General features: G+C 42.7%; 1 long non-coding RNA gene across 1 annotated transcript; it reads left to right on the top strand.

Annotated features, from left to right (window-relative positions):
* Positions 1 to 47811: 47811 nt before the first annotated feature.
* Positions 47812 to 48691, top strand: LOC135413883 (uncharacterized). The gene is made up of 2 exons (XR_010430463.1): positions 47812 to 47922; positions 48488 to 48691. It is a non-coding gene; the product is annotated as an uncharacterized LOC135413883 (long non-coding RNA).
* The last annotated feature ends 23398 nt before the right edge of the window (positions 48692 to 72089 follow it).

The following is a 72089-nucleotide window of genomic DNA, read 5'->3' as shown; positions in this document are numbered from 1 at the left end:
CTGACAATCCCCCTTATCCAAAGGCACATGATGCTGCCATCTCCAATGTCTCTCTGTCATCCAAGCATGGGGTTTCACCCTGCACGTGACAGGATATTTGATGACTTTTCTGGAGACAGTCTTCCTGACCCATCCCTCATCTCCAAGGGTAGGAAGATAACACTTTGACAGTAAGATTTCCTTGGGGCTGCGGTTGCTGCCAGTCAACTTCTGGTTCCTGAGAAAGATCTTTGCCAAGAAAGGTTTCCAAATATATCCTATAAAACTTAAGACCACTCATTCTCACACTGCTCTGTTGTCTGCCTTTGTTTTCTAGACCATTGTATCCTCTTTATCATTTTTCTAGGACGGAGAATTCTTGCTACTAACAGAATGCATAAAATATCAATTTCCTAGATGAGGCTGAAGGACTGCAATGTCATCCTAGAGTAACTTCACCAAAGTCAAGTCAGAGGAGACATCAAATATAATTCAGTTGTGCAGACTCCTTGAAATTCAGAAGCAAAAATTATTTTCACAAACATTTAATAACATTTTCCCTTTCCCCCCTTATTTCCCCCAATTTTTTTTTAATTTTTTCATTTTTAGCCAAACCACTATAAATATTGTATCAGGTGGACCATGAACTGAATTTAAAAGACAGTAAAATACCACTCCCAAAATTGCATCTAGGAATGAACAGACAGACACGACAGACTGATGTCCAAGACTCCACACCTGGCAGGAAAGAAGCTTTGAGTATAACGCTTTTGAGAAAATACATTAAATAATTAGACATGGATTTTGCTAAGGCAGGTCCACAGAGACACTGTATTGCATAGCTCTACAATAGAAAATGCATCAACAAAATATATAATGTATACATACATCTAATTTCAAAAATAAATCCTTATGGTTTTAGAGAATCCTCCCTATGTTCAGTCATCTGTCACGACACTACCTTGTCCCACAGAGATGCAGTAAGAAACCACCTTAAGATTTCACATACAAATGACAGCTCTGCAGAGCACTTTTGCCCTGCTGTAAACTTCCTCACCAGGGTGAATCTCTTACCATGTATGTTTTTACTGCAAAAGTAGTTAGTCCTCTTTTACATGACGCAAATATAAAGCACAGTTGCTCTAAAGGTGCCCGTATGATCTCTTACTGCAACTCAGCTCCCCAACAGCAATTCACTGAGCTGTGCTGTCCTCTTTGCTTGCAACTGTGTGAACACAATGCCCAGAAGCATTTCACTTCTGCACCTTATTTCAGGAGCCTTCTGCACACATTTTCTCTTGCACACTGTACCCAGTTTTTATTAAACCCTATTTGGTTGGAGCTGAACCCACTTAACTTGATCAGGTCAGATCAATAAATTACAGGGCTGTTTCTGACAGCTCAGAAGAATGCATGTGGGAAATATTCCTTTTTGAAGCAATCTGTAGGAAGTACTCCAGACACACAGATGGAGAGCATGTGTCCACTGAAATTAAACGGAGCTGGGGCTACGCACCCAGAATAAAACACTCAGCCTTTTAGTAGTGGAAGGTCATTAAAAGAGCTTGGTGATGACACTCATGCAACCTAATATCTCCATCGATGATATACACTTATTTCGACCACCTAATGAAATGGGGTGCTTTTGTTGCTTTATTGTTTTCTTGAATTTAATAACATATGAAGTAAAAATTAAATGACCATTTTCTCCGTGGTGGACTCTCTGTTTTTAATTGGTATCTTGTTTCATTCATTTTCTTCATGTTTAAATGCTGTTCTAGCCCTCTACACTGGCAAAGTTTGAACAAATATACAACCCACCAAAACTTATGAAAAGGGTTTCTGCTTTCCAGTCCAATCTTATTGAACCCAGTGAAAAGCCATCTTATGGAAAGATTCAGGAAATCTCTTAAGAATGGTCATACATCCGTCCTTAAACAGAAATCCTTTAAGCATGTGCTTATCTCCACTTCATTGGGAATTAAGCACATGTTAAGAATTCTTCCTATAAGAAGTGCCCTTTGGTCCACCACCCACTTGCAGATGATTGGTGTGTTCATCACTCAGCCACGTAGAACCAAGTTTTGCTATGGTAGATGCCAAATTGCTAATTGAGCAATGGTGGAGGGCTTAGTGAGGGGGGCTGGGCATCTAGTTTTGTAGAACTAAAACTCTGTGAATGTCAGAGGACCATGTGTTTACTCCAAAGCAATATATCAGCTTAACACCAACAAAACAAAATTAAAACAAAAATATTCCTTTAAATACTGAAAATAGAGGAGGCAATAGGGGATAGAATAACTGATATTTTCATGTTTGCCATCTTTGATGCTCATAAATGTGGGGTGCTCCTGAAAATAACTGCACTCCCACTATGGGTTTGCCATAGCCATGGATCTCTCTATCATTCTAATGAAACAAATACTTGCCATGTCCCATTGCACAGTAGAGGAAACCTGAGGAATTGTGCTGATCACTTGCTGCTGTGCATCCTCACTTGGCTGAGGATCTAACAATGTTTAAGACCAGGAGAAGATAAATTGTTCAAAATACATGCTATCCTGAGATGACACACCTTGCCCTCTTAGAGCTTTATTTTCAGAGCTACCTGCCCCTCTTCCTTGCCTGTAGTACCTCAAACTGGTGTTTTTGGCCATTCTTGCATGCACATGGGCAAATCTGAAAGGGACCATTCCTGGACAAAATGTTCCTTTACCCAGCTATAGGGGAGATGCTGAGTTTTTCTGGTCAGGCAAGGACTGGTTATTTTTCCCCACCTGCACACCTCAGGGGAGTAGTAAACCCATCATTAGTGCCACTGCACATATTTCAGCAATGAAGTACTTAACACACTCCAGCAGAAATGAGAATCTTATAGTGTTAAAATCAGTTTGTCACAGAAGGAGCTGGCAGGGTGCCCTGCCCATTGAAACAACAAATTGACATCAGTTATACTCACAAATGGATGAATCCAGCAGCCAGAGGCCTGAGTGTAAGCAATAGCTGCGAAATGGCATGTGGAAAGGTTATCAATTAATTTATATTGGAAAAATCACAAAAATAGTCAACAACTTGTAGCCTTTAGCAATATTTTGGGAAAAGTGATTCTTGCCCACGCACAAATATTTTGGGGTCTTTCTCCAAAGCCAAAGGCCAACTTCTTTGTGGAGGTTGGTGGCCAACTGGGCTCCTGTTCTGCAGACAGTAAGCACTTACTTTTGTGGAAAACAGTGAATTAAATCCATATGAGAGAACCATCAAATGTCACTTCTTGGGTGCCTGTCTCTGGAATCTCCAAACTACAGGTAGGTCACTGAGGTTAGCAAGTATGTTATAGAAAGAAATGACAAGGCATTGGTAGAATAGGCAGAATGAACAACGATCTCAAGTCTAGACCATTTCTATTGGTTATTCGCATAGATAGGAATTAAATTTTCCTTCTCAATATCTGTGGTATTTAAGTTTGGGAAGATAATGGACCTAAGTGTCCTAAACCAAGACTATCCCAAAAGACTAAGTTACTTCTAAGCCCCCAGTTTTCACTTCTCTGACTTCACAATAGGATTCTCCCTCTTCGTGGTCTCCATGGGCAGAGCCTCACCTGTTTCTCTGGATGTGAGAATCTGGCACCATCAAGGCTCTTCCTTTTGCTGAGATCAAAAGAAGGGAAGTTTAATTAACACAGGCAAGCCTACAGATTCATGCCCAGTCCTGCCTGTGGGATGTGACCTGTGCCATCCACTTACTCCTTCCCAGTGGAAAGGAGATGCTGAAGATCTCAAAGATGAATGTGTTCTACATATGATGGATTTGAAATGTTTTATAATGTTCAGATATGAAATTCTGTCCCTGGCCACCAACTGAGCCATGGTAATGTGTCATGTGTGCTTTCTAAGGATACTGCAGAGGACAGCATAAATACAGTGGTTTAGGGCTCTTGCTGAGAATTCAGCTGATGTGTTTTACTTCCCCTTCACTGCAGGTTACCAGTGTTGTCATGGCTGTCCTCTGTGCCTCAGCTGACATGCTGTCACCTTGAGAGATGCAGCTGCTCCACTGATTGTTACTACTGGACGTGACTACTCGACCTGGGATTTCACCAGTACCTTAGTCAAGATTCTGTTATCTTGTGGCTTTTGGACATGAAAGAAGTAATTCAAAGCTGAGAAACTACTTCTCACCCTCTGTGAGCCCTATTTGGGGAACTTCAAGCTCAGCATTCAAACTTTCCACGAGCTGCAAAAGGAACCTAGAGAAATATCTGACAAAGATACACCTGGCAGCTAAAACGCACACCTCCAACAACCAGGTGGGCTCTCCACCTGGCTCCTAGGAGTTACTCATCTAATAATTTCTGTCTATCCAGCTCCTTCCCTACACATCCTCTCTCTACAGGTGCCTTCTACCTTTTCTTTCAGAGATGTCCTATGATATTCAGTAAAACAAGCATTGCCCTTTTTTGTTTAGCTTTGAACTTCTATTTCAGACTGGAGGGAGAGCTTGTGCACCCAAATGCTTATTTATTTTTCCAGCTGTACCATATGATCTAATAAAATTGAACACCTCATCCTTTTAATCTTGTCCCATTGTCCTATGGATATTTACACTGTTGTATCTGTCTGGATGAGGGAAAAAGTGTGCATCTGTAGCAAGTAATACTCTATCTCTCTAGGTGTTAGAGATTCTGTCACTACAACTCAAAGCTTGTGCAGCAATCAAAAATTAATCCTTTAATGTAGGTACACAATTTTCAAAATAAAGTGATTAGAGAGCCCTTAACTGTTGAACCACAGGGTGGGGAAGGGCCTCAAGAAGGCAGTTAGTCCTTGTTTGGTTGTCCAGTATCTGTTGAAAGTAGGCAATTCTCCACAGGTTTCCTGTCCTGTCCTTAAAGCCCTTTGGTGATAGAACATATGCTCAAACAACTCAGATTAGTGCAATCCTGTCCTTTTCCTTAGAAAGACTATTTTAACCTGAAGAAATGTGCTGAGTCTTTATTGATGTAATTTAAATCCACAGCTTATCAGAGTCTCCACTGAAGTTCTCAAAAATGTGCAAGTATCTCAAATGTCTCTGCGCAGCCCTCATTTAATGGGCACCTCTGTCCTTCTTTGTATGTTAAGCAGTCCTTTTTCTTGCGTGTTTTATTGGAGAAAAAAGTCTTACCCATGTGGGAGCTGATTCCATGATCACAGGTTGGGAGATCAATATCTCACACACGAGATCGCTGGGAATGTTACACGCGATTTATGACTTGGATTAGCAAAATCTGTTGAAATTCTCTCCATGTCAAACTCTCTTATGTGAAAGCTACACTCTTGGACAAAGTTTCTCATGTTTAGCAATTGAGGAAAAATCATGTCATCATCAGAGGGAGGTGGTTTGGTGCATCTTAGCAGAGGCAGCAGAACAGCACAGTACAATATATGGATGGATTGAATGCTGACAATATAAACAGGACACCAACAAGGATATCCTTTTTTTTTAATACTGCATAAGTGTGAAAAGGTGATCTACATGTTTCTACAATCAGGGAATGTTGCATGTTTCCTGGTTCTGGCGCCAACTCTGCCTTTAAATTCCAAACATATTGTTACAGTCCATTAATTTTCGTATACTGAAACTGTTGCAGTGCCACACAGGGAAAATATGTAGCACAGATGCGTTTGCTGTTATGAATTTTTCTCTCTCCCTTTTTTTTTATGTTTTTAGAAATAGCTGTAAAATACAATAATAAAAGCACTCCAAACAACTAATACACAAACTAAAATTAAATCCATGTTGCTCTTTGGCCAGTTTTAGCAGTTGCAGTGCTAAACTTGGGAACACTCCTGCCACCTATTTGCAGTGTAATTAGGGTTCATTTGAAGTCTGATGGAATTTCATTTCTATTCCGAAGGACGTCTGCTGCAGTAAATTACTTTCTTGGACCAAAGAAAAGCTATTCAAAAAATTAATAGCAAAGGGCAACTATGCTGCAAGCATCTGAGAGGGGTCTAGCTTGCTCAGATTTATATGGATGGAATGAAACTGCCATTAAAAGCAGCTCTAGAGCATTTGCTCAGAGGAACTTGTCGTATAACTTGTTCAGCTTGTTGCAGTTATTCTTTCTCTCTGTGTCACTAATTTTGAACAGCAGGATAAAGGCAGTTGGAGGACACCACCACAGCAGGCACAGAAATACTTGTCAGAATAATTGCCTGCATTAGGAAGATGAGCTAAAAAGGCACAGGGCCAAACCTGGCTTGTATTAATGCCCCTGTTAGCACATGACTTACGGAAAAACACCAATGATGCTTGAATGTGGTTCTTCTGTCATACAGCCGCTCCCAGTACACCAGCAAACCCGACAGAAATGTTGTATCTGCAAATGACACTGCAAATTAGCCACTCCCTGCCATGCTTTTCTATTTGAATTTGTTGCATAAAGTAGGAAAGATGGGAATTCCTTTAAGTTCCCTCCAGATCTAGGGTGTCATTACTTTTTATGCAACCAGAGTATGTATATTGGGTTTTGCCTTTTTTTAACAAGAGAATGATTATGACCTAATGGAAAACCCTTTGTAACTTTCTATTCAACTGTTCATCCAAAAAGGTGAGTGAAACATTCCTCACAGACATACATGGTATCTTTTCTATAGCTTACAGGCATCCATCTATCGGGGAATACCTCAGAATATGCTGAGTTGGAAGAGACCCACAAGGATCATCGAGTTCAACCCCTAGCCCTGCACAGGACCTTTCCCAAGAGTCAAACCATGTGACCGAGAGCATCATCTAAATACTTCTTGAACTCTGTCAGGCTTGGTGCTGTGACCACTTCCCTGGGCAGCCTGTTCCAGTGCCAAAGCACTCTCTGGGTGAAGAACCTCTTTCTAATACCCAGCCTAAACCTCCCCTGACACAACTTCAGTCCATTCCCTCAGGTTCTGTCACTGGTCACCACAGAGAAGAGATCAGTGTCTGCCCCTCCTCTTCCCCTCATGAGGAAGTTGTAACTGCAGTGAGGTCTCCTCTCAGTCTCCTCTTCTCCAGGCTGAACAGATCAACTGATCTCAGCCATTCTTCATAAAGCTTCCCCTCAAGGCCCTTCACCATCTTCATTGCCCTCCTTTGGACAATCTCTAAGAGCTTAATGTCTTTTTTATATTGTGGTTCCCAAAGCTGCCACAATACTCAAGGTGAGGCCACCCCAGTGCAGAGCAGAGCGGGACAATCCCCTCCCTCAACCGGCTGCTGATGCTTTGCCTGATGCCCCCCAGGACATGGTTGGCCCTCCTGGTTGCCAGGGCACTGCTGACTCATGTCCAACTGGCCATCAACCAGGACCCCCAAGTCCCTTTCCCAGCACCACTTTCCAGCATCTCATTCCTAGTCTGTACATTCAGGGTTGCCCCACCCCAGGTGCAGAATCTGGCATTTCCCCCTGTTGAACTTCATATGGTTGGTGATTGCCCACCTCTAATTTGTCAAGGTCTCTCTGCAGGGCCTCCCTGCCTTTGAGGGAGTCAACAGCAAGCATATGCCTATTTGTGTATAACTGTCAATTAGTATTGAAGTAGCAAGGGAAACAGAAAATTAGTAGATTTTTATGCCAGCAGTAATATCTTGCTTGCCGACTGTACAAGTTTAATACAAAATATTGTATTAGACCTCACCACAGACAGCAGGAGTAAGTTTATTGTACCAAAAGAAAGCTAAATACACTGTGCAGGTTCCCTGATGTTTATAACATTCTTTATCATATGGTTTCATGCCTTTTTCTTTTGGTGAAGTTTTATTCAACACAGCTTGACAAGTGCAACCGTCATGGTCCCGTTGACTTAATAGGGTGATGACAGTTTTCATCTGCAGAAGATGCATCCCAGGAGAAACTTCCTTTGGAGTAAAGTGTTAGCATGGCCAGAGTTTATCAGGAAAACCTTCATAAGCAAGTGTGGACCCTCACAAGATGCACATATTGCATTGATTTTCCACTTCACTGAGAGAAGTGAATGACTACACTAAATACAATTTCTTCTACAATATCTGGAACATACTTAGCTGTGTCATCAGAAGTAATCTTTAACAAGATGAAGACTTTACCAGAGCCATTAAAAATGTAGCAATAAAGCAAAAAATCTTATGAGGTGGTGAAATAAGTGGTCATAATACATTTTTATGAGAACAGAATATTGTGAAGACTGAGCCAGACTCTTCCTAGAGGTGCACAGTGGGCAAGAGGCCATGGAGACGACTCACAAGAGCAGAGCTTCCAGGTAGATATTAGGAAAAAATTTCTAACAGTGATGGTAGTTAGACACTTGAACAATTTGCCCAGTGAGGTTGTGCAATATCTGTCCCTGGGGACATTCAAAACTTAGCTGGGGTAAGTCCTGGGTAACCCGATCTAAACTAGCTCTTTTTTTTTGAGCAAGTGGTCAGACTATGTGATTTTCAGAAGTCTCTTCCAACACACATTGTTCTCCTTCCACAACTCCGTGATTTACTTAGTTCACAGGAGTAAAATATCTTTGCTGTATTCTCAGTTCTTAGACAGACTTCTCCAACTGGAATGGGAAAGCCACAGAAATTCTCTGCTTTAGTTATTCTACCTGAAAAATTAAAACTTAAAGTATCTGTCTAATCACAGTGGCATTTGTATAGTGTACACCATCATTGTCTGCCAAGTGCTTCAGGTCCTTAGAGGATTGATATCATACACATATTTAAACACGTTATGAATAGCCATTAAGTGGTAAGAGAAACACTTAAACTTGTTTTTAAAAATCATACATGTCAGTTGGCAATTGAGTAATAATTCCTGAAAATGTCCTTGTAGGTACTGCCCAGAGAGCTAGGACAAGTTCTGGGTTGCCTGTGACTTGTCTGTGAAGTTTGTGTTCTCCAGAAGAAGTGATTTTCATGCCTTCACATACCCCATTACATCAAGCCTGCTTGAAACCTGGTCTGAAAGTTTTCAGGGGCCAAAAGTAGCCAAAACATGTCCTCAGACAAATCAGGGAATTCCCATTATTTGGAGCACATGACTGGCCTCTAAGTAGGCTCATTTTATTTCTGGTCCTTAACTGAAGAGATACTTTAAAATCTGAAGATTGGTAGGTGCCCAGAAATGAATGCCAAATGGGCAGCAGAGGAGAGTGAAGAAAGACTGAGTTCACTTAGACATAGCTACCCTGTCTCACTTCTACAGGGCAGGTATTTGCACAAGCTTAAGTTCACCTCACTCCAGAAGAGGCATGGAGAGCACTTCAGAACTACTTAGATACTTAAAACAGGACTTAAGTGGGACTTAAGGGCTGTTCCAGCCATCTGTGTGGATGGGAATGCCACCTACAAAGAGCAGTGTGGCCCTGTTCAAGGGAGAGCTCACAGACAATGAGTAACAAGAGGTTTAAGTGTAACTGGGATGTGTAACTGACCAGAACAGGAAAGAGATGTTCAATGCTCTGGTGTGGCTCTGCTTCCAGACTGTTTTCAGTGTGTGTGTGTCTGGGGGGGGGGGGGGGGTGTTTGCATATATATAGGACTAAGAAAACATTTATAAAACATGCATACACACTGAGTGATTATTGTGATTTTCTTAGCATGCTTGGGAAGGTTGAATGAAAAATAATGTCAGACTTGTTCTGTATTCTGCTATGGAGAACGAGAAATGCTGCTGTTAATAAAGGCAGATTTGGCAGCTGCAGAGCCTTGGCAAGGGTACAGAGTTCCTTCGTGAGCTACTGAATAGCTCCAGCTGTGCACAGCTTGAAATGTATCTTGAAAGCACTAAAAGACAGCTGTCCTGCTCCACTGCCCCACTTGCCTGGCTGAGAGAGGATGAGGACACTTTTAATTGTAAGTTTATGCTGTACTTTGGGTTCTTCCCCTGCCCGTTCTCCTTTTTCCTGGTGCAATAACATAAAAGAAAGGTGTTGCCCATGGGACAGCCAGCAGGGATGGGTGACACAAGTCAGCCCAATGCAAGATAATGGTACTGCAGATTTGATCTAGGTCCTGCTGTTGGCAGAGGGAGAGATGGTTGCCAGGCCTGCCTTGCATTACGGCAGGGTTTTGATATTCACCCATCTCAGTCAATTATATGGATCCTCTGTTGTTCTGATCCACCAAGGAGATATGGTGAAACTTCTTTTTCTACTGTGTTTGCAACGAAATTAACAAGGTGGGACAAAAAGGAATTTTCACTACAGTGCTTTATGTCCAGGTAGAGGAAGGTCTTCTGCCTCCTGCAAAAACGTCAGCACAATGTAGCAGGGAAGAGATCTTAGGAATGGTGGCTGTCCTCTAGTCTACCAGTAAAAGCCCAGAGCCATCTCTATCATGCCTTTCAGAGTGTGCTCAGCTCTGCAAGAAATTAAGTCATCAGGATTAGCCATATACTTACAATAAATATAAGCTCAGTTGTCAAGAGGCTAAATTAGGGCTTAACACCTTTTAAGTCAAGTGGCAAATATATTGTTTTTTCTCATCCTTGCAGCTTCTTCTGACCATCAGAGTGGGCACAGCTCTCACTCTCACTGCCATCCCATCAGAGAGACCCACAGCACATCAAGCTGTTTGCCTCTGTTCTTTCCACTGGGATACTGTTGAGAAGCTTCAGTGACTTCAATGGTTCTGATGGCTAGAAGTCTTCTTACAGCTTCCAGATGCAAGCTTGTTTACAACCATTTCATACTCTTTTCTTCTTGTGCCAGTGTTGTTTGAAATAGGTCTTCTTCCTCCAGGTGTTTCCCTGAAACATTTTATCCAGGTGAGTGGATGTGTGGGCACGTGTGTTTGCCCATGCACGCTGTGAAAACTCTATAGAGAGCTATAGAGACCTTCATTTCCCTACACTAAGAAAAGCTGATGAATGTCTGCCCAGTTAGACCTTTTCCTTCTGTTTTTGAAGTCAAGGAAAAGTTGTCTGGAGGGGAAAACCATGTTTTGGTGACTGAGTGCCTTAGAGAGCCCTTGTTAAAGCACTGTGGGAAGTCACCGTCTTGGTGGCACAAACCAAGCAGGACAATCAGGACAGCTCTAAAGGACTGCCAGGAGAGTCACTCTGCATTGACTGCACTGACTGAATTGCCTTGTTTTACCCAGATCAAGGTGGGAAATATTGGTCAATTTTTCCAGTATGGGAAAAAAAAAAGTCAATGCCAACAAGTAGAAAAAAAAAAAGCCATTGTTTTCAAAATATTCAATAAAAAGATTTTTCTTTCATTGCTTTTTGTTCACTGAATTTCAGATAAAGGCAAAGATGTTGTTGCATCTAGGGCTATCCTTTCAGGTGACCTGTAGGGGCAAAACTAGGGTTTGTTTTGGGGTAGATGGAGAGGTCATGGGACTTGAGAGGGGATACACTAGCTACAGGTGGAGCTTCTGGAATATAAAGTACAGAGTTAAAAGAAATCCTGGGGAATGGGCCAGTTTAATTAGAATTCTAGTGGAATTAGAAAAAAAATGCATAACATGTTCTTCCTTAAGCATTGGGACTTAGGGAATATTTCTTGGGCTTCCTGTGGCTGCCTTCCATGTGGATTCTCTCATGTCGAATAACTATGGTTAACTCATATTCCCACTAGCTTAGTCTCTGTCCCACTAGCTTAGTCTCTGTTCTGTACCCCACTAGTAATTTTTCTAAATATTTTAAAACATAATACTGTGATGCCTTCTCCCTTCCATCAAACTGCACTGAAATCAGCCAACAGTCTCAATAATTATTAAATGGGGGGTAAGCCTGACAGACAAACAAACAACCAGAGCACAGCTGCATAATACTCATTTCCTCAGGAAATGAAGCAAAATATTACAAATAAAGTCCATGTATTAAAGCTATGTAATAATTTAATAAGAAGGATGTCAATGTTCCCCCATTGAGACCTTACTTGGCTTTTAGGCTGGCCTTTTTGTCTTTCTTTCACCTTCCTCTGAAGATTAAAAGCTTGACTGCAGCTGGAGATGGGACACATAGATTGCCTGAAAGTGTCAAGCTATACCAAGCCAAGCCTGAGGATCGTATGCACCTGGTTGGACTCACTGCCAGGTGCTGAGTCTGGGAGGAATTTCTTCCCTTCCTTTGCGGAGTGGGGGATTGTCCCCTACGTATCCTCATCTGTGAGGTTTTTTTAGGGAATTCCCTGACACTGCCAGAGTTCAACACATCTCTCTTCCTCCCCTATGGCATGTCATTGCTCCAGAGACTTGAAGAAACCCAACACTGAAGCTCTGGCATTTATTAGTTTGGTTGTATTCTACTGCTTACCAATATTCTTGTTAAGGATTAAAATTGCAGCTATGCTCAAGATGTTTGGGACACTTTTTAGAAATGGAAGAAGGTCCTCCATTAAAAGCCTTATTCTGAAACAGACGAGGCATAGAAACATCTTGGTGAGGTATAAGTAGCACTACAAGCAGTGATTCTAAATAGATTATAGGAGCTACAACAGCATGATCAAACATAGGCAATGTTTTTAATCCATTTGATGTTCTAGCAGGAAACAGACCAGCATTTGACAGTTTAGATATTGTGATGGGGCACGTGAATCTCTTCCTGCACAGAAGTCCAACTTAATGAGAGGTGCACATCCAACATGGATGGGGAATGTGCGTGACTGTTTATCTCTGGTTGCTGATGTATGGAGAAGTATGATATTCATACAGCTGGTCACTGTTTGTTGGTTACCTGTTTTACAGGAGCTGCCATGGTGGTAACTATCATCTCTTTGGTTGTACAAAGATAAGACCCCTGTGTCCTTGGCAACCTGCAGACAACTCACTTGCTGAGCAAAGTTATAATTTACCTATTTTAGCATAAATTTGGCACTCAAACCTCTCAGCAAGTTATCTAAAACCTCTGTTTTATAGTAACATTTCACCATTCCAGTCTGTGGAAGCTGGAAACTAAAATTTTGTCACTAAATACAACATCCATCAGACTTGCTGAAAGGACTGAATAGCATTTTCCAGCATCAGATGACAGGCAGCCAGAAAATATAGCGACTTGCTGAGCAGTCATGACTTTGAAATGAGCTCAAGCCGGGCTGAGGGAACTTGTATGTTATCTGGGACACCCAGACCATGTGTCCATCCTGCACAGTAACATGCCAGTGTACACTCACAGCCTCTTGCTTTCCCCTTAGGAGTGCAGCACACATTGTAACTGTCACTGTAGCAACATTAAAGAGGAGAGGAGAGGATTCAACTTTTCTGCTTTAGTCATCAAACTTTAAACTTGATGCTTCTCAATTCAGACACACGAACCAAGGTGCACATGGTAGCAGCATAGTCATCTCTAGCTAATAGACACACAGAAGGGTCAGTGTTTGGAGGTAAGGGGAATGCAGGTACCTCACAGAGGAGACTAAACGTTGGAGGGGTGCAGCTGGAGCTGGTTTTCCTATGACTCTCCAAAGCAGGTGGAAAAAGATTTGGTCCTCCAGAGGTTTCTTCATGGGTGTAGCCTAAATTCAGTGCTCTGAAACACTCTCTGGAAGACCCTTCCCTCTCCAGTGGCTGTAGATGGAGTCTAAGGAGCTCAGCCACCCAAATTTAGAGGAGAGCAGGTAGCATGAACATCCTCCAGAGGAAGTAATCTGGTGTGTGTGCGGATCCACAGAGTAGTTTGTGGTTGGGTTTCAGGACAGCCTTGATCCTCTCCCATGGTGTTGGTACTTTACAGGCAGCTGCCTATGCAAAAATGTTTTAGTGGAGACAACTGGACACTTAGTAGGGACAAACTGGATAAATGAATAGCCACCCCATAGAGATGAATGCACTCCATTCAGGGGGAGGAAAAAAAAAAGACAACTTTCACCTCATTTATAAACTCCAATTACTGTCAGAGTAACTAATACTAAGAAATTGTGAAGGAGTCCAAATAGAAGTTAAATGTCTTGAACCTTTAAATTCATTAATAGGCTATATCTTAGCATTTTTCTTCAGGTCTCACATGCTTGCCTGCTTTCTTCCATGCCTCTTAATCATTTGGACTAATAAAAATATTATCTCTTTCTATAAAACACGGTTTTCTTGTAAACTGAGACCATCAGAGCTACAGCATTACTCATCCATCTGTATAACTCCTCTGCTCACTGAAGTAATCAGTGACTGAGTTTTTGTTCTTTACAAAAGCTCTTTCAAGTGTCTGGATTTCTAATCCCCTTGACCACAGAAGGAGGATGGGAAAGAGCCAAAGTCCACACCCTTGTAGAGGCAGAACAAGCCTTTGTCACTGTACTCACCTCTTCCATTGCACAAGCAAGTGGTACAGGATGCATACATGTACATATACATCATCAGTAGAGCTTAAACATATGTAGCTGTAGAGACAAGCTCTGACAAAGAGTTGAAAGATATTAGCAAATTCGAGTGATTTGGAACTATTCATTTCCAGCTCCCTGGAGCTTCCTGAACTAAACCGGTAGAAAATATGTAATTCCACATCATTCAGCACAGACATAAAGCAAAAGTTAAAATCTAGATCTGTAACCAACTTATAACAAACACCCAAGGTTCTGGCAAGAATGGACCTGCTTTGAAATTTGAAGACCAAACATAAACTTCTAAATTTGAAAGTTTTATGTCTAATGATTTGTATCTACACAAAAGATAGCATAGTGTGGATTTTGGGGTTTGTTTTATTTTTATTTGTTTGTTTGCTTTTTAATATCAGACCACAATGATGTTGCCAAAGACTTGATTTGTCTTGATAAGTTTGGAGAAGCCTAGAGATGCAACCTGATTCAGAGCTCTTAGCACCACAGAAACTAGCATGAAAACACTGCCCCAGTCCTAAAACCCAAGACAAGCAGTACTGCACAAAGCCTGGGAGATGGAGGAGACAAGGAAATACACACTACATTGATGTCCAGATGTGAAGATAACCAGAGTGACTGGCAGGTCTGTGTGGAGAGTCTCTGACTGGGTGTGAAAGAGTCTGGTCCCCTCTGCACCCACACGCTCTTGGAAACTTCACAAGTCTAAGCAGCTTTTCTGGCCTTTCTACCTCTCAGTCTACCTGCTACCTCTTAAGAGTAGTGGGACCTCAGCTTCACCTAACCCAGGAAAATAAACCAGTTACTAGCCAATGTAACTGCTACCATGATTATACAAATGGGAACCGAAGCAAAGACAGGCTGAAGGTGAGATCCAGACAAAGAACAAGCCCATTTTCACTGTGGGATGATTCTGCATTTTGGGTTCTTCCCTGTTCCACTTGCTTAGGTGTTTTTATCAGGTGGTTTCACACTGAATTTATTCGGAAGAAACACAGGAAGGCTGAAAAACAAGTTCTGAGATGACAGCGAGCTCTCTGTGCAGTCACTCCATCGCCACCTCTAAGATGCTAGAAAATTGTGACCTCATGACAAACTTTGTCAAGTATGCAGTCAGACAGGAGCCAGTAATAGTAGTGGTATCTAAACCACCAAAAAAAGAGAACAATTCAAGACAGGGAGAACTAATATTGTTTGTAAAGAACTCGAATTAAGCCAATTCATAAACCTAGACATTCTTATTAAAGTGCCTAAACTAACACATCTTGCTATTTCTAACATTCCAGTACAGCATATATATCCTTAACCACAAGGCATAAAGGATGGGGTTTCTAACCTCATTGGCAGCATGTTTCTTTATAACATCATACAGTTTGTGAAAAGCCTGGCATACAATGCTGGATTCATTTATATCCATTAGAGAAGACCAGATGAGCTTGACAGTTTTATTTTCTTTTGAAGATCTCTCTGCAGGCTGTCCTGATGGCATCAGGCCCCAGTGACAACTGAAATATTGCTCATAGAGAGCAATCCAAAGGATCATTGACCATAATGGACTGGCAACAATGCTGTAAAATTGCATGGAATTTGCATGGAAAGAATGTGCAACCTAAACCTACAACTTATCTGTTGTAGCCCAGAGTGGATAAAGGATGATACTACCACAAAATTTCAGCTACCTTTGGATTAAGCTTTGAAAATAAGGGTCCTGCTTGTCTTTCCAGGATTTCCAGTGAAAATTCTTCAAAGCCCAGTGGTGATCCTGGTTTACACCCATGATGAGAAGCAAATCCCCTTTGTTCTTTTCCTTCTGACTGCAGCCTCCTATGACTCCATATAGAAGTGTATAAAGTGCTGGATTGCTCAGTCCTGTGACTTTGTTGCTCTTACCCATAATTTAATTCTGAGGCATTCAGAAATCTCTTAAGTGCCTCCTGATATGCTGGAATAGAGAGAAGAATGCAAAATCAACATTATTAGATACAGCAGCTTCCACAGGAAGAGAGTACTATGTTTCTGGGAAGAATGTAGACAATTTCTGAAGGGATGTGTTAGAAAGTGACTTTAAAGACATTTTTAAAGAGACAAGACCTTGATGTTGTACTTCCACTGGGTGATGCCTCGCATTTCTCCAGGCGCCCCCGCAGATTCCAGTGGGAGTCTGTGGAATAAGGTCTCTAATGAAAGTATCAGAACCTGGTAATTTAGGCTTAGTCTGTGGTTGTTAGGTTTGATATTAAAATCAAAGAGCCTCTTTATGCTAGACTGGGACCTTTATTAAATTTGGAGTTAAGCTGTCCTCTCTAATTTCAGATTCTTTATTTTCATGTTCTCCATTTTCATCCCACGAGAACAGTGTTAAATGAATGGATTTTGCATGACAGAGCTGCTGATGAACAGGCTCTTCAGTCAGGTTAGAAACAGAAAATAAATAAGATTCTGAGCTAATATTAATGCACATCATTGATGTGGAGTTGATGGAGACATATCAATTTTTGTTCACTGTAGTTGTGGCTCCATGATTGCAATTTTCTTTGGGTAAGTGATTTCCTGTGATAAAATTGCTATGAACTATCTGTCTATTGACTTCAACAGTTTCTGGATTCTGCCTTCTCACTTTAAAATATCACATTTTAGGTTAACTTTAACACTGCTGCAACTGTGTTTGTAAGGGAATTCATGAGCTCATTTAGTCCATTCCAGGAAAGGATTAATTCTACATAAAATAGGCATAATATTTCTTATCTAATCAGTTTTTAAAGACTTCTGTTGCTGCATATTCCACAACAACACTGAGACAAGTATTAATAAGTCTAATTTCCTTGTGGAATGTGAGTGAGGTGGGATTATGTCTTTAAAAATCACAAATTTTCCTGAGGTTTTGGCCACTCTTAAAATTCTTATTAGTTTGCAGGTTTCAATCTGGCTTTTCCAAATGCATCATAGGTCCTCAACCCATACTCATTATCTTGAGTATTTTGCTATTATTTTCCTAGAGGTTTTCTCTCATAGTCCTTCCACAAAACCACAGGCAAATTCAAAACCCTCTTTCACATTTTATCACAGTATGTTGGTTAGCAGGCAGGACAGGGTAAGATCCTTTTAGCAATGAGGTAAAATCCAAACCAAACCAAAATAAATCCAGAAAAACTCATTCCAGAATGACTGCACAAGCTACAGTGACTATCGTCATGTGTATGGAGTTCATTGAAAAGGGATTTACAGGTCCTGGAGTCTTAAGGGGAGGGGGGGCATGAAAGGAAAGCAGGGGATTCAGTATCAAGAAGAGATATTTTAATCCAGTTGGCAGTGGACTGGGAGGAAGAGGTAAAGCTTTTTTCTTTCCCACTCCTGCTCTTCTATTTTACTCCTTTGTAAGTTTTTTTTGTACCCCAAGAGGCTCAGTCACCACAGGGGTTTGCTCAGCTACTCTAAACTACAAGCATCTCCAGGCATCCACAGATAAAACTGAACTAGGAGGGGGTAAGGACTGAGATTGTACCACCACAACCAAGACTGAACCAGAATCTCTGTTGATCCAAATTTTGGGTCATTCCACCAACCCCCAGGAAGCCCCATGGCTGTCAATAGCTCTGGTCCAGCCAGGTCAATAGCTCTGGTCCATACTGAAATGCTAGAAGGGAAGATCCAGTCTGTACCTCACCTGCAGTGTTGGACACTTCAGAAGATCTGTACCTAAGGCACATCTGCCCATGGTTTTCCTTTGCATCAAGAACAGTGAAAGTTCTGTTTGTAATCTGTGTTTTTACAAAGCTGCCTCTCCCCAAAGAGCCCTAAAATACTTTGCAAGCCAAAGGCCTTGTTTGGATCTGTCTTATATCGGTATAAATGCAAATTGCCCTGAAAGTAGATCAGAATCAGCCCTTTGTGTAAACAGCATTCTTGAAACTCAGTCTTCTCTTGGGCAGAAATCAATGAGGCTGCTTGTTTGGCTTTAACCCTCCTGTCATAAGCAATAAACTTACTGCAGTGGGAATTGAGAGGGTGCATCCAGTAACCACTCCATGATCGAGGCTCTAGAGTTGACGAGGCTTATGGGTAAAATTCCTCAGGACAGGAATGGCCTCTTAGAGAAGGTCAGAAATTGCAAATATCACAAACACAGTATAGCAAGGGGATGTCAAGGCTAGGGTCTCTCCCCAGTTTTAGTGCAGATGACCCTGTCAAGTCACACCTTGCTATAGAGGTGATGGAGCAGTTAGGCATTTTCTTACAGAGGTGCAGCCACCAGTATCAAAAAACAATATCTCCTGACAGTAGACTGTCATTTTCACAGGTCTTTTTAGAGCAGTTCACATGTCTGGAGAATTGCATTGCCTTGCAGTTTGAAAACCCTTGGCTTAAATCAGCAGCCTGTAGCACAGCTGAGACTTCTAAGCACTGTTGTGATGAAGAACAGATAAATAACTTGTATGGGGAAAGGAGAAGAACCATTGCCAACCAAGTGATGCGGCTTCAGCTGAAATTCAAGCATTGGTTTTCACCAGTGCCTGCATTTGCCTCCATGGTTTCAGCATCCTGCCACTTTAAAAGCCATTTGGGGACAGGGGCAGTTGTTCATTGAATTTTGTCAGCAGATAACTGCAGATGAAAAGAGGTGGGGAGGAGGAAAGAGGAACAGATAGAAACCCTTTTCCTCCCTGCTTATTTCACTCTATATAAGTCTTAAATTGGTCAGCACAAAACTCTTCCAATGGGGTATCTTGGGGCATCAAAATGTTTCACTTTAATTCATTGGCATCTCTCAGCTAAGGCAGGAAAAAAGCAAGAGTGCACGTGCATGTCTAGGGGGATTTGAAAATAAAATAAACAACCTAAGGCAATTCTGGAAAACAAGATAAATTAACAAATAAATAACTGTGTTTGTTTTCAAAGCAGGAACATTATCAAGAAGAGCAAGTTTGCTCTCACTTCCTTGTGGGATATTTCTGGATTTTGCACTACAGAAACGCATCACATGGAAAGCATCAAGAAAAACAGGCTCCTACCCTGGGTTTACATTCTTCTTCCCCTCTAAACCCTTCAATTAAAATGCCCCTACCTTGAAAGCACAGAGATCATTTTGAAGTCCCCATTGGAGAGCTCAGATCTTGCTTTGCCTTCTTCTCAAAAGGGTTGCTAAAATAAATAATGATATGTTGTAAATAAATCCAGGATTGTTTTCCCTGGAAAGGTATCTGAAGATCCTGAGTAAGAGCAGAATGAATGTGGAGGAGTGTTTCAAACCAGAAGGAAAAGATATGCAGAGTTTTAGGTAACTTGCCCCAGTAAATCAAAGGGACAGATCTAAAAGGCCTAATAGGAGCGGTGTGTACAACAGCAAGAACTCTCCTGGTAGGTGTTATTCCCACCAGTTGCTTCATTAGTAGCCTCCCCTCCTGATGCCTGAATACGTCTTGGTACACGAGAATACAGCCAGAGCTGTTGGGGCTTGTGCTCGCTGAGCAGCATCGATTGGTTTTGATTATGTGGCTGCACTCAGGCAGCTCTGCCGTCGTGTCAGACAGTCCCTGGAGAGACAGGGCTGACGCCTCGCAGCCCAGTCAGCCGAAGCCACATTCCCCCAGTGCTGGTGGCAATGACACAGCTACCAGAGGAACTCATACCAAGCAGCATCTGAAAGCAATAAAGCAAATGAAAACTGCGGGGAAGCGTGAGCTGCAGGAGTCTGGGTGGGAGCAGCCAAGGCGCTCGGTTATATGGAGAGGGTTCATTAGCAGCCATCTTTATACTGAAAGGCATCCCAGTCTTGGAGATAAGTTTCCTGTTGAGATGCTTCCTTGTTGTTCGTAGCTTTTAATCCCTAATTTTCATCTTCATTTCTATTCGATTGCTCTCAGACACCAGACTTGTCTCTTCCCGCTCTTATCAAATGATTTTGCAGCAGCAAGCTTGTTGAGGACTCAGAGTTTGAATTACTACAATAAACATTCACAGACACTCCAGATATCTCCATTCCTGTAGCAAAAGGACACGTATTTTCCCCCTGCCAATGCACAGTCTGTGCTCAAAACAGGTAGGCAGGTCCATCTGATGAGGGCAGCAGGATCAGTAACCATTCGCATACTAAAACTGCATGGAAAGCAGACTCTGGAAATGTGCTTAAGCCCAGATTGTTTAAACTTAACTCAGAAGAGTCTCCTTAGTTCATTTTAAGGATGAATGCATCATGCTTTTGATTACACTGACACCACCCTGCAAGCCTTCCTTTGAGAGTCTGATTCATGGGAGAATTGCAACCTGAAATATTTAATACAAGGAGCTGCATAGATTTCTTTAATACAAGGCGATTAAAGTCTTAAGTCCATTATTTTCAGAAAGACCATCAAACTATTGCAGGCAGATGGAGCAACAGCAACAAGAAAAACTGGAATACCCCTGGAAGTTCAAATTTTGTGAGTGAAAATAAAATTCCAGCAAGCTATTGTTTGAATTTAGACCCAAATTAGCCTTGCATACTTTTGTAGCTCAAGAGAATGAATAAAGCTCCTCTTACTTGTCTGAACACAAAACTCCTTCAGATGGTTTGCCCACTTTGATGGTCAGAGAGGCATATCTGGTACTGTGCAGAATATAAATGCATTTCCCCTGAGTTTGTTGCAAGTTCCCCAAGCTTGTCATTACCATGAGTTAGAGGCCAGCTTCACTTCTGCTGAAAGGAAAAGAACTGATCTCTGACTTCAGACAAGTGGCTTCTCCAGCCCATTTATCTCCAGCTCCCCCCTGGGAAAAGGGGCATCTCTGTGTCCTAGTGTTTCATTCCCTGTGCTGCTGGGATAGCCAGTCATCCTGAGGACACTGATCTCCCTGATGTTTGGCCAAGGATGTCGAAGGTAGATGTCTCTTCTGCTATGCCACTGTCACATTGCTGTACAGAGTCGAAGGCAGGCCAGTAACGGACTGGATGAGCCTAACCCAGGGGATGCTCAAAGGGAATTTGTATTCCAGGGAGTTTGGAACCTTGGGAAGGATACCAAACCCCTCTATTTGGAACAGGATTTAACACAGATTGAAAATCTTCCATACACTTCAAAGTTTTCTGCTTCATTCCCAGAGATGCTTTGCAAGCCTGTCAACCCTGATTAAATCATTCCAAATAATTAAATTGTTTTTGAAAACGATTTGTCAAATATATACATACATATATAATTTGTAACTTACGTGATCACAGTAATACATCAAGTTCCTGAAAGTCATTGAGTCCTGTATCAAATTGCCTTCAGTCTAAATGGTTTTATTCTGTTCAATTGGGTTATAAAACCTTGGCCACCTAGTGAATCTAGTAGTGGCTATAAATCTCTGCAGCTGGGAAACTGGAAGGCAGCCCTGCCTACCTTACAATGAGAAGAAACCCTGCTTCCCATTCCAATTCAGCAGTGCCTGCAGAGTATAAAGACCTTTCTGAGCAAAATCCTTCAAAAATAGTAATAAAGAACCGAGGGGAGCCTGGGGAAGAACACGTAATTATAGATGTTATTTGGAGGGCTCTGCTGTATTTTGAAGGACATTTTGAAAGCCACAGCAGTGATGGGATGGGATTTTTGCTCTGCAAGAGTTTGAAGGCATCCTGCTGCAGGGTGTACTGACAGGATCCATGCAGCACCACCACACCACCGCCGAGCTATATCACTTTGTTGTACCCACTGCTTGTAAGGCCCTTAGAAACCCAGTGAGCTACAGTGAATGTTGCTGAACATCCATTTCCCAAGGCTATTGAAATAGGATTTTTTTTTTATTTTTGGTGAACAGCCAACGAATAAAACAATCCTGACGGAAGAAAACCAGCCAATTCCTGGCTTCTGTGTTAGGATTGAATAAAGAGGATCAGCTCACACAGTAGGTGAAAAGGATACAATACACTTGTGATAAACTGGTTGCCTTTTGTCCCATTTTCTATTAATTTCCACATTGTAAGTTTTCTTTCCTTCAAAAAATTATTATAAAATCTTGTATAACATTGAGGTCAAAGTAATGGCTCTGTAGTTGCCCAAAACATCTCGTTCTCTCCCTGCTTCTCTTATTTAGCCATGGGGCCCAAATCCTATTTTCCAGTTACATGAACTACCCATGACTGAATGAATGCATCATTACTACTGGACTAGCCAATTCACACCCTTCTTCCAGAATTTGGGGACAGAGACTATCTATTCCTCCTCCTATGTGGTCATTCCCATTCCTATAGCCTCATCCTCATTTCCTTTCATTTGCAAATTCACTCATGTCCTCAACCAAAAGGGAAGTGGTGCTGTCACAGGCAGCTGGGCCAGTCTAACACTGCACAGGCCAAGAAGGGAAGGATCTCCCCCTCTCCTCCCTCACCTCCCCATGGCCTCTCTCATCCCTGGCACCAGTTTGGGTACTTGTGGGTCAGTTCCTGAGCTGATTCAACTTGCTAAAATGGTAGAAAAACCAGCCACATGCTTTTCTGGGGTAGTTTGGTGATGAGTTAAGGAGCTGAAACAAGACATGGGGTGAGGCTGTGCCACCATAGTGGGGAGAGTGGAAAGCACAGCAGAGCACCTGCTTGCTGGCAGAGGCAAGTAGTCTCACTCCATCTCACAGAACTGCATCCAGAGGCAAAGCATTTATTCGGTTTTGGTGCAATGTTTTTAATCTCCTTGCTCTTTCTCTCCTATTCCTCCTCTAGCTGAAAAACCTTCTGATTTTTATTTTAATTTCCTTTGCAAGGTTTAACCCCAACTGACAGTTGGCAGCTCTCACAAGCCCTCTATGTTTTCTGACCTCTAAGATGTGGCTTTTTTTGCTGGTCAGGTCTGGTTTTCAGCCCTTGTAACATTTTGTTCTGCTCACTCCAAATATCCTGTTTGAAGTGGATCTTTCACTTGGTTCAGCCTGGAGCCTTCCTCTGCAATATTGGTCTCTATCCTGAGCAAGATACAAAAGCAAAGAGATTTTTCCACCCTTGCCTGAAAAGTATTCTGCACACAAAAGTCCCAGAGCTCTTCAACCCCATTGGTTTTACCCTTAATTCCTCTAATTTATTTAAATTTGCCCTTTGGAACTAAGTTACAGATCCCTTTTTTTAATACTTTAATTATATTTACATGGATTTATCTCATGATCACAGATCCCAAGTCATTATTTTCTCAAGGTATCTCACTGTCTACAAAATCAAATCTAAAATCTCATCATCTTGTATTAGTTGTATGACTGACTAGTCAGTGGGTCAGCCCACACTCAGGGTTATATGGACCTTTATTGATAGCATTTATTTTCCAGTGCATATATGCAGAATTAAAGCTTCCCATAATTATACAATTCTCATTTGTATACACATTGCTATCTCTATATATATTTATATATATTTATATATATATATTTATGTATAAATATATAAATACATACACACGTATAAGAAAGTAATCTTTAGCTTACAGTCCAGCTTGGGAACATATAGGAAATTCATAGTATGACTCAGCCTCAATGTCTTTATCCATCTTATTCTAAATTACTTTGACCCAAATGTGTTTTGCTCTGCCCACATGGCCAGTTCTTATGTCCTGGCAGTCTCTCTTACCATCACTGTACAGCACTACTTCTCCTTCTAAACCTTGTTTCTACCTTCTGACCAAAACAGATCTTTCATTGCCTGAATTCCAAAACCAATGCCATTCCACCATATTTCTATTATCCTTATAATATCCACTCTTACAATCTGCTCTGGTAGTTCTAGTCTCTCCATTGTATTGCTAATGCCTCTTTAATCAGTAGACAAATGTTTCAGTGCTTTTACTGGCCAATGTAATTTTTCCACCTGCATTGGACAAAATTTTTTTATTATCAAATTCCCTGTTTAATTACTGCTTGCAGCAATAATTTTTCCTTTCCACAGAATCCATTCTACCATCTCACATCCCAGTATACATGACTTTTGCCTTATAGGCTCAATCTCCTCTTCCTCTGTGCTGCATTCAGGTGTAAGAATTTCATAGATGTCTCCCAAACTCACTCCCTCAGTTCTCATTTTCAATTTCTTTTGAGAGCTTTATACATGCTAGTTTTAATGCTACAGTATCACTGCCTCTACTGAGGTGAATGCAATCCATTAAATATTCTTTTCATTAGTAATTCCCCATAATCAACTGACTTAAAATCATTTTTCTTGATAAATATTTGAGGCACTTGCTGACCTCCATGTAATGACTTTAGCTACCCTTTCCAAAGACTGAAAGACTCCACCAAGACTTACTCCTTTGTATGTCTTTCCTAAGTGGGCATAATTATCCTTGATTCCCCCTCAAATCCTTTGGGAACTTGCTTTAGCTTCCAAATCCTCACTGTACCTCCCATTCCCCTCTAACCCCTTCCAGTGACAGGTCAGTCAGCTCTTCTTGGCAAGGACCTGCCTTTCTGGGACTGATATGAAACAGCAGCAACCTTTCTCCTGCCTGCAGGTGGGAGGATGAGTACACAGTCATCAATCCCTTCTCCCCTATTTTTTACCCTCTTACCTCTTTGTAGCCTCTTCGGTCCTTCAATAGACATTTTTTTTCTTCTTTTCTTGTTGAACTACTTGTTTATTCCTGCTGGTTTCTCCTCCCCTTTCTGCAACACAGTGGACCTCTTCCTCAGCCCTATTGTTCCTCTACTCCTTTCCTTTACCTCACTTCTTACACTTCTAAAAGTCACTGCAATCAACCACTAGTTTATCTCACCAGGTGCTTGTCCAGCAGGTGTGTGAAGGACCTGAGCTGTCCATGCAGGCTCTGTGCATCTCCAGCCAGCCTCCAGTCTCCCCACTGAACTCCACTGTTGTCTCCAATGACACCCCTAGATTTCCTACCTCCACTTCTTTGAGAAGGCAAATATGCGTATGTCCCAATATTTTTAAACTAAGAAAAATTCAGCATCTTCTGCATTCACCGATGTCACCAAGTTTTTGTGTCACTTCTATTTCTGCCTCATTGATCTATTACAAATGAAAATGGGACAGATACACTCATCCCTATATTAAAAACTCCCTTGCTTACAGCTCCCACCATATGACAGAAGTACTGCAGGGCAAGGTAACATCATCTGGCATTTTGCATTTTATATAGTATCCTTCCTCCTCCTGATTTGATGTATTGATGTGAAATATTGTATCCCTCTATCTAGATCTGACAAAAAACTAGAGCTCAGGATCTATTAGGGGTTGTCCATCAGTGTCTGCATGAATAAGCAGTCTTGTCCCACATTATGACACGGACAAGGAGCATGGATAACCTTGTTTTCTCCTCTTAGATGTCTGCCACATGGAAGTTAACTGGCCAATATAATTTTCTCCTTCTGGTCATTGAGGGAACCAGGGATAAGACTGTGGGTTTTGGATTTAAAATCTAGTTTCATCCATGTAGCTTGAGCAGTAAAGTAACATGCTACTCATACTTCAGGGCCTGGGCTGGACCCACACTTATGGTGGTATGAGAAATATTTACCCCAAACAGCAGAGGTGTGGTCTCCAGGTAGCCTGACCCTGGGGTTTGGATTCAGTATTTGCCGGATGAGTTACTGTGCAGAGTTTCTGCACTGTTTAATAAGAGCTCTACTCACTCTGTATCTTCTGTCACTGCTGCCCCTTTCCTCTCCTCAAGCAGCTGTTTGTCAAAACCATGTTGGTGCTTTGTATCTCTGAGATCCTCAAAAACTTAGCTCAAATTGACTACGTGGCTATGTGACTGATTAATTGTTTAGGAAAACCAGAAAATACACACACAGCACATAAAAACCCCAACTATGTTACAAAATCAGGCAAAGAAGGTGCTAATATGTATTCATCTTTAGCTAAGCATTGACAGCAGGGCAATGTATTATCTTTGCCGAACTTATTTTCACTTGAATGGTTTCCCTTTTATCCCCTGTGGTGTTTAAGGTCTTCCAAAAGAAATACAAATGATCATTGGAAATGAATAGCTGGTTGTGCATGGGTGTTGGGAGAGTGCTGAAAATGGGCTTTCACTCTGCATTCAGTGAGAAAGTGAATCACTCTCACACAAAGCTAGAGCCTCGAATGCGAGGGGAGAGAATGAAAGCAGGATGTGATTCTCAAATGACATTTGGTGCTGTTTATCTACTGGAACAGTGCATAGATTCGGTGTAGAGGAAACACAGCATCTCACTGCTGGGAAGCAATTGCATTCATTTTGAAGTGATCTATTAGCTCTCAGGTCCTTTAAGAAAACAGAGAATAACATGAAAAGAGACAGAAAGAAAAGGGGAGGAAAAAGTAGAAGTAGCCATAGGGCTGGTCTGAAGGCTCTGGGAGGCTGTGGAGGGGCAGAAGTCTGAATATAGCAGACTGTTGTCTGCCCTAGATATGCCTGTAAAGATGATTTAATCTATTGTTGAACTTTGTATAAAAATCTCAGCCTTATAAAAAAGTAGAGTCCCAGTGCTTTAGGTAAGGTATCCAGGAGCTAACGAGAGGCTCTGGGGCTATATGGGGTTAAACCCTACCTCATTATTCCACTTAAAGCAAGGATGCAGTTAAAACATGGTCAGCTGTGTGTGGTGGGTGTGTGCAATTTCAGCCTGGCTGAAAACTGAAAGTGAGGCCAAGCGCTGTACAGCAGATCTGCTGGAGGTTATCACTTCGTTTCCTTGTACCCTTCCTCTTCCAGCTTCCCTTCTTCATGCCCACACCTTGCTGGTGCCTCTGACATTCACCAGCTGGCCAAGGAGGGCCAGATCCCCTCCACATAACCCACTCATCATTATTTTGGAGGTTAATACTTTGAGTATGTAAAATCTGATTGCTCTCAGATTCACACCCCAGCTGATGTAGATCAATGAAACTTCATTGATTTTAGTTCCACCAGCTGAGGCAAGCCAGTTTGAAGAGACACGAACACCAAAAACTTCATTTAGCTTATCATTTCTTCTCAGAAACTACTCCCAGTCTTCCAGCACTGCAGGAACTTTGGAAAACCAATGACTCAAAAGCAAGAGAAACCTGTCCTTGAAGTTAGACATTTTAGCAGCTGTAAAAAGGAGCAGATCTTCCATTTTTATGAGCAGACGTAGCTAAGAAGCTGTAGGAGAAGCCGTGTCTACCTACACTTGCAGAACTCCCTGTGCACTCTGCCCAAGGTGATCGTTGTACCACTAATGGGAGTTCTGAGGTGGTCCTCAACATGGGGACAGGGGAGAAAGAGGATGGATTGTTCGGAAGATTAATAACTCTCCAATGTAGCTTTCATGGGCTGTGATCACCACTGATGTGTTCCTCCAGGCAGTGTGACCCTGCCCAGAAATGAGGTACTGCAGACCTGTGGTACATCTTCTACAGGGAAGTGATGAGTCATAGAACAAACTCCTACATAGTTTCAAGGTGGAGAGTACAGAGAAGTGGAAGATGGTACCATCCCCACAGCTTGCCATCTGCCCAGTTAGGTGGTGCCATGAATGAACGTTTTAAGGGCACTTACAGAATGTTTTTAAGGTTGCTTTCCCACGGGTGGGAAAGTCCAGAGGGAGACCTGTGGCCCCTAGCTTTCCCAGGTGGGCTCCCCATCCCCTACTTCTATCCATACCAAGTGGTCAGTGGGTCTGTTCCACAGAGGGGAAACTTGTGTTTGAAAATCAGATTTTCTGATTTCAGTGCTAAGCCACAGCTGAGCTTATACGACTGGTTGGGACCCCACTGGTAGGGTTCTGGCCTTGGGTGCACGCTGGTAGGGCATTCCCAGTGCTGTCCCCCTCATCCAGGGTTGGGTATGTGCCAGTGCAGCCTCTCCATGTCTGAATTTTCTCCAGCTGTGGTGATGAGCTGTCCACGCTGCCTGCCCTGTCACAAAGAACACATCCATCCTCACAGAAAGCAGCATACCCACAGAGAGACTGGTTCCAGCACTCCTGGAAGCCCTGTTTGAATTTAAGCACTTAATTTAGTTTGTAGATTTGCAGGCTTTAATTATAATTGGAGTTTCATAGAGCATAATTATTATTTTTTCATTCTCTTTTTTACTGGTGCAACGAATAGTTATTGGTAGTTTGTCAAAGTTACATGCAGCATCTGTCCTGGTAGTGAGAGAAAAAAAAATCAAGCAGCTTTCTTAAAAAAGCAGTGATTGACTGATTTAAAATGACCGGCAAAGGTGCTGCTGCCGAGTCAGAGTGAGAACAGGCACAAGGCATCTCACTTTTTCTTTTTTTTTTTTTTTTTCGGTAGCAATGTCTGGAGGGTGGCTCATTATCAATTGTAAATTACAGGGGGTGGAGAAAGGGACATGAATGACAAAGTTCAGAAACAGCATCTGTGGAAGAAAAACAAATGAGGTGGGGGGCAAAGCAGGAAAAAAACAGATGAAACACTGTAATTGCTTGGCAACAAGTTGCTATTGTAATTTAGAAAATTGGAAGCATCCGTTCTCAAACAGTTCTAGCTTTATTTCGTTTCTTCTTTATTTTTGAGTGCAGCCCTTGTTTAGCGATCAGCTGTGTCCTCCTGCAGGATTATGCCTTTCCCTCACACAGAGCAGTAATGGACCCCTCGTGTTTGGTTATGGGCCATCGAAGAAAGCATTTTGCGATTGTTTCGCAGCGCAGTCATTTAACAAGATTAGAGATAATTTGCCCCTTGGAATGCAAAACTGTTTCTACAGGTGCTTAAGCTTCCTGGCTTTTGGATTAGAGACCTCATTTTGTTTTGTGCCATTGCATTCAGCGAGGTCTCCAAGGACTGTAAATAAATGAACAGCTACCCTCCGCAGCTGGGAAACTAATTTTCCAGCCCAAGCTACAAGAGTTGCAGCTTACAAAGCTCAGTGGATGCAGATAAATATGTGCATGCTAATGTATTAAACGTGCTGATTAACTAATACTGACTGTGCTGGAATGCAAGCCGTTTTCCAGCTTGGAGACTCTGGAGAAACAAGCCTGACCAGAGAGGGAGCAGGTTGCTGGAGGCAAGAAGGAGGTGCAGGGGTGTCAGAGCTACTCTACGTGGTAAAAGGGGTGATGGCCATTCTCACTGCTGCTGGCAGAATTCCTTCACACCTCCCTACCTCATTCTCCCACGGGGGAGAGAACAAGCCCCAGGCTTTGGCCACATCCAGGAGGACGGGAAGTCGAGCAGACATCCACTGAGATGGGGAACCTCAAGGATGTAGGGATGCCATGGACTCCTTCCAAAGGAAAGAAGAGACAGTGCACGCTCCCCCAGGGACATCCAGTTCTGGTCCTGCCAAATAGGTGTGGTCTCTGGAGCAATTCTCCAAGACGCATCATGGATTCCTGGACAGAGCTGGATCATGGTTACTGGGGATCAGAGAAAGACTCATTCATTTGACTTCCCCCATTCTTTTTCTATGTCTTTTGCTTTTCTTGTAGTGTTTCCTTTCCTTCCTTGTGTGTAATTTGTTCATTTTGTGCTGATATGGAAATTGAAGTAATTCCACTTTTATTCCTAAGTCTTTTTTTAAATTCAGACGTTGGATGAAAAACAAACCTTCTGAAATTCCTCACATAATGAAATTACTTTTCTCTGCTCAACCCTGCAACAGTTCTCAGTTTGAGACAACCTGAGCTATTCTAGCTGGGACCAGAGACCCCCTCTGCTTCAGACATCCTTGCTGGCCTGGGTCCGGCTCTCTGGGATGTTCAGGAGCACTGTGCTTCTATAACTCCCAGACCTGTGAGACTCAGAGTGCTAAGCACACAGTCAAACTAGCCATGATCAGTGGTTTTGGAAGATTTAGAAGTTCATTGTTTAAGATCTTGCTGTGCCATAGGTCTTCTGGCTACTTTGCTGAAACATTTCACAGTATTTAGGTGTCAGGGGACAGAGAACTTGAAGGGTCTATAGGGTCACTACTGATGCATTTCAAAAGTGATTTAGGTGAGATTTTTTTTTATACAAATGTTTACAGTCTTCAGATATGTAACAGTGAAAAAGAAAGATTTTGTCAGAGGAGCCAAAGGTATGTTCAGCTACAAGATGCCACCAAGGGGGTTGGTCCCGTTCTAGTCTAACCCTCACTGCTTGTTCCCACCTGCCCCAAGCCATGTACTGATGGTGAAGCTTTGGTAGCATTAGTATTTTTGGGGGTGAGAGTGCACAGTCAGGTCAAATGAACACTGGCATCAGACAAAGGAAGCAATAAGATTTAGCAAGTGCAGGTGAACAGGACCATCCCTTCTGGCACCAGGATTCTATTAACTCAGCTAGGAGGTGGTAAAGCTCCTAACACTGCCTTTATTTTTTTTTTTCCTTTTTTAAAAAATAAGGTTAGCTGCCCCTTTCAAAATTATGTACCATTTTTAATGAAGGTCAAACTCTTCTGAGAAATTTTCCTTTTTTTTTTTTTTTCTTTTTTGCTCAAAATATTATTCACCTCTAGTCCAAACCCCCAAGAGATTTAAGAGCACAGACAGCTTCAGTTGATCAGAAATGCATTTTTGGCAAATAAAATATTTGCACAGAAATTTTTTCCCAGCTGTACTCTTAAGAGTTATTGAAAGCTTTTTCTCACAGATCTTCTTCTAGTAAAATGGCAAAATAGAATGTCCTTATCCAACACAGAGTTTACAAGAATAAATGCGTTAAGAAATGTGGCTCACACAGTAGGAGCCAAAAAGACAGGTGCTGTAAATTGTGTCCCTGAAGAAATAATAATAATAAACAACAGTCTTACAGACTGACAGAGTATCACAGGAAAAGAGCAAATTCCACCTAGTTCATCTGCTTCAGCTGCCTGAAGCCCTGGACTCACCGTGCACAGTTTGGTACCTGCCTTTTCACTGATGAGTGAGAGCAGATTTTGCAGAGGAGGCATTTCTGTGAGAGGACTGACATTGAAGTTTCCTTCAAAATTGCTACAAGCCACCAGGCAGTCACTTGACAAGCAGCAAAGTTCAAGCAGTAGCAAGCAAAAAAAGAAGGAGAAAAAAGCAGAAGTAGTACTAAGAAACCTGTCCAGAAACCACAACTCAAATAACCAGCCCTACTAAGTAGACAGCCACATGAAGAGCACGTACACCTTCAGAGCAAGGTGATACCAGTGGGGATTGGTGTGGAACAGATGGCTGCATATATTGCTCAAACTTCATGCAAATGTTATTTGCATAGGTTTAACTGCTTGTCTATAGAAAATCTCACTCATCACCTATATGAATGCTTATGGGAAGCAAGAAGAAAAATGTGATTAGCAGCACATGAGTAAATATGCAGGGTTTATATGATGCAGTGTTTGTGGTTATCTGATTGCAGGCATCAGCAGTCTCTAGTCTGAGCAGAGCAAAGTTTGTAGAGCAGAGTCAGACAGTTTGTAGTCCTTTAGGCCAAGGTGCAATGCCTAGAAGTGAGAATGTGGCTAGGGATTCCCTAGGGATGCACTGTGATGGATCCCCATCACAACCAGGCTCTGAGTCGGGCACCCAGAGTGTATCACTAATGTCCAGCCACTATTCCAGAGACTTATATTGCAACAACAGCTTTAGGTCCATTTCAAGGTTCATCCCACTTTATTAGGTGCTGCGAGCTGCCACAGACTCCCACAGTTCCTGAAATTCACTGAACAGGCAGATAAAATCTAAGAGAGCAGAGAAACAAGAGCACAGGAAATTGGGGAGGTTCGCCCTCAGAGGAAAAGATTGCTCTCTGCTGTTGGGAGTCCTTTGCAAGCACTGTGACAGAAAGGGACCTTAAGGGGAAGGGGCAGGGAATTCTAAAGGCTGCTCTCCTGGAAAAGACACATACTTCAGGTGGCTCTCTTGAGGTAATTCTACCTTTAATTCACTGGTGAATCTGATCATCTTAATGTTTAAAAGAAAATCTGTGGAGTGGGACAATATTTACTCTTCATTTTTCTTTACCAAAGAGGCAGAGGCTGCTTGCAGTATGTGAGCAAGACCTGTCCTCAGTGGACACACCTCAGGGCCCTTCTCTTTGAGCTCTGCCCAAATAAAGCTGCAGATGGAGGTAGCTCGGCCAAGCTCAGCTTCACTGCTCCTAATTTTAGACACACAGCAAGGTGTCTGTGTTAGAAGTCTTTCCCCTGGCCTCACTGTCAGTGCTGGAAGGGTTTCCATCCCCTCCAGAGGGCAGATTGGGTCATTCCAGTCTGGACTTGGGTTTCTCACTTTCCTACTGCTTGCAGAGAGACCAAGGAAAGACATTTCAGGTGTATTGGTGGGGGACTGTGCTCGTTTGTGTAGCCCTGACTGCATTCCCTGGAGCAAGAAGCTTCCTCCCACTGAGCATCACGACCAAGTGTTTCGGGGCAGGTTATTCTTCCTGGGAGTCGCATGCAGCCCCCATTGCTGAGAAGAGCATAAGTGAGCATTGTTTCTCCCACATTGTTCCCTGGCTCTCCACTTTTCCCAACTCCTTCTTACCTCATCCTCCCCTTGCTGGCTAGAGAGCTGTAAGCCGCTGATTAGCACTTCATTTGACAAACAGGAAGTCGGGAAGAAAAGCATCATTTTCAGAATTAGAGCCTCGGAATGAATTGAAGAAAGAAAGGGGGAAGAAGGAAAAAAAAGAAAGCGAGCCTTGCACACTTTCCTAATTGCTCGTTAGAACCAATGGCCTTTGTGGTTCCTTCCCCCTGTGTCTTCTTTATAAAAGCATTTGCACAAGACATTGCTATTGTCTGCCAGACAGCCTCAGGGTAGGACAAAATGAACTAATTGATTTGCAGTTATGTCGTGGTGAATAGTGCTAAACATCCATCTGCGGATTCCTTGTGAGGAGTGATTAATAATTTGTACTCCTGGGCCTAGGAGCCTGAATACCCTTTTTTCATGTAAAACCGAAGCGTTTCATTCTCTCAGCATCACAGATATCTCGTCTACATTGTGGGTTACAAGGACGAGGTCAGGAGTGCCATGCCTGCATTGCTGCACAGGCAGTTGTCTATGTGTGGGTAAAACCCAGCACGGTGGTGGGATTAATGGGAATTTGTAAAGCTGACAACACACAGCACTGTACAGCATGCCTGCTACGGCCATTCCAGTGCAGATGTTCCCGATCACTTGTCATTGTTCCAGGGACGAAGGATTTTGCATGTGTTTTCAAAGAGAGCACTAAGAGACTTAAAATTTCGTTTCAAACATGGAACCAAAGCCTAGATTGAGACAGTTAGATGAATTAGGACTTGGCTTTGAATTTAATGGGGTTTGTGAACACCATTTCTATAACCACCAGAGGGAAAACCCTAGAGCCAAACACACGCAAGGAGTTTCAAAGTCAATACAAAACATTTCATTCAAATACCACCTACGTGTTGAAAAATACATGCAAAATACCTTAAACTGTCCAGTAACAGGGAAATCAGCAAAACCTCTCAACAGGAGTTCCTGCCTGTGGACCTGCTTTACCAGGACATCCCTCCTGTCAGAGCTGCACACTTCAACAATTTAAATGGTGAGCCCAAGGCGGTGGGCACTTTGTCTTTGTCTGAACTCAGTCAGCTGTGACAGCCTGTGATCTTCTCTCCCAGCCATATCTCATGGTCTTTGTGGTTGTGTCCCCAACTCCACTGCTCATTCTTGGTCCTTTCCATCTCCACCTGGTATGAAAGCTCATAGCTGCTCTCTGAGCCATTTCCTGCTTCCTAATGAAAACTATTGGCCTCCTGGGGGGAAAAAAAACATTGACTCAGCCAACTCTTAATGAAGTCATCTGTTTTCATGGTGTTACTGGTGCCCTCTACTTTCCCAGCTCATTAAAAAAATTAACAACCTTTGGATACATCCAAAGATCCAGAGATGAGATCTACCTGGTCAGAGTAAATCAATTTCAGTGGAAAAACATTTTTCTTTCCCTTGTGACCCATTTTTACTTCTTCCTACATTAACTACATTCTATCCCATGCTTTGAGCATTTTGTCTGGGCACATCTACATTGATAATCAGATGCCTGTGAAGCCTTGCCTAGCTGTTAGCTTGCTCCCTGCCTGGTTTGGACTCCAGACAGACTTCTCTGAAATCAAACTAAGGCATAGTTCTGGGAATGGTTCTCTACAGGAACTGATCTGATGCCTCAGATTTGGCTCCCTTTGTATTTCACAGTCCTGCAGGCTTTGAAACTTTAAATATTCCCTGATGCTCTGCTGTGTACTCACCACCAATCCCACTTATGTCCCATGCCATAAAAACCCCCTCGGTGGGCTGCTCATGCCACTTGCTCTCAGAGACAAGGACTTACTGCTGTCCTTTCTGAGAAGCATGGACACAGCCTATCTGTCTGTGACAGATAGACATAAGGTGGGAGACAGCTTTGTTTGGTTATGCCACATCTGGATCTGGTTTCCTTCTTGGAAGCCTTGGATGAAGCTTTTACAAGCACTTCTTCCCCTGCAATAACCAGAAGGGCAAAAAGAGACAAAGGTTTTTAAAAGACTGCGCAAACCTAAAACACTTACATGGTAAAACAAGCCAAGAACATTTAATTATTCAGTTTTCTCAGACTCCAACAGTCAGCCTGGCAATGCCTGGTTGTTTTCCACTCCTGATAGGTAAGAGCTGCTGGGGAAATCAGCTCTTCTGAGTGATGCACTGCAGCGTATTAGGTAAAAGTAATTACTGTAAGTGCTTACCAAGAATATCTTTGGGTAATGTATTTGATATAGTTCTGAAAATTATTATGTGAGGAAATGATGAGAAGAGAGAATAGAAACTTCCTATTTCAGGGAACTTTACCTATAACCTTTTGGGGGTGATAGGTTCTGGCCACTCATTAGATGTAGTGGGAAAGCTTTATAAATGTGTAGTGTTGTAACTGGAGCGATATTAGATTGGGTGTAGCTTTAAATGAAAACAGGATCCATCTAGAAGAGTGTTAGTGATGCAAGATTGATGGTCCCAGGGATTTCTGTGGACCAATGGAAAGAGCAAGGCTATGGGTATGCTGTCTTATTCTTTCTTTTTCACTTGGGACAGCTGGGGCTAATTTAGCACTCTGCGAATGCTATGACCTGAGCTTAAACAGATGAAGTGGACAGGTTTGGATGCTTTATGGTAACATACTGCTTATAATCCATGATCTTGAATAGCAGTATAAGTGCTCCTTGTTATATCTCTGAGTTTCCTGAGAGTAACAACAGTCAGTCAGCTTTTCCACACTGTTGAGCTGACTTGTGAAACTCATTGCTACAGTAGATGGATGAGGCCAAGAGTATAGTCCAATTCAGAAAAATCAGTAGGAACATAAGAGAGAACGTCATTAGTCATAATGATCTGTCTGTTACATTCCTACTGATTTTTCTGAATTTGACATTCACTTGTACAAATCCATATAGCACCCACATCTTCAATACTGGAAGCAGTTTGGGTTTGTCCAATTCAAAAAGAGATATAGTAGAAGTACGGACAAAGATGGACCTAACTACAAAATAGCTTTTTTTTCAGGGATTAAGGTCACAAAGTCCCCAAGCAGGTTTCCCCAGATCAGAATAAGTTAAAGGAGACAGATCTTTGCCCCACCTGTGGTTTAGTTGTGGAACCCTTTGCAGAAGGAGCAGTGGGTGCAGGAAGCAAGTTCAAAAAGTATTTAGATACAATGTAAAAAAATCACTGAGGACTGTTCAAGAGGAGCATACCACCATTAAATAAAAAGTTCCCAAGGTCCTATGTCCCAGACTGCTGGAGTGGGAGGAGGATGTTCTGAGGTAGCATCATTGCATGCTGTCCTAAAGTTTGCTCTTACCTATGCACCCTTTTAAGCTGTTGAAAAACAGTAAGTCTGTGGCAGTAGCAGAACTAAAATCCCCATCTCCTGAGTCCTTTAGCTGATGACTCCGGGCAGTTGACAAACGGAGCCCACAAAATTTAGCTTTATCCCAAGCAGGGATACAAAGTCAAAAGTCTGGGCTCTGTTTAGTGAGATAAAAGACGCTGAAAAATGTTCAGCTTCAGCTTTTCCTGCACAATTGCAACATCTGACAGGCAGTTAAAATTTACCCAGTTGAAATGAGAGGTGTAGCTCTTGTCAAAGCAGAAAGGCAGCCTCGGAAATGTGGACCCGTAGTGCAAAGTGCCGGGGTGTCCCATCCCTCTGCCCAGCCTTCCCGGGAGGAGAGGGTCTAGGGACGTGACCCGCGGGTCTGTCTGCTGTCTCAGGTTCTGCACCAAAAAGGATGCAGAGGAGGGACAGCACGGCAGCACCCAGCCCGCAAAAACCCTCGCATTTCTCCCATCCTTCCCGTGCAAGGCTCGGCGACAGAGGTGGCACCGAGGAGAAAGAAGGAACGTGCCCCTCGCTCCCCCGAAAGCCCTGGCGTCTCCGGCCACTTCAGACAGAGCCATTGAGTGGGGCGGAGAGGCTGCGCTTTGTGCCCCTTCCCAGAGGACTGCCTCCTCTCCATTTGTTTACCACACATCCTGTCTTCCTTTCTGTTTGTTTCACACATCATCGCCTTCATTAATCGTCCTCCCCGCTCCCCATTTGGGCCTTTGGATTTTCGGCTCGCCATGGGTAATTCTAATTACCTCAGACATAAAAAAAATAAAATAAAATAGGAGCTTAAGTAGGTGCACTTCATTCTTCAACTGCCTTTTACAAGCAGTTCAGTGCTGGCTACCAAGGGAATCTGATTAAACTAATTACCCTGATTGGCTTGTTTAATCAACTGCTTGGTTTAATTGGGCCTCGCTAATGCGGAGTGGTGGAGTCCGTGGTGCGTAATGTGAGAACCAGGAGACCCGTAACACCGGCGGTGACACCACTACAGAAACCAGCCCGCATTCCCAGCCTAACGGGGGGACTTTAATAAATGCAGACCTCAGCTGAGAGCCCAACTGTATTCTCAAGAGCCTGAATGGACTGGAGGTTTTAGTGATAATTAAAATTGCTAGGAAAAAAAAAAAAAAAAAAAGGAAAAAAAACCTCAACCCTTTCTCATTAAAGGACTTGTCCTTTCCCTTCCCCCTCCCAGCCTCCAAACTCGAAGCAATATCGGGAATCCTGTCTGCCTCTTTCAAACAACACTTCAATTCATCAGGGCAAAGAATCCCTCCTCCTTCATCTCCCCCCATCCCTGAGATTTTTTACTTCTATTTACAGTGTGCAAGGCCGAAAGTAAATACACAGACAACACGGTTACAAATTACCTTGTACTAGGTAAATCCACTCTGAGTACCTGGGGAGTTTGTGGAATACAAACAGCTTCTGTGTAAGCATCCTAGCAATAATGGGCATTCCTATAGCTCTAATTAGTAGGACAATAATAACCTGGAGAGCATCCCTTTCCTCATCCTATCTCAGCACTGATTCCCCACTCAATTCCCTGCCCTCCACTTGCTCTCACAGTGGGGAGGGATGAGGAGGAAGAGCCAAACACACGCCTGGCTTAGCAAAGCTCCACTCATCTGAGTCCAGTATGTTTTATGGTGACATGCAGATTGAATTTGCTACTCACTGAGGATTTTTCCCACAGCCAACGACAGACTGGCAGACCGGTGGGCATTGGCATGAGTATTAAACCCCAGCAGTCAGCACTATATTCCAGCACAGTTTTTCCCTGTGCCACAGTGTGCGCCCACTTGGGCACAAATCAATGGCATGCTCAATTGTCATAAATCTCCTTTTACCATCTGTAAAATGCAGAATATAGCAGCAAAATAATGTGGAGATGAAAAAACTTGGGACATATGTAAGGACCTGGTAGACACAGCCAGTGAGTGATCCTGAAGCATTCCTAGCAAAATTTTTCGAGGTGGTCTCACCCCCTTAAAAGCTGAGGGTTAAATTAGCTGGCAACATGTAATATTTATTTTAAACTGTCCTCAAAGCTGACTCTCCTCTTCCCTGCTAGAATGGACAGTGAGCTGAGATTAAATACATTTTATAGGGAAACCTATTCAGCTTTGCCTATCTCGAGATTCTCATACCCTTCACACCCCACCTTGAGACAACATGAGACACCACCAGCGTCTCCCAGGTGACTCTTCATGACATCTGCACCCACTGTGTCCTGCACCAGGGTTCTTTGTCTTCTAGTGTATTTGTAAAGCGAGTAGGACTAAACTATGGAAAGGAGCTTATACCACATTTCTTTGCTATCTCCTGCCACCCAAGCACAGGGGCTTTTGGGACTTCATAATCTGAGAGGACAGCATTATAGAGGTGGTGTTCTTTCTTCTGTCTATTCACTCCCAAAATTGCCTGTCTAGACCCAGTGGAACTAATATAACTAAGATTGGAACAATTCTACAGTTAATTTAACTACTTTGACTCCAGGTGAGGCATGGATACATCTGTCTTGTCAAGGTGGGAATTTGTTGAATCAGTGGGCATCTAGGACTAGATTACCAGAAAAGGAAGAAAATAATTAAAGCAAGCCTGTTTAAATTTCAGCTGCTTCAGTCCTTTATCAGACTGAGCCACAAGAGAGGGATTTGTCACACCTAACTGTAGCCATGGAAGATATAAATGTATATACATGATGTAACAGCTTTAGACTGCTTTGTACTTGATGCAGAGAAATGGGCATTTATGCCTATTTAAGTTGTCCATTTCACCTTACCCTAGAAATACCTTATTCTTCTGCTTTGTGTGTGAGAGGAGCTTCAGGTGATCTTGGAGTTACAACATGGCGAAATGACTGCCTTGACTGCTGGGAGAAGGACCTTAGGGAAGGCATCAAAGCTCCCTGCAGAGCCCAGCCTATGCTCCTGAGGCTATTGGGGACCTGACATCTAACCAGCCTGGCACCCTCCCGCTGCAAACCATCAGAACAAATCTGGCCTGCCTCCCACTGTGCTCACTGCCTTTATCTCTGAGCTCTGTCCACATGTTGGCCCAACCTCCCCACTTGTGATGGGCAAGGGACTACCCACAGGCATGAACAGATTTACAAAAGGGGTCTGGTCTTATTTATGACCACAAAATCTGAGGGGAAGAAAAGACAGTTCCTCCAGAAGTGGTTGGGTGAACTCCTATGTTAGCCCACATATCCCCTGGTTGCTGCCACCTCCTACCTTGGCACCATACACAGCAGGTTGCTACAAATGGTCTCCAATTGCCCCTTTTTTTTTTTCCCGAGTGAAACACTTTAATGATCTGCAGATTAGTAAAATATGTGTTTGAACTCTGTAAAAATTCAAATGCATGGGATTTTTTTCTAAATCATATATTGTGGAAGTTTCCTTTGCATTGTCTCCCCCGTAACCCACAGCAAATGAACACCATGGCTCTCAAACCCCACTCTAATTACTCTGGAGAGGTGTCTCCTTTTAATTTTGTGGCTTGGTCTGGGCTGAAAAATGTCCATATAAGTGAGTAGGTGAAAGCATTTTAAAACCGCAGGGAGCCCCAGTGTTGAGCTGGAAAGGAAATAAAAAATTTTCTTCTTGGATGGGGTATGTTCTATATCCCAGCTGACCATGCTGGAAAGGTCATTAGACACTGCTCAGCTGGGGTTATCTCACTGAACATCCCAAAAGTACCAGCTGCAGGGTGCCTAAGTTAAAGTCCCAGAAAAAATAATTTTTATGAGGGAGAGTATGGCATTTTTCACTAGAACATACCCAGTCAGATATGAACTGGGGGGGGGGGGACAATAACCATTTGCTAATATTTCTGCACTTTTCGGGTCACTTGGGACAGCGCTGTGGTGACCTCCCTCCCCATCCCTCTGCCTGGCGACATCCATCTGGGACACCTAATGAATGATTGGTAAACATAACTTTTCCCAGCAAGACAAAATCTGTTTCTAACTCATGACCTGCTGACACTCGTTCATTATGTAGCCTTCTTCCGAGAGACAGGCTGTTTAGGAGAACTATTGCCTGGCTACATGCTCTGTACAGCCATCCCTTAATTACAGGACAGACCCTCTTAGTAACTGGGTGATACTGAGGGGCTGCTGACCGGATGTTATATTTAGGGTATCACCACTTAGTGCTTCGCTGAGACTACGCGGTGCCGGGGGACCTGTTGCAGAGCCCGTGGAGCTGGAGGACACGTCCTGGCTGGCCCCATCACTGCTGAAACAGGGCCATATTTCACCAGAGCTTTCTCCCTCAGCCATCCCTCCTCTTGTGTAAAGGATTTCACTTAACACCTACAAAGATCAATGCAAAATTTTTCATGGCTTTTCATCGGCTTTGAGTGAGGCGTTATTTGAAAGTATTTTGGGATACGTGTTAGTTCTTGTGAAATCCTTCGCATTCACAGCTGCTGCACTGTCCTCCATCCAGATGTTTGTCAGAGACCTCCCTCTCCTGTAGGTAATGTCCCAGACTCAGATAAACATGCCTCTGGTGTGCAGCAGCGTGTGGCATTGCTCTCCCATTCCTTGGAGACAAGAAAGATTCATCTAAAGCCAATCACTCCAGCTAGCTATTTCTTGCTGATGAACGAATTAATGACATCTCAGAGAGAACTGATACTTAACAAACACTTTCACTTTCCACTCTTTCAAATGACCCTTTGGGAATTGATGTGAGCTAGAGAGAGTGCTGGTTTTCCCCTCCTCAGAGAGCCTCAGAATGATTCACCTGGCAAGGTAAACAACCTCATCGATCTTATGAGGTTTAGCTGAAGATCGAAGTAATTTGGGCACGCTCCAAGCTTTAGGGTTTTTTTCCTAAAGCCAATTATGTACTAGTTTTTAATGTTTGGTGGTTGCTTTTTTTCCAACTCTGAAGAGCTGCATTAAAACACCTTATTACCATTAGGAGGGAAATATCTACATTCCACTGAACGATGCCAAGTTATCATTACGTTCAAACTGCATTTTAACAGCCTTCACATTTTCAGGGCTTTTCACCTTTGCATTAGTAAACACTCAAAATCCAAGAGCTGTTGAACTTCATACCTTTCTCTATATCCTCTCTGTGTTTCCTAGAGGCATGAGAGCAAGAGGGATTTGATCAAGGTCGAATTGAATCAAAACAATGGAAAGCCAGACAGTTGGCTCTAGAGCCTTGGCAGTGCCAGAAGCAAATAAAACTGCTCTGTGTTTATCACTTCATTCAGTCCAGATGGGCTGTTTTCCCCATACTGCAGTCATCGTCCTGTATCCATACAAAGCCCTGAATGATATTTCCATAGCATGTTGCTTCAATGAAGCTGTCCTAGAGTGGCTGTACTAGTGGTTTTGAAGTTGCCTCTGTGTCTCTCATGTGGTTAGGCTTACAGATGTCTTCTGTGGTCTCTCTTTCTCTATCAGTCATCGTTTCATTCTCATGTCTTCCAGATTTCCAGATACCTCCTGCCTGTGTCTGCCTGAAGAAAGGCACCCTGTAAAGCCCTCCCATGTATTACAAAAAGATCTGCTTCTGGTTTTGCTTCACATAACGCAGTGTATGTTTTGCAAAAACCTAGGAACTGACAATCAGATTATTGATCACAGCCAACAATTCTGGCTCCTCTGTGTCTAATCCTACACTCCCCCCTGGAAAGTGGTTTTAGATTTGTTAAATGAATTTGCAGATGATGAAAAGCTAAGGTCAGATGTATGGGCCTTAACCAGACAGAGTACAGGGAGGAACTTCTTATGTCATTTGCCCTTCTAATTAGACTCAGTCACATACTGTACCATTCCTGCAGCTCAGGCTATCAGTCTCCCTCGGAAAAAAACTTTTATCTGCCCAGCATTCTGCTCCAAATCAGGTCAGATTCAGCTCATTTGCAAACCTGGCCCACATTTTTGTACAGTGGAAGTTCAAGGCATTGAGCATTCCTGCCCATTGCTCCCATCTGCCAGCTGGAAAGGGAGTTCAGCAGAGTAACTGCTGGCAGTAGTGTTGGCTCCCTTTGAAAACAGACTGCAAGAATGGGACAAGAAGGAAGGATCCAGGCAAGGAGCTGGGATTTGAAAGACTCGGAGTTCAAGCTCCTATTCAGACATTCAGCCACAGTCCTGCACCACTCAGGATGAACTCTTTGGGGCACATTACAGCACAGGGTAGAAAATAATATACATACACCTCGAATCCAAGAGTCTGGATCCGCTAGAGTGAGTACAAGCAGCTCAGTTCATGCAGAGAAGATAAGGTGCACCCATTTGGGAAGCTTTCAAGCTCACCTGGCTCTGCTACCAGGTGATGTGTCTCTGCAGTAGCAATAAACATGTTAACAATTGGCCTTGCTGTTATTAACACAGGCATAGCACTGTCCAGCTGTGTCTAGAGACCAGCTTTAAACCAAGCAAGAATATGTCTGCACTCTGTTCCTGACACAAACCCTTAGCGTTTCCCTGGCTTTATCCCTCTAGTAGCACAGGCTTTGCAGTTGCTTTTTAAAGCAGACCTGATTATTTGACCACTCAAAAAATATAGCAGAAAACAAAACCACTGGGCAAAATCAGAAAAAAAACCCAGTAGTATCACTGTCCTCAAGTCTCTGATACCACAAGGCAACCCAGGCTGGTTTCAAGGTGTTTCCTCTCCAAACCCCTTTTTAAAGGGCTGAGTAACCTCATGGGCTTTGCACTGGGCTCTGAGCTGGTGTGAGCAGGGCTGCAGAGGTATAACTGAGCACTAAATATGACTCTGTTTTAGCCCAGTCTGACTCTGGCTGGGCTGTGCACAAAGCCACAAAGCCTGTGTGAGAATGCCCTCAGTCAAGCTCATAAAATGTTGTAGTTTGCAGCTGAGAAGGGATAAATTAAACTAACAAGCATGACAGCTATTTAAAAATAAGAAATCATGTTTCATGGGGTAAAACAACATCTGAGGCCCCAGAGAGTCTGTACTTTGTATTTTTAATAGTCCTTTCACTGCAACAACACTCTCCCCTCCACTTAGCCAGGCTGAAGACCCCGAGTTCAAACATTTCCCCATTGCTCTCTCCCTGGTTTACTGCAGCTCTCATCTTTACTATCATTCCGGATAACTCTCTTTTGTGAGGAAAAGGGCTCATTAGCTAGCAACTGATAAACAAAGAGGAGGGTGGAAGCAGAGGTCCCTGCTCCCCAAAGCAGGCTCCTCTGGGGGCGGTGGTGGCCTCCCACGCAGGACGGCTCCGTGCAGATCCCAGCTGCAGCCTGTCTGCAAACGTGCTGGTGGACAGGCTGTCAGAGGGCTGAGCTGTTCCACACCAGCCTTTTGGGGGAATCGTGTGCTGAGGGTGTGAAAAATCTGTGTTTCAGAAGACTTGCAAAGGCAGAGGGTGGCTGGTTGCCCTGGCCCAGCGGTGGCACTCAGGGAGTGGGTGGCTGCTGGTGACTTCGGGTTTCAGTGGTAGCAGAGGCCCATGAATCCCCATTGCAGGGGACCTGAGGACTTGTCTTCTACAAAAGTCTGCATCTGTTTTGAAAACACCATGACACCCGTATCCATCAGTGTTGCCGGCACACTCTCAGCACTCTGCTGCTTTAAGGAGGGCTAAAAGCAATCAAATGAGAATGCAAATGCAGTTAAAAGTAGCTTTGAAGCAATTTGGCAATGATTGCTAATGGCTCCCTTCTCCAAAGAAGAAAGATAAATCTTAGGATAAATTCCCTGTGAGAACAGATAATCTGTGACAAGATTACATTAATGAAAAAGAGAGATCATCATGCAACCAACCAACTTTTTAGACACATTCACTCAGTTGTTGTTCCTCCAGCTGACAAAATAATGGTGTTCCTTGTGGTCATTAAATTTGGTGAAGACAAAAGACAAGATGTTAAAGTTACTTAAGGCAAAGCAGAAACATTTTTCAATTTGACTTTTCACATGGTGACCGCTATTTGAATGGGGAAGCTGAGGCAGAGAAGTGCAGGACTGGTTGCAGGTAAGAACAAGGTTTATTCTTATGCCTGAAACTCTCAGAGCCTATTATGATTTAAAGCTATTCAGAGAAGAAGCTGATCATGTTTTCTGAAGTTCTAGCAGAAGATAGTCAAAGAAGAGCATTTCTCCATGAGACTTTTAACCAGGGCAGATACAGATAGGACAAGGGGGAATGGTTCTAAACTAAAAGAAGAGAGATTTAGGTTACATGTTAGGAAGGGGTTTTTTACTGTGAGGTTGGTGGGGCCCTGGCACAGGTTTCCCAGAGAAGTTGTGAATGACCCATTCCTGGAAGTGTTCAAGGCCAGGTTGGATGGGACTTTGAATAACCTGTTCTAGTGGAAGGTGACAATGGTAGTTGGAACTAGGTGATCTTTAAGATCCCTTCCAATCCAAAATCATTCTATGATCTTCCTTTTGAAAGCAATTCACAGAGCCCCAAAGACACTGTTAAAATAAGTCTGGATGAATATACAGCATTTAGCCTGCCTTGTTCTCTAAGTGATAAAAAACAAGGGTGTTTGATTTTATCTAAAGAGGACTTAGACAAGGAGTTCATCAGACTGCTTGGTATTGCAGTTTTATTCTCCCAAAGGACAAGAGGAACAGCAAGTCCCAAGAGCCCAGAATTGTCAGATTTGGCCTCAATACAGAGCAGGTAAGTTTTTGGAAATGATCGCTTGGTGAAGCTGAGCAGAAACAGAGCTATCCACAGCTTTCTGCAGACACCCTCAATCTTCCCATGGATTATGAAATAAGTTTTCAGAGGCAAAACCTGATTTTTGGGCTGATGACAATCCTCATGTGATCTGAAATGGAGCTAAGCTGTGTGCTGCAAGTGTGAGCTTTTGCCTTTCTGCAAAGCTTGCTGGAACACGTGTCATTAGCTATGTCTACTTTTGATGAAAAATAGCTTCACAATTGTGATAGAATTTTTCATGGGAAATGTATCTCTTTTTTTTTTTCATATTTCTTGAATAAAAAGTCTGAAAATAATGTGAAAGCCAAGGCTTTACTCTGTAGTGTTTTCTCAAATTTAAATGTTGTCTTTCATTTTCTTTTATTCATTTTTCCTCCTTTTTTCTTTTCCTATGACGAAAATACACATTCCTCTTTTTTCTATATACCTTTCCATACCTGTCCTTTTTCTTTCTCCTAGCTGAGGAAAGGAAAAAGAGGGGATAACAATGAAGAAAAAGAAGACAAAGTATATCAAACACAAATATTTTATTTTTCTAAGAACCTGGAATCAATCAAAATGTTCTATTCACAGCATGAGCATTTTCAAAGAACTCTGTTCATCCCTGTCTTATTTAGAGGTTAAAAAAGCTTTATTTCCTCATGCATGTTGGTGACATTTGCTCCTGTTTTTTCTCTTTAGGACTGGTGTGACTCCTAATCTGTATATTTTACTTCATTTCTCCTACTCTGCACTGGAGGAACATTTTCAAAATCTTCCAGGGAGCTTGGAAGAGTAAATCCTATTTTGAAGAGAAACACAGGTGCTGGGGAGCTCCACTGGTCTCTACACTCACAGTTTGTGCCCGTATGCAAGGGCTGTGACCCACCATCATGTCACTGGGCATTTCCTAATGGTGTTAATCTAACAAGCTGAGTTAACAGCAACAGTAAAAAGCAAGAAATGAGGGATTAGGGGCTGCATCCCTTGGGATACTCCAGTGCAGCAGCCATGTCACAGCTTTCCTCTCTCAGGCACATCAGAGGCAGCCAGAGGATCATTTTGTCCATACCAGGCAGGGCCATCAGCAGTGAAGATGATGAGTCTGTAAAGGCTCTGCTAATCAAGGATTTTGATCCATGGGACCAAAAATGGCCTTTGTTCCAAACAGAAAAATCCATGAAAAATGGTCACAAGAAATAATTTGATCTAACAGGAAACAGCTTCATCAGAATCAGATGTGGAACCCTGTATGCAAATTAAGGCATATGGAAAGCACCTCTTGAAGAAAAAAAAAAAACCAACCCAAACACTGACAAATACTTTCAGAACAAAGGAATAAAGAAGACCGTGTCTTGCAATAGCTGGACACCCATCTGAAGAAATAGTATACATTAACTGCTCTCTTAATGAGTGTGAATTTGGATGTTTGTATCCCCATCCATCCACGGAATGTTCCACAGCCTTGTGATGTGATGAGAAACAAGTGGGCCTGAGCTGTGTGGACACTCACATGTCACAATAAACAATACTTGCTTTACACCTGCAGGCTTGCTGCCAAGAGTGACGTCTGCCAGGGGCCTGGATGGGTAGGTCTGGCTTTGATTTGTCCCTCTCTCCCCATGCCTCAAAGTAGGGACCCTCAGGGTGTGCATAAGACTAAGCACATGCATGCCTTAAGATGCATTTCTATGCAACAATGGTCAAATCCCAAGGAATAAGACTATTTTTTAATTTTTACTTTATTCTTGTAGATGGAGTTTACAAAATTCCTTTCCTTCTACACTTTATGCTTTTTCTATGTCTTGGCAGGGTCTGTGTATGATTTTCTCTTTGCTAAATGGGAGACTTTCTTTTGAGTTATGAATAAAAATACTCCAACAAAGCTAAGGAAGTTGTGGTAGGTTTCATACTCACGTTGATCATGATGCATTGTATGACTTGAATATATATTTTTATGCTCATTTTTCTCTCTTCCCTGTCTCCCACCCCCTTTGTTTATTTTTCTTTACTCCCCATTTTCAATGCCTTTACGATAAAATGCTCTCCAGCATCTTCTCCCATAGTTTTCAGGTGAGTTTGACTTTAATCAAATTAATTCATCCATCCCAACAAGAGAGAACATGCTGAAGTGGCATTAATGCCACTAAAACCGTAGACTTTGTCAGTAGTCGCCTCCAGTGAAAGAAGCTGTTGGTTTCTTTGGTAAAGGGTTACACTAAATGTTATGTGAGTCTGTCAGCCAAAAACCAATAAACACTCAAATGCTGCAGCTCATCAAACACACCTGCCCTTTCATTTTGAGTTGCTTCATAAAATGTCATCAGTCAGTCAGTCTATAACAATGTGCTTTGCCTCCTTTTCCTGCAGACCTCAATGAACACCTGGCACGGACAACATGAATCCCTCACTGTATCAGTTATTAATTAACTCATAGGAATGGCAGAGAAGGATACATTTAGTCTGGCTCTGACATTCCCATTCCTGTTTTAATGCAGAACTGTACCCCCTTCTCAGAAATACGGTGGTAACCCTTGTTGTCAAAATGAATTCTTTGCCTCAGTTGTGCAGACAACTTCAAAAGTTGCTAAGAAACAGCAGTCAGTAATATGATCCCACAGCACTTTTTCAATGGGAATTGCTATTCTGTTTGTGAGATAGGGATGTGGGAATTCCCTGTATCAAAATGAGTTAACAAGCTTTTACTGAAAGTTGGCCAGCTTGAATGATAAAAAGAGCAGAAAAAAAGGCTGATCCTTCTGTCATTAAGCATTAAGAAATGAATTCTGTCCCAAAGAAAAACCTGGTAGTCATGTAAGTGAGGGCAACTTTATGTTATCCCAGTTTTTCAGAGTTGCCTTGAGTTTCCTGGAGAATCCGCGTTGCACTGAAGTCTCAACACTCAGGATTCTCTGAGCCTTTTCCCATCCCACAGGGCAAGGTCAGGATATCCTTCTGTCTTAGAAAACATTGTGCTTTGGTAACTCTCTGAGGCCTTTTGCATTCAGGAAATGTTAGAGCAGCTCTTGGTCTACTCTATTTCATCATTTCATGATGATCTTTAGGCCACTAAGCCAAATGGTGACTAAGCCTCTGGATCTGGCCCTGAATCTTCAACATGATCAGTGTTTGGGCTCTCATTGTCCCTTTCATTTCTGGAAGAAACTTCATTAAATATTTTTTTTTTTTATTTCTAGGAGTTCCTGGCACTGTTTTAGTTCACGCAGACCCCTCACCCTTCAGCGTAAGCCCCCAGGGCTTTGTAGATTCACCATCACTGGTGCCATAGAGAAGACAGGACTTCAAGCAACATAGGTAAAAGTGGTTTTAAGCCAAATTTTATTATGGGTAATGTAACTCAGCTATTGCCAAGGGAACAATGGATGCAACCAGTTGACAAAGAGCCAGTGCTGAGGTGGCCTGTCAACATGGTCCGTTGTGGATCACCCTTTCCTCCTCAATGTGATCACTGGGCAAGCCATGATGCCCTTTGGGCCACAGCACAGCCACCTCCCAAAGGCATCCCCCAGCTGTTCAGTTCCTGCTGCCACCCAAACAGACCAACAGGGCAGCACACACTTGGAAAAAAATGTCACACAGGAACATACACACAGGCACACACACACACCCTACAGGCATCTGTGAATTACGAGGCGTTAAACCCCTCACAGAACTCTGCTGACTTCATAAACCACAAAAATGATGAAATTATTGCCACATAATGAGAAGTGATCCCATCTTTTAGTTTTGTACCCTATGTGAGGCAGGAGCCCTGATTATTTCTCATGCCCTCTTTAGAGACTTCCCAGAAGTTTCTGTGTTTTCTGAAGTGCAGGTTATCTCACACAGTTTCACCTTTTGCTGGTACTTTTTTTTGCAGCAATACCTCTCTCTGTTGCCACCCGTGCACTCAGATGTACCCTATGGCTGTTCCTGAACAAATCCCTCCAGGAGGAAGGTTGCAGCCAAGTGAGAACTTGGTTCCCTTATATTGCCTCTGGCATTTCCTCATCTTGTAGTAATCTTCATGCACAGGAATTTCACATTAAACTGAAATTAAAACAGAGGAAAAGCATCACTAACAGTTCAGATATTTGCCTTAGTGTGGCTCCTTGCTCAGAGCCAGGACCTGAGAGCTGGGGCACAGCAGTTCTGTCAGAAAGAGGCCCAGTCCTGAGAAGAGAGAGGTCACCTTCATCCTCAGGAAACTGTTCTAATATCTAATTATGCTCAGGATAAAAAATTTACATTTTATTTCCTATTCAGCTTTTTCCTGACTTCAGCTTGCAACCACTAGACCCTGTCATGCTTATGTTTGATTAATTAAAGAGGACTGAACCCTTGCTTACCCATTGCCTTTACAGGGAGCCTGTGACCAAGACACGTCTTAATCTCATCCTGATCAGCTTACTAAAAAAATTTAAAATATTCTAGAAATGAGTGCATTAAATAGAACAAAATCAAACCTCAGGGAATTTGGAGCTGAGGTAGCCTAACACTGGATCTCAATGCGTACATAAATATGTACATTTTAAAGTTTAAGCAATTAAAATACCATGTAGACAGAAACTATGGAGTAAATTTAATAGCAGAGGCTTTTGTTTTGTTATGCTATGACTCATTTTGCTTAGTTAGGCACTTTTTGTTGCTGTCATTTTGTTTTGCTTGGGTATTTCCTTAAATCTTAGAAACCTAATTTTGGTCAGTGCTGTCAAACAAACCAGAGCTATGCACAGGCTGGGTTCTCAGTCAGCACCCTGCTCCTGCATGGCTCAGGAAAAGGAAAGGACTGCAGAAAACCCACAGTTTTCCCCTTCTGCTGGTTAATTCCGAGGGCAGTAGTCAGTAACTTGAGCACCAACACATGAAAGCTCTTGGTGTGCCACTCCCTTGTTAAGGACAACCCATAAGGGCTCATGAAACCTTCACAGGAGGTATGAAGAGCTGTCCATAATGAGTAACTCTGCTGTCATGTAAACTACTCAAAGACAAGATTTCTCTGCCAAGATCAAGAGATAACAAAAAGAAAAGAGAAAAAAAAAGAAAAAAAAAGGCTATTTAGGAGTTTACAGAACATATTGTTTCAAAGAGATAAAGAGCCAGCAGAAACACAGATCTTGTTTAAGAACTGAAGCCCATTTAATTTCAGACTTCTCCTCAACCATTCTCTCCCCTGTTCTCTACTCTTATAAAAATCACTCCATGCTCTTTGCAGTTTACAGTCAGTTTTTTTTCTATCCTGGTTCCACCAAAAACCGCCTGTTTCAAAGGCCCCGTTTGAGTGGCAAAAGGCAAGAAATGGTTCTGAAGGCTAAAGTGCTAAAAAGTCTTCACATTAGCCACGAAACTGACCAGGCTGCACCTTGGCCTAAAGTGATATCCATCCTTTAGCTTTGACAGCAGTTCAAAAGTATCAGCTTGCAGACAAAAAGGAAGAAAAATGGCTAGAAATGCAATTATCATGGACCAGTTCTAGTTCTACTGCTTTCAGAACTAGAGATTCTCAGAAGTGAGCGTATTGCTCATGCATTACTTCTTACTGTTATCTGGGGAGTTGAGGTTTCTTACATGATTTGCCATGTGTTTAAGACTGTAATTGGTTAATTGCATTTCTTTATTGGTTATTCCACAAACCACATTTAAAAATCCTAATGCCAGAAGTGGTAAGGTAATTTCCAAGTAAATTCTGGAGAGCAAAAGGAAAAAAATGGGATAAAAATACTAGTACCACTCTAGTACTATATATTTTAGAGTACTACAACTTCCCCTAGAGTCATTGCTATGTTCTAAAAATTTCATTAGGACACTGTAACACTTCTCTACGTGGCACAATTCCTGTTTGCCAAAGTACGGGAATATACAAAAAACAATGAAAGATGTTCATATCCAAGTTATGTAGTTGCCAATATGTTCATATTTTAGTCAAAATTCCCTGAATGACAGGAATGTGACATCCCTTTTGAACTACTTTCCAGTTATTTTTGTTTGCAAATAGTTTGAGGTCATTAATCAGCAGAGCTTCCTTGAACCATTAACAGAACCGCTGTTCTGCTTGGTTGTTTCTCTTTGAAGGGGATTACAAAACCATTTGCTGTAGTTCCAATCCACATGGGTTCCTGCTCTGAATTGCATGCTAAGTTTAGGGATAAAGCAAATTCTTCATCTGGTTTCATGTCAAAACCATCTGAAGTCAGAGAGTTCTGCACAGAACTGATGCAGAGCCATAAATTGTCCAAGTTTACTACAGATTGGTCCAACTGTATTTGTTGGAGAAAGGGTGGGAACTAGAGCAAACCCTTGAGGGAAAATGAGCTAAGTTTCAAACAAAACTCAAGACCAGGCAAATTTTACATCATTTCAAGTTTCACAGCCAGCATATTTAGAACTCTTTCCATATCTTTTTGTCCAAACCATGGAACATGGTCCACAATGTTCCTGAAAAAGGCTAGCAGATCAGCTGAGGAAAGAAAATATGCCACGTTTCTCTTGTAACTGAACAAAGTTCCACATATTTTTAATTCAAAGTACTCATGCTCTTGTTATGTTCACTTCCCTAAACAGACACACATGCAGACTAGTGGACTTGACGTGTCATTTCCCACATTCAAATGTACAAGCGAGGTTCAGTTGCAATTGGAGACAGAAAACAAAGGAGGATGTCATCATTTGTTTGGGCAACCTCAAAGCTAGACAAAGTGCATTGGGTGCTGAGGATCAGAGACTGAGAAAAACAAGTGTTAATTTCTCAAAAATAACAGTGAAAAAAACAATTTTGGAAAAAATCATCTGATATTTGACAAAAGAATACATCTGAGGAAACCACAATCTCATTCTGCTAGCAGGAAAAAAAAATTAGAAAGCATATGTCCTTGTTGGATAAATTTGTTTTGCCAAATTCTCAGTCAGCACACAAGAGCTCATCTTGGTTGGAGCAGGCTTTCTATAATACTATAATTATTTCAAGAAAAAATTGTTTTCAAAACTAAATGCTTTTGTGTTCTTTTGTGAGTTCCTACTTCTCTTTCAGATGTTTTATGGCAAAGAAAGAGCTGAAAGTTTTAGAGAGAACGTTTAAATTCTATCTCATCTTCCTGAGCTGCTCCATGTGGGCAAAATATCACTGTTTGTCACTTCAACTCAGCACAAGAAGATAAACAAAGTTTTTAGTAGTATCTCCTACTAGAATATTTGATATAACTGGAAAAAACAGATAAGCTTTTGGGTGTACGAGCAGGACCTTTACGTGCCAAAAAGCATGTTTAACATTTTCCATTGATAAAAGACATTACTCACCAAAGTGTGTTCTTTTGTTTCATCAAAACACCATAAATCTGAAAAAAAAAAATATTCCAGCTAACACTGCCTGGGAATAGATATGTTCAAACACTGATTGTTGTGCCTGCAAGGATGACAGGGCAACCCTGAAAGCTGTGTCCGTGATTTGATTTTCCAAACATAGTCATCCAGTGCTGTTTGAGAGAGCTTAGGATATGTAAGGCACCCATATGGGCTTGGCCAGTGTCCCACAGGACCTACAAGGGTCTATGCTCTCCTGGAGGGACTGATGGAGGCCAGGTGAGCTGCAAGAGGTACCTCAAAGGCACATTTAAGCAACTGAATTCTGCCCATATGTCATATGAGAAGGCTGTTGAAGCTGAAACCAGGGTTTGTAAGACAAGAGGCCTACAGAGGTGGTCATTTATAAATATTTACCCAGATTGGTTTCATCTGGCGTTAAGTTTTAAAATGGCATGAGAGAATGGATATAAAACAAATACCTCTCCCTTTCTCCTAAACTTTTAATAAAGGAAGATGTTACTGAGATATTGGAAATACGATGGTTGAGCTTCCTAGATAAAGACACGTACAGGGCAGTGTGTAAAGCTGGCTATTGCTCTACCAAAAAAAGCTGGAAATTGATTTGAAAAAAAGCAGATCTCTTTTAAGGGCCGAGATCCAAACCCAATAGGGTACTTGGGCTCCCAGTGCTTATTTAGGCACCTAGCTTTGTGCTGAGAGCAACAAGAATGAACTGCTGATCCCATGTCCACGTGACATACTGGACAGCACCAGTATGTCTGGATATCTTCACTCAGCAGGAATAGCAACACAACAAGTGCAGTCCCTTTTCTTTTTTTCAAAACCCTCATCTAAGACCTGGCACTTCCAGGAATAGAAAATATGATCACTACATTCTTCTACAGTTTATAACTGCCCATGTTGAGTGATCATGCCACTAGCGGTGATCATCCTGAGCTTCTCCAGAGCTAAACCATGGCTCTGGGGGCCTCCTCCACAGGTTGAAATCTCTGGGCTTCTTGTGGACTTGCAACTCTTTGAGTCTGAGGTGGAGAGTTTGATCCGAAGTGAGGTTCTGTCCAGCTTCATGTGCAGCCAGTGTCAAAACTGTGCAAAAGCCCTCAAGTTTTTGCATGATATTCACGGACATGAATAAGGTACCTGCCACCTGCTTGAGCCTTAACAAAGCTAAGGAGTATTTTGGACTTAGAACAAATTCACTCTTGCGGGGTTTTTCTTTAACGTTGTTCTGCAACCAAGTCAGAGGTCCTTACACACCTGCAGGTCTCCTGCTGAGCAACTGTCAGTACTGCATAGTATTAAATTAATCTTGGCATTTCACAGTGTTCACTAATTATAAGCACATCTGTTGAAGAGCAGTTTGAGTAATTTTGCAGAGGGATGAAAATCCCAATGTCAATGTGTTTGATGCATGTGTTTGTTTCCCCTTAGAGTGAGGGTGGGATAAACACTATTTAAAAATCTGTAATCTTCATTTCTCTTCCAAACAAATGTAAACGCTCCCTCAGCACCCCTGGGGAATATCACTGTAATATAGAAGACTCTCAGGGAAGATGAGCAAGCCTAAGGGTAAATTTTTTCTGTGAATCTTTTCATGACTATTAAAACTGATTTAAAATAAAAATAAAATTCAGAGAAAGCAACCAAACTCAGGTCCAGGCAGAGGACTCGCACCTGGGATTGATGGGAAATTGCAGTCACTGCAGCATTAGCAACTTCTGGATCATAGAATCATATAATATGCTGAGTTGGAAGGGACTCACAAGGGTCATCGAGTACAACTCTTGCCATGCCAAAGACCACTCCAAGAATCCACCATGTGCCTAAGACCACGTGCACATCCCTTCATGCCTTGTGCAGCTGAGAGCCATACATGGCTGTAGATGGTGTCTCCTTTCACCTCTTGAACCCTGACTTGGGTCCAGCTTCATATTTCTGGCATTGTGAGATAACTGTCTTGCTCAGAAACAAGTTTGTGAGACTGAAATATTCTGTTGTTTATCTATTTTAGCAAAGAAAGCAGTGAGAGCAAAAAGGTTACCATTTCATTTACACAATTTTCCTCATTCACAGTAGACAATCTTGGCAACAAGACCTACTATGTTATAAGACCGGTTTTCATATTCAAACAAATATCACATTACCACAGACAATGGAATATTACTACTTGGTGGTCTGAAATCCTGTGTCCTGAACCTTTTGTTTTAATGTGGATAAGGACTAATGATCCTGGAGTCAGTAGGGTTGTGCCGGTGTCACAGTCAGCTGAGAAGGGGATGCTTTGTCTCTCTGTTTTTGTTTGAACTTCAGACTCTCATGGGAGTTTTGCTGTGCGTCACACCAGGCCCTCCTTGACCCAAATACTTCTTGTCTCCCTTCACATGTCCCTTGTAGTCAGCTAAAAGCTATCAGCAAAAGAGTGGGTTCTCCAGAGATAATGCTGTCTCTCAGCCTTTGGTCCTTGGGCAACACCAGCCCAAATTTTGTCCTACTAATCTGTCACTTTTTATCTTGTATTTAAATGTGCTTAAAATCCAAGAGAAACTGCTTCGGACCCTGGTGTCCAGCGGCTATTTTTCAAGAGAGGATAAAGCCGGTGCCGAGCACACAGTGGTTTTGCACCATGGATGGGTGAGCAGCAGAGTGCCAGCAGCCCATTCATCAAAGACATCAGCCCACTGATGGCTCTGGTGCAACATTCACCATTCAATCAGATATTCTGGAGTCATCCTGTCTGCCTCGCACTGGTGAGAGTCCTGGCAAGCCAGTTTATCTCCTTGCACAGATACTCGCAGCCCTGCTGGGGCCAAAGCTCTGGGGCACATCAGCACATTAGCAGAGCTGAGAAGGAAATCTTAAATCCTTCATGACCATAGTCTGGTACTTGGGATGACCAGAACGCTGGTGTGGGTGGGAGACAGGGGCAGAGGAGTCTGACCTTTGTGAGTCACCTCCACTATCAGCAGCGTGTTGCTTCAATCCAGAGGATTTTCCCTGGCACCACTCATCCCCACCAGCCCTGCAGTGCTTATGCTTTTCTGGGAAAGAAACCCAACAACCCTGGGAGGCACCTCCTCTGAGAGGGACTGAAGTGTATTTTCCCATGCTCCCGGATCCCCCAGAGCTGTGCAGATCAAAGCCTTGTGCAGTTCAGGGACACAGCTGAAGTGAAGTTCATGCTGACCCACCCCGTGGCTTGCAGGATAACTGCAGTGTAACCAAACCTTGGACATGGTTACCTGATGGTGTAGACAGCATGGGTGTCAGTGCTCTTCCAGCAAAGGCTGTTTATTTGCAGGGTTGTGATGATGTGGCAATCAGGATTCCCAGAAAGGGGCATCAAGCTTGTCAGAACTTGAGAAGCATTTGAACAATGCCCTCAGGCATATGGTTCCTTGCATTGACCTGTGCAGGGTCAGGAGTTGGACTCAATGGTCTTTGTAGGTCCCTTCCAACCCAGGATATCCTATGATTCTATGAATCAAGGGCAGTTCTGGCTGAAGCTGCCATGGTGGCAGAGGACAAGAAAGGAGACAGGCAGCAAAGATGCCAGCAAAGCTAGCACAGTTTCATATGCCATAAAACCAGCAGCATATCTTCCCCTGGGTCACTGCACTGAAATCAGCAGAGGGACAAACTTGTCCTGCTAATGACTCAGGTGATGCCTGTGAGCCAGGACTGCTTTGTTCCTATGCTGAGACCATGAAGTTGGATGTGAGCAAAATTCCTGTCTGGTTAAAAAAATGTGAACTAAAGGACAAAGAAACAGCTCTGTTATTGTCTAGACCTCCAGATCATATCCTTAGAGGCTATGATGCAGCTTATTCAGCAGAGGAAAAAAATTGCTTGGATAAAAGCTTCTTACACATTCCCATGCTCTACTCTCTAGTGAAAGTGTTTTTAGTATAGAACTACACCACTTTAATAATATGCACTTCTTCAATAAAAAAGCATGACTCACACCTCTGCACAGGAGATAAAAGATGTGTGGAAACCATAAAAACACTAATCCAGCATGTAAGGCCAGCAAAGTCACTTATCTTCATGGAATATTTTAATGTCTGTCTTGTTCTTCCAGGAGAGCTATGGGACAATTTACACCTTTAAAAAGCCTCAGCTTGTAAATAGATATCTAAAATAAATTTTCTTAAGATGGTTCTGTAAAAGTTTTAAAAGGAGTGATATGGGGTTTAACAGGACATTCTTGGTTTTAGCACCTGTTGTATTAGCCATAATTTCTTCATATATTAATATAATGGAAAGGAAGCAGAAGAGCCTCCAACAGAGATGGCAGAGAGGTGCTGACTGGGTGTCTTCCTCAGCATGAATCCTAAAGGATTAGTGATGCCATAAGTTGAGCAATTAGATCCCAGCTCCCTACTCCTATCTGCCTTGTCTTGCCTTGCATGAAGGTCATGCCTGTTCGTTTGGGCCACCTTTCCTTCTGGAGTCACTAGCTGCACCCCAGAAAATCTTGTTCCCTACCCCAAATGCTGTGGAGCCCTGTGGTTAGGGCCTGGCTTGGCAGACCCATGTCTTCATCCTCCTGGGAAGCCTTTAACCACAAGCCTAGAAAGCAAAAGTGAGACACCGTCACCACCTGTCTTTGAGCTAAACTTAGTGCAAAGTGTGTGGACAATCATAGTCACTTGATTTCATATTTGAGTTGTCTCCCAAGACAAATATCTCCTTCCTCATCCTCAGGTCCCAGTGAGAGGGGGCTCCTGGGGCAGACACTTCGGTGGATTTTGGTACCATTTGACATGATGAAAAGTACCTGGGATAGTCATCAGAGTCTACGGTGAACAGAGAGCAGCCTTTGGGATCTGCATGGCTGACAACATTATGGACAGGAGCATTTTGAGCTCTAATTGTCCAAAAGCTTGAGCTTCTTTTCACACCTGTGCACGGACCTGCACACACACACACACACACACACACACACTCTCAACAGTTGTACATTCAGTGATCAACTGGCTGTGTTGAGGATGATCTCAATTAAAACATGTCCTTGTAGGCAAACTGTGGTGATGCACAGGGGTCTAGAGGGTAGTAAAAGTTCCTGGACTTTCGATGATGTTCATTACAGGCATCCATTCAGCTGAAACAGGGTTTGTTATTAATCTTTAGCCGTAGCACTCTTAATTGCATGTCCCACCAAACTGAGTTTCACTAGATATCATATCACCTAATTTTAGTCTAATTTAATCTGTTGTAGAAGTGCCCAGTATATTTTACTGGTATCAACCCAAAGCCAAACATGCAGCTGAGTCTGCAGACAAGGAGGGAGGGTGATTTACTGCGACAGGACTCCTGGAGCTCTGGCCAGCAGCAAATCAGTAGCCGTGTGGAGCATGAGCATTTAATGGGGAAAACACATATTCCTTGAATGGTCTGCTGGAACATAAAAATAATATCCAGCCACCCAGGCTTGTGCATGTATATGTCTTTTAGTTAAGGAGCTGCCCCAGATTTGGGATCGCTTAAGGAGATATATGTGTCACTGGTCAGAGGTGCCCAATTTGGATGCAAAAATCAGGGGTTTAATGCGAATGGTGATAAGCAAACATCTTCTGGAGGTCATATTGAGTTAGTAGGCTGCCCAGGACTGCAGCCAATGTAGAGAAATTAGAGTGACCAGACTGAGCTAAGCAGCCCCTGAGGTGCCTACCCAGGTGACAAAACCCCTGCAAAGCTCTAATCATCAATGTTTGATTAGAGCTGTGCAGAGAGGCAAAATCTACAGCCCCACAATTAAAATTACTTTAGCATACTTGCACTTCCCATGGTTGATCAGCAATGTAAATCCAAGCTAATTTATATTTTGGAATAGCAGGAAAGTGGAGGCTAAAAGAAATTTTTAAGATATTAAAGTAATAAACACCTCTTCAATTTGTCAAAGGTCCACAATCTTCTGTCCCTGTCAGTAAGCACATCTCTGCTTAGCTCCCACCCACCACCCCTTTACAGTGCATAGAAAAGGAAATACTTTGAGGTGGTTATATAATTTTCTGCTTAAAAATTGCTTCCACCACTTACTGTACTTATCTGCCTCGAGCTGCTAGGCATGTGACCACTACTTTGCATATCCCAAGAGATTAAAACGTGTTTCTAACTCCTTTTAAGTAAAGAACAAGTAAGGAACAGCCTCTCCCTGTTCTGGATCGTGCCATGTATCATGTCGAAGTGACTTGTGTACATCTAATGCTACATTGGAGAACAGTTGGGAACTCCTTTATGGAGACTTTGTGAAAATGACGCAGAGGGATTAGTATGTAGTTAGTAATGTTGTTTGTCACGGTATAATTTATTGGTGCCGAATAGTAATTTCATCAGTCATTACTCTTGTGCAATACTTATAAATTTGCAGCACTACATGGAGAAGGAAAGCTTAGGCAGTTCAATCAGCCATAATATTTAGCAAGGGTAAAGGCAAGGATAAAACTATGTAAAATTGTGGGGCAATCCTTGCCAGAACTAGAGCATAAATGTGATTAAAAGCCATCTCTGCTTAGTAGGGTGCTGAAACACACTCAGAAATGTGAGCATATGTTCTTGCTGAACACAATACTATCCTGCTCAGGAAAAAGGGAAAAAGTCATACGGAGGGAGTTGGAGTCAGGCCATGCACAGAGGGGAGTTTTTTGAAGGCTTCTTGCTGGTATTTGGTTCACCAGCTAAAGGCTTCTATGAAAATCTACTCACAGGTATGTAATGGCACCTGTGTTGGGACACTTCTTTAAATTAGCTATTTATTCTCTCCCCCCACCCCCCCATAACCTTACTGGCCTAATAAACCTTACCTTTTTTTGTAAAAGCATCTTAAGCTACTTGACCTGCAAGCATTGCAGCAGAGCAGAGGGTTGCTAGCCCTCCCTCAGAGGCTATGTGTGTTAGAGGATTTTATACTTGATGCCATAACTCTGCAGGAACTACATTTAATGCACTCAGGAAATGAGTAATCCCTGTCAGACTGCAGCACACACGTGCACATTGAGTTGTTCTCCTGCAAATGGTGTCATTGTGCCCAGAATATGGATACAGGAGAAGGAGGTGAGACCCACAAATATTGCCCTGGGGGATGGTCTGGCACTTCCCGGAATCTGTCTAAACTTCTAATATCTTGGCAGCATTTTCCCTTATAACTGATATCTTTCCATCCTTCTTTCTATCTGTCTACCTTCCTTTTATTTTTTTCTCTTTTTCCTTTTTCCTTTTTTTCTTTCCTTCTTTCTTCTACCTCAGTACCTTGCCTTGCCTAGCCACCTTCCTAATTCAAAGACACCCAGCTTACAAAGTTTATATCTGTGAACAACATCTTCACATGCAGAAATAAAGTCACTTCCAAGCTTTGGCATTTGCAGGAGTTGAGCCTGAAGTGTTAAAGTACAAACACTTTCTGATCAGCCATTCTCTTGATAACAGATGGCCCAATCTATGCTCCAAGATTGTCTTTAACTCTGTCTGACCCAACATAAAACCAAATGTTCATAAACTGCAGTTCTCCATACCCCAAGATGTCCATTTTTGGCTGTAAATCTGGAGTACATGCTGTTATCTGAGATTTGTAACAGTCATGTGCGACACGGGGAGGTGCGTTAGCTGACTTTGGGGGGAGTCTGATCAACACAGGCAGATCAGTGTGTCCGCCAAAAACTTCAGCTTCTTCTGAGAAACTTTCTCTGCCAGTATTTGCAACGTGATAAAGTTATTTTTTCATTTCCCTGGATAGTACCTCACCTCATACCTTGGGTGAATGTACCAGGCCCAAGCCATAGGAATTATACGCGTTAAAGGCCGCAGGAATCACATCGCACTTGGATGGGATGGGACCCCCTTGTATATCACTAGAATTTGGGTACAAGATCTACCAGCATGAATGCTGCCTCTTTCCATTGGCATTAATTGCCTCAAGGGCAGGAGTGCAGAGAAAAAAATTCCAGATGTAGAGCCCACAGAGGTGCTGAAATAGCACCTTGAAGTTAATGAATTATGAGGAATCAAACCATAGCTCAGCTGTCTGTCTGAAAACACTCTTCCCCAGCATTCATTCCACTGCTAATGGGTTGTGATCACACACTGCTGCTGAGAAAGGAACAGGGAGATATCTCCAACTGGGTGCTTGGCACACCCTTATTTCAGGAGGAAAAGGGCTGGATCTGCTATTTTTGATAAAGTCACAAATTCTGCTGATCAAATGGATGAAAAAAAAAAGTATCACCTTTTTATAACACTAAACTTTTGTCTCAGGCTTCAAAATAAGAAAATAAGAGAGAATTTGCTTTTAAGGTATCTATAAAATAGACAAATGTTCAGGTTTCATTGATGCGAAAAAATGTCTTTTCACAGGCATTATTTTTTGCAGAGCAGGGGGAAGGGGAACTTCTAATATGTTTATACTAGGATTAATATTAGGAGCGAGTTAGTTTTTCCAAGGTTCAGCAGAGCATGAGAGGGAAAACAAAACAAAACTTATTTTCAGGAATGTTTATCAATGGGTTCTGGTCATGATTTGTGTTTTGAAACTTGGGAGGCCAGTTTTTGAGCCTCACTGTTAGTGTTTAACTTTAGGATTAGGAATTATTGAGTTAGGTTCATTAAAATAGCTGGGGTTTGTCCTTCAAAAAATTTAAGAAAACATGGTGTAAGCCTTGGAAGGAAGGTCTCTTTCTGGGTAACAACAGCCTCATTCAGCTCGAAGCATATGGCTGTCTTTGTTTAAGAAACCTGTGTTAAAATAAGGGTAACGGTCCCCATTCCAGCAGAATCATCAGCTCTGTTCTCAGGGATTTACGTAGCTCTCCATAATACCAGTTTAAGCCTTGGGAAATCTACTGAGATCCCAGCATATTAAAACTACTGTAAGTGTGATGGGAGTCAGTTATTCCCTAAATTTCATGTTCAGTTCCCAGTTTGAAAAGAGGGGAGGGTGAAGGACTGACATCACAGACAGGGTAAGGCTGGCAAAGGGCGTCGCTGAACTCTCTGTGTGAGTAATGGATGAAGATACTGAAGGATTAAAAAAACACCAAACCTTGAGGAGAGACTAGTCCCAGATCTCAGCATAAGGACATCCTCTTGGGAACGCATGAAGAAGCCAAAAGTGCTTGTCCTACTGCAGTGGGCTATTCTGCAAACCACACACTGCAAAACGGCACAGGTAGAGGACAAGGCTCCTCCAGGAGCAACCCTCACTCCTTGAGCTTCCCAAATGACTTGCAGCAGCATGTGTGGCTGTGTGCCAAATGCATGGTAGGGTCTTTGCATTGCCATTCTCAGCAGGACCAGTTCTGCCTTCAGCCACTTTAATGTAACAGAATTCAAAGCAGCTGCCCTGTTATAACATGCACTAGGACTAGCCCCAACTTGTATACGTGTGGTTGCACTCACAAATGTCCCATTAATTGAGAACAGTCCTTAGTGGGTTTTCATTTCAAGAAGAGTTTTAGAAGTTTGGGTCACTGTAAACAGAATTGTGCTCTCCTCTGTTTTGGGTGTTTTACAGCAACCCAGCTTTTTTCTGCAGCCCAAACAGCTGACTGGAGCTGGCAGGAAGACAGTGAATCCATTTTACGATGACTTTCAAATTTTCAAAATGTGTTTTGGATCTGTCTTGGAGTGAAAACAAAACCTTTTGAACTTTTTTGCACTGTGAAGTCACGTCAAGACCATTTTTGCCTAGGAAGACTCTGAGCTTGCCTCGGTGGTGCAGACTGCAAAGACAGCCTTGGCAGTTCTGCTGGGTATCAGTTGACTGCTTAGTACTCTGGAAAGAGCAACTCAACAATGTATGGAAAAACTTGGAAACCTTCAGATCTGTCTGTAAGACCAGCTGATTCCTAGCCCAGAGAAGCTGTGGATGGCCCATCCTTGAAAGTGTTCAAGGCCAGGTTGGATGGGGCTCTGAGCAACCCGGTCCAGTGGAGGATGTCCCCATGGCAGGGGTGTTGGAACTAGATGTTCTTTGGGGTCCATTCTATGATTCTACTCTGGACAGTTTCTCCTAGGTGGGATAGCTGCTGTGACTTTTCTCAGGAATGCTACAACTCTTCCTAATGATTTGAGGTCGCAGTGACATTGAATTTCTGTGACAACAAACCAGTCATGGGCAAAGTGGGTTGGGATCCCAATTCCCAGCCTCACCTTTCCCTTTTACAGATAACACCAGCTTGCTGATGTAGACACCACTCTTCTCATGTTTCTGCACTTAGCACAGGGAGATACACTGTGCAATAACTAGATAAAAACAAAGAAAAAAAATGCCTTATCAGTCTTGAAACCACCTCTTTTTCCTTCCTTCTGCTTTTTTTTTTTTAATTCTTCCAACAGCTCTGTTTCATTTGTTGTTTAAGAGAGATAGGCTTACTGAAAAATGCAAGTCCCAGTCCAGAAAATACCAATCCTAAGTTAATTTTTCCAGGCAGAGACCCTGGCTATGCCTTATTTGTACTCAGTGGTGTATGTCAACTCTCACATACTTTCAGGCCTGTCAGGAATTACACCAGCGTTGGATTATAGTGAACTTGATTTTGAAGAGAGGAGAAGCTGTACTACTGTAATCATTATTTAAACCATATCCTTTTGCTTTATTGAATGCCAGGCTCCCATTCACACATAGCATATAATACAATCAAAAAGAAAGGGCCTGCCTTTGAGAAAAAAAATCCAACACTTTTTTTTTTTTGCAGATAAATTAGTCTTTTTTTTTTTTTTGCATTAAAAATATGATTTCAGTTGGAGAAGAGGCAGAAGAAAATTGTGACATATATTTATTGACCTTTAGAACAAAGGGACTTCCTGCGAAACATGACCCCATGTGTCAGGTGCTGTGAAAGCACAAAACTTCTCCCTGAAGAACTTTCAATCTGAATAGAAAACAGTCAGAAAAAAACCCCATATTTTTAGTATATATTCCTATTTTACAAATGGAGAAATAGACCAGTGAGAGAGTGGATGTTTTATCAGAAATATGCTAGATTTAAAAAGCAGCCTCTCTGGGAAGGCAGTCAGATGCACTAACCGCAAGATTATCTTTCTTAGTTATTATCTTTTCAAAAGATTTCACATCATAATTTTTGCCATTCTGGTTAATACCACATTAAGTGGAAAAAGCAACCTAATTGTCACATAGATTACTAGAGCAGACCTGCCACCAGTTACCCATAAGGATGCACTGCCCGTTGTACATTCTTGGTGATACTGTGAAGTCCATGTGGTTCACCCAGCCATTATCTCCACACAACTTTTGCTACCTCTTTCTGCTTCTCGTACCAATTATTTCCACACGTTGCTGTACAGCTCATCTTATGTGCCAGGATTACCTAAGTATGCAGTCCAATTCAAACCTGGTACCAAATCAACTGGGCATCAAGGCATTGTCCAAAGAGCTGGCAAACACCAAATGCCCAGAAGCTCTTCCACATGGAGGTTAGTTATTTTCCTCCTGCCCATCCATCTTCCTTTTTCCCCATCAAACATAACTAGACACCTATGATTTCTTAGCCACAAAGTACATGGTTTATATTTGAAGAAAGACATTTGTAATAAAGATGACAGATTCATGTAAGCATCCAGTGAACCCATACTGTCTTCTTCAATGTTTATATTAACTTATTGTGCTCTACTCTCCTCAAATAATTACATAACTAGCCACAGTCATTTCAAACAGCCCTTCAACCCACATCAGCCTCGTGTATAAACATTGGTGCTTTATACAGTCATTTTGTATGAAATTTGTCTGCAGGGCAGCAGTTGGCTGCACTGTATGCCTTTTGTGAGATGATTCAGACAGCAGTTAAGGCTCAAAGTGCTTTTGATTTCCTTGCAAAGAGACTGTCTGCCTGCCCTGCTATCTGTAGCCCAAGATCTAAGAAGGGGTTGCCCAGTATGGCCTGTGTCCAGAGTCCTGCTAATAAATCACTGAGCTGCAAATAACAGACACAAACAGATTCCAGGCATCAGAACCCCTCACTCCATAACTGCAGGCACAAAGTCTTCGATCATTTCTTTTAAACAGGTCCAATTTCAGCTCAAGCACCCACTGTTAATGGATCAGTCACTGCAAGGCTGCAGGAATATGGTTTCTGTGCCCGAGCAGCATTAATTTGTGTCTTATTTGGGGTCATTAGCTTGGACTCAGCCCTGCTCTAACCATAAATGAAGGAAGATTGAGCTTATCTGGAAAGGCTTGGTGGCTTTCTGCCCTGTAAGGAGCAGTCCCATACAGTAAAATTAAAAAGACCTGGAGATCCAGAAAATTAGGCAAAGCAACCTAGCTCTCACAGAGACAAAGCTGTCCCTTCGGAAAAATTTCAGGCACTCTTAAAATCAAGAGTGCATAGGATGAGTCATCGTCTGACTCCCCACCCTGCTTTTGGGCAGGGAAGGTGGTGCAATGGTCCAGCAGAAAAAAGTGTGTCATCCCAACAAGACTGTTCATCTCACAGTGCAAAAATTGCCCGTGAGGCAGTGAATCCTATCACTGTGAGTGATTAGGCACTGTGTGTAAGGACTAGCAGAAGAAATAAGCATCCTGTAATTCCAATTTAAAACCTTTTTAAACATATAAGAGAAACCTGAGCCAGCATCTTTGGCCTGGGGACAGACTCGTGTCCCTTCATCTTCATCCTTAAATGTTGCAGTTGTATGTCAAAGATAGTTTTGCACCACAATAGCCCATATTCTTGAAAGGAAAGCAATGAAGAAAAAAAATCCCAGGAAATTTTGTTGATTTCTCTCAAAATTTGAAGAAACAGACACTTCTGCCTTTCCTCTCACTGGCAGGAGGGGTTGTGGTCTTTGTTCCTTGGAAGGGGGAAAGATGCAAGTCTCTGGGCTGAGTAAAGAATATTTTTTAGAAGTCATCTCTTCCTCAGTGACACATCCTCTTATAGTACATGCACACAAACACACACACACACACACGAGCACACAGACACACATTTTCTATTTCATTAAAAACACTCTGGTAACAATCAAAGGCAGCTCATAAATGTCATATTTTGAAAAGCAAAATGCGCGATTCCCTCTTTAGAGCAGTTTTTATGACAAACAGTATACCAATGTTTGTGTATAATTTCTAGGACTATAAAATAAATTTTTATGGCTCTTAGGCTAATATCTGAAAAGTAGAGTACATTTTCATATGAAATTCTTTCACAGTATTTAAAGCATAATATTCTTTACCAGTCCACCCTTCCTCTCCTTGTTTCTCCTTCTATGCAAAGCCATGTGACAAAAAGCAAAGTGCTTTTAAGAAACATACCTCTGGCCTAGAGCCAGCCCCTCATTTTCTTTTTTTTTTCTTTTTTTTTTTCTTTCTTTTGGTTTTGCCAGTTGAAGCTGACAGATATCTATAGCAAACAGTTAACATATATAAACATGTCAGCTATAAAACAAATATACTTTGAAAGAAAACAGAAAGCTGGAGCGGTTCATGCTGCAAGACAATGTTGGTGCAATTAGCAGACGTAGGGTGTGGGGTCTTCAGGGCGTGTTTGGCAGGTCTATCCAAGGTAGAAGTATCTTTCTTCTTCACTCTGTCAAGTTCTGTGTGGATGGCATGGACAAAAGACAGGCCCCTGGTGTCACAGCCACCATCTGGTACAGATGAAAAGAAGGCATAAGCAGTTTTTGATGCTGACTGGTGAGGAGGTGTGTGTGAGAGACAGCTGTGAGCGTGCCTTTCTGGAATACGTTTCACAGGTCGAATAAGCTACATCGTCACTGAATTGCAACCACTTAGAGGCTTGATCCTGCAAGGCTTCTGTTGTTGGATGCTGAGCCCTCCTTCCTCTACTCCAGTGAGGCTTTCCTCTGCTATTTATTACTGCATGGTGCTTACTGTGATTATAAACGGATGAGACTGAATTAATTAGAGTTAGGAAAGAGAAAAACAATTAGCAGTGTACTGTGAGCAGGCTCACAGCACCCCACCAGCAAGGAGTCACCTCAGCACCAGAGTCACCTATAAGGTCGTGGGATGTTGACCCTAGAGGGATACACAAGGTTGGGGCAAAACCCAAAGGGTGATGACCAGAAAGGGAGGGAATGGTATCTTGCTTGGTTCTGCTCCCTGCTATGCTGAAGGGCACATCCCTTCACTGACCACTGTGTTCTGTTGGGGTAGAGGTGTCCATGGGTCCAAGCTCATTTTTGCATTGCTGTTATCAGACTGAATGAGGAAAATAGTCATTGTAACCTGCCTGTCAAGTCAATGAGTGTGACTGGCATCCTTCAACAGTGGTTCAGAGTGGGCTTTTGCATGCACAATGCCACAGAATGAATCCAGGTCCTGCTGAGCCAATGTCCAGAGGTTCTCCTTCTTGGTGGGTCCTATGAAGCAGTCTAGCTCAGACCAGACACCAGGGTGGCTCCAGGCCATCAAACCCTAACAATAGGTTAAGAATAGACTAAACAGATAATTAAACAGATTAATTCCTCTCTCAAACAGAGTAGGAGTGCAATTAAATGGACTCAGATTTCCCAGGCTGGGAAAGACACCGCTGAAGGGGATATGATAGAGATCGCGAGACTGGAAAATATGAATAGAAGATGACTGTTTGCTGTCTCTTCTAATAAAAGAGCCAGGGAACATCAGATGCAACCAGTTAGTGGCAAGTTCAGAGCAAAAAAAAAAAAAAAAAGAAACAAAGGAAGAGCCATTTTCCCCAGTGTGTAGTTAAGAGGGGGAACTCTTTGCCATGGGGCTACCACATACAGTCATGGAAGGAAAATCATTTAAAGGCTATTGAAGCCAGAGATGCCTCCCCTGGCTCAGGACAGAGCTGATGCTGCTGGCATCTGGTGAATGCAGTGGGGGACATCACTGGGCAGGGTAAGACCTGCTCACACCTTGGCATCCATGAGGGGCAGGCCAGGTCTGCCTTGGGATGGAGGATCAGACGGAATGAGTTCTAGTGTCTGTGTTCCACTGAAACAGCTTAAAATTCTCATTTTAAATCACAGTCCAAAGGGTCATTACCAGCAGAGATGCTGCCCGTAGCTGGAAGGGATGGCACACACTTCCACATGCTCAGAGTCCTTCAGGCAGTCCAGCCAGCAATACCTGAGCATCCTGGGAGCTGAATCTCCTCAAAAAAATTAAAACTGGGGTAAGGAGGGGCTTCGTCTTTCTGATGCCTCCCAGGGACAGAGATGAAACCTTTCTTCTTTTGTGAGGGGAAGAAAAGAGGGATTAACAGCAGTGATGGGTGAAATTCAAACACTTCGCAGGTTTCGTTCAATTTGGGTAAGTCTAAAACAGTTCTGGGATGGAATTTAAACAATATGTAGGTTTCAGAAAATGCCTTCCACTGAAGTGATTTCCCATGTCTCAGCTCATTTTTATTTAATGCAAAAATAAATAAGGATGAAAACAAATGTTTCTGACCTCAAGAATACTAAAGATGTGATTCACCAATACTGAAATATTTGGCAGAAAAGTGATTTTCAATTATTTTTTAATTTTTTCCAAAAAAGGGGAGTTTTTTTTAAAGCCATTTTTAAATGTCAGATTTTTTTCTTCCCTTTCTTCTTTCCTGCCTTCCTTCCTTTCTAATTCACATTTTTAATGCTCAATACTCCCTCATCCCACTCTGTCTGCTGCTGAAGAAAGGATGAGAAAGATTTTTAAACCTTTAGAGACAACTGCTGTTCATTTAAACCTGCTGGGAAAAAAATAGAAGAAAGAATTTTTAAGTGTGAAACTGCATGGAAAACAAAGCTTCCTTTTTAATGTCTTTCTACCTGAAACAAGGGGGGGAAAAATACATGCAGAAATACTCTGTAAAGTGGGATGCCTGTACTTTTGCCTTTATCACTGCAGGCACAGGACATTCAATAGGTCTTACCCTGCTCATGGACAGGAAACTGAGACGTCACCTGGTAAAGGATATTATTAGAGGTGCTACGGTCCTTGGTTAGATCTGCTTTTACAGACACACAGGAAGTCTGCAGCAGAAAAGGGATTAAGAACAAGCCTTAAACGAGTGACCTCTCTCACCCCCAAACCACCTCTCTCATTTCTTTCTCTTTCCCAACAGAAAATACGTGCTGCTGATGGGGATAGCGAACGGGAAGGTGATCAGAGACCACTGAGCTCTTCTGGGGAGATGAAGCAGACAATGCTGTCCAAAGTATAGGCAGCATCATGATTTTATTTACTTTTTTTAAATTTTTTTACTCCTCAAATATTTTCAGCAATAAAAAGGCACTTGATTTCCACTCAGTCCCAGTGTGGCATGGGACCCGCTAATACCCCCAGCAACTCAGAGAGACCCTATGGCAGCCCTGTCTCCTTTTCTGGGCCCTTTCCTGGTCCTCTGCTGCACAGCAGTCCCCTGATCCTGGGGCCAAATCCTGAGCCAGCACATGTCGAGGTGACGCCGACTGACACTGGCTGAAGATTAGGCCCCTGAGATTAATTGCTAACTTTATAGCTCCGGTTTCAGGGTGGGATTTTCCAAAGCGCCTGTTTGGTACATATATATGTAACAGAGCAGGAGAAATTGCATAGATGGCTTTATCCCTCTCCACATAAACAAGTCCAGTCATTTATTTCAATTCATGAGAAAATCATCCTCCAAATAATAAAAATATCCAGAGAAGCTTTCTGCCAGTTCAGCAGAGCAGCATGCTGTGAGAGCTGCTTGCACTGAGCTCCTTGAGAAGAGGCTTCAACCCCAAGGCAAACATCTGTGGAAGTTTTATGAGAGCCTGGACCAAGAGAAAAGCCAACAGCAGACATCTGTAGGCTTCTTTTGGGCCAAGCACAAGAGATCTCAGTATCCACTGTATGAGAAAGGATTGCTGGATATCATGGGCTTCATAGCTAGAGGTGAGGAAACCCTTAACGGCTCCCTCAGCTGGAACATAATTTCTTGAGGTTCATGCCTCTTCCAGGTTAATTTTTTGTGTGTGTGTGAAATCTCCTTAAAGAACAAAACATAGGGCTGATCAATTAATAGATAGATAAACTCGGCATGATTTCCAGCAACTTGCCTGGGTCTAATGATTTAAGTCATGGCAATACTGGGCTGGTAGTAGCAGTGATGGACTGGCCATTTAACACCTGCAATAAAGCTGGGCAGTACTTGGAATTGCATCTCAACTGCTCACAAATTTCCCTGTCTTAATAGAATCATAGACTCACAGAATGGTTTGGGTTGGAAGAGACCTTAAAGATCATCTAGTTCTGACCCCCTACCATGGTCAGGAACACCTTCCACTAAACCAGGAATAACTGTAGGAGGTGGCATACAGCCTCCTGGGCAGTCACAGTCCTGTTCCTAAATGTGTTGTGCTTGCATGGGTTGTTAGTGGCTTTTTTCAGGAAGATATTGGTTTGTTTTTCTCTCAGGGCAAATCCAGTGACTTTTAAGACTGAGTTCTGAGGCTCTGAGTTCTGAATTTCATGTGGGGCCACCAGCATATCGATTTGTCCGTGAGCTCGTGGGTAAAATTAACAACTGCTGTTGGAGAGTGGGTTGGTTCAGAAAGCTGAAGGGTGAGTGCAAGGGAGAGAAGAGAGACATGTGGGCTTGTAGGACCTCTAGGGATGCTAAGCATGATAGCTTGGTCTGCTGAGGAGCCACTGTTCCCAAGAAACCCTGGACAAACCCAGCTGGACATCCTCTCCCTGGTGCCGGTTGCTGCACTGGGGCCAAAATATAAAGTGGGCTAGGACATGAACGCAGACCGTGCTGTGCTCTTGTTTACTTTACAAGCATAGATGTGACCAACGTGTCTCACCACAGCCCTGAACTCCAGTTCAGCTGAACTGGAGACTGCGACAGCTGGGGGAGAGGAAATGAGCTTGCACGGGTATTCGGCTGCTGGTGTCTCCTTTCAGCTGAAATTAGTGTCAATGGTTGTTGATGCTACAGGTCATTTCCTGTCTCTCCCATTAAATCTGGAACTTCAGTGGATTTCCCAATGGTAAAGAGAGGTCTGGCCAGCTTTCCAGCCAGCTTTCCAGACTTAGTAGTGTTCTTGTGAGCACTGGATAGTAATTATGAAGCAGGATGTAACCCATGTCACACAGAAGTTCACAGCAGAGATTTGGAGAGGTAGGAAAACATGCTGCTGTTTGTGTGGGACAATTCCTACATAGCAGGCAGCAAATGTCATCTACAGATAGGCAAACAGATATACCAACAAAGGTCTCTTAGCTGGAAATCCTAATGCCAGGGATCATAATGCCAGATTGCTGCCCAAGTCAAAGAGTTGTTCCAATGTCATCACCTAAGAGGCTGGGTTTTGTCCTGTGGATTATCTTCCAAAGCTGTTCAGGACACAGTAACCAGCACCCCAAGGTGAGCCTGGCCCAAGTTTGTGAATGTCAACTCTGGCCTTGATGCACACAGGTTGTCTTAGTGCAAGGAGCAGGACAATGAGTGATCATGGAAGCCTTCATGGGGAGCTTGGCTTCTTTTTGGAGCCAAGTACCTATTTTCTGAGACTGTTTCCTCATTCAAAACACATGGTCAACTAAACCAGCACAATGGGTAAAATAGTCTTGTCCATAAAACTGGGCAGCTCTAATCCACTGAAGCAGCAACTGTCACCCTGGGACCTCCAAGGGTTAACTTTGGTTATGTTGGGTTAACTCATTAGTTAACCCAAGATCTCGTAAGACAGCTGTGATGCTGGGGCTGGGAGCTCTCTGCAGTAGTGCCCAGTGCTGTGCTGAAGTTGTCTGCTGGTGTGGGGCACAAGTCGCAGTTTTGGAGCAGAAAGACCAAAGGCTGCATCCCAACACCACCGTAAATGTGGAGTGGCCACTCACTGAGCACACAAGCAGCCATGGAGCTATTCACCGCCTGAAGAATTAGCTAGTCCAGCTGGATTTTAAGCTTTGCTCAGTTCAATTTTCATGCTTTTACTCCATGCAAATTTGATGTATGTTCTCTTCTCAGCTCTCATTTATCCATTGCCTCCCTCGTCTTTTCATTTTTTTTCATAAAATTTCCTTTATGTTAGGGGAAAGTGCCTGTGTATGTATTTGGAAACAAAACCTCAGGCGCTTGACTGGGGCAAGACCAGTCCTATGTCTCCTGAGTTTACTGGGGAGAAGCTTTATGGTTTCTGCTCTGACCGTTTCTCTCATATCTCTAGAGGAGCCCATTTCTCCCAGGTTTCTGTGAAGGAGGCCTCTGCAAGCAGCTGGCTAAGTGTGGTTCCCAAATTCAGGTAGGGTGAAAATTGCTGCCCCACAGATGTCAAAGGGAGTTCAGTTTGCCTGGGACAGGGAGGCACTTGTGAAAGCACAACCCTTTCTGCTGAATTCTTTGTTTGCTGTGCCATGGCCATACAATGAAGGCTGGGATCTCTCTGTGCCAGGCACCACATAAAAAACAGAGGGAGAAAGTTTTCTCACCCTGGAGTTTGCAGTCTAAACAGACGAATACTGCAAAAGAGTGAGCAGAGTTTGGCTTGCAAATATTATGTTAGCTCCCTGATTTCTTCATGGATGGTTGAGTGGCAGATGTATTGCTTTCTTTGAATGGTTTGGAAGGGGTATCCATGCACTCCTGGGAGTGGAACAGGATCCTGTCTTTATGGTAAATTTGGCATGAGGAGATGTTCCCAATTAAATCTGGGCATAATGAGATGAGCACTTGCAATCCTAGCAGAAGGATTTCAGACTGAGATGGTTTAATTTGCTGCATACAAAGAATTGTGTTTATTTGAAAATGCTTTTATTCCAGAATTAGGGCATCTCTATGTGGAGTTGTTCAGGGAGAACTATTCTTTCTTAAATCTATCCCTTCTTTTCATCTAAATTAACTTCCCTGGATAGAAAAGTGTGTGTGTATGCAACACAGAAGGGGCCAGGGGAAAAGCAGGAAGGGATTAGTTGAAAGGAAAAACAAAGGAAGGGGCAGAGATATGGAGGGGAGAGAGATAAATTGACTAGTGAGAGGGAAGGAAAATGAAGAGCAGCTGGATGGACGAGCCCATCGGACCAGGACCCGCGCAGGGGGATCCTCCAGCCCAGGCAGCCTGCCCATGCAAGGCAATATGCAAGGACTGTGGGGTCCCCATCAGGCTTTTCTCTATGGAACCCTCAGCTTCTGGAGATACCATTTGCTGGTGAGCTCAGCTCTGGAGTTGTTGTTTATTTTCTTTAAGAAATGGAAGACTCTCAATTGAAAAAAAAA

This window comes from Pseudopipra pipra, chromosome 4 (assembly GCF_036250125.1).
Source record: "Pseudopipra pipra isolate bDixPip1 chromosome 4, bDixPip1.hap1, whole genome shotgun sequence".
In the NCBI taxonomy this organism is placed as follows: Eukaryota; Metazoa; Chordata; class Aves; order Passeriformes; family Pipridae; genus Pseudopipra; species Pseudopipra pipra.
Note: the sequence above shows the minus strand (reverse complement) of the source record. Positions and strands in the feature narration are given on the sequence as shown.